The sequence below is a fragment of the Glycine soja genome, chromosome 10 (genome assembly GCF_004193775.1).
Source record: "Glycine soja cultivar W05 chromosome 10, ASM419377v2, whole genome shotgun sequence".
In the NCBI taxonomy this organism is placed as follows: Eukaryota; Viridiplantae; Streptophyta; class Magnoliopsida; order Fabales; family Fabaceae; genus Glycine; species Glycine soja.
The window spans coordinates 31,723,475-31,778,773 of record NC_041011.1 but is presented as its reverse complement, the minus strand read 5'-3'; the positions used below and the strand labels follow the sequence as shown (position 1 = coordinate 31,778,773).

The 55,299-nt window shown below is 30.0% G+C and overlaps 2 protein-coding genes and 1 long non-coding RNA gene across 6 annotated transcripts in view; 2 read left to right on the top strand and 1 right to left on the bottom strand.

Annotated features, from left to right (window-relative positions):
• Positions 1-18,559: 18,559 nt before the first annotated feature.
• On the top strand, positions 18,560-26,582 carry LOC114371250 (putative lipase ROG1). 4 transcript variants are annotated; one of them, XM_028328711.1, is made up of 12 exons: positions 18,560-19,059; positions 19,166-19,374; positions 19,574-19,641; positions 20,183-20,253; positions 22,341-22,583; positions 23,827-23,990; positions 24,091-24,146; positions 24,247-24,299; positions 24,389-24,506; positions 25,591-25,688; positions 26,129-26,218; positions 26,341-26,582. In XM_028328711.1, the coding sequence occupies exons 2-11, from the start codon at positions 19,244-19,246 to the stop codon at positions 26,198-26,200; spliced, it is 1,074 nt and encodes a 357-aa protein (XP_028184512.1). In that variant the 5' UTR covers positions 18,560-19,059; positions 19,166-19,243; the 3' UTR covers positions 26,201-26,218; positions 26,341-26,582. The 4 variants fall into 4 exon arrangements, 2 of the variants coding, with proteins under 2 accessions (XP_028184512.1, XP_028184511.1); XM_028328710.1 differs by having other exon boundaries at positions 26,335-26,582; XR_003658037.1 differs by having other exon boundaries at positions 18,562-19,059; positions 26,129-26,254.
• A 20,322-nt stretch (positions 26,583-46,904) lies between these two features.
• LOC114369928 (ethylene-responsive transcription factor ERF107-like) lies at positions 46,905-47,906 on the top strand. Its single transcript, XM_028327210.1, has one exon. The coding sequence runs from the start codon at positions 46,998-47,000 to the stop codon at positions 47,658-47,660; it is 663 nt and encodes a 220-aa protein (XP_028183011.1). The 5' UTR covers positions 46,905-46,997; the 3' UTR covers positions 47,661-47,906.
• Positions 47,907-52,734: 4,828 nt separating this feature from the next.
• LOC114369929 overlaps positions 52,735-55,299 on the bottom strand; it is a 2,937-nt gene continuing 372 nt past the window's right edge. The window contains exons 1-3 of the long non-coding RNA XR_003657738.1: positions 53,277-55,299; positions 53,097-53,195; positions 52,735-53,006 (exon numbers count right to left, since the gene is read on the bottom strand). The exon at positions 53,277-55,299 is cut by the window's right edge and continues 372 nt beyond it. This is a non-coding gene — a long non-coding RNA (uncharacterized LOC114369929). The remainder of the gene's footprint in view (positions 53,007-53,096; positions 53,196-53,276) is intronic.

Here is a 55,299-nt window from a genome sequence, read left to right as displayed (position 1 = left end):
AAATTTATTTGGTTTAAATAATCAAAATAAGTCTAAGTTTTTTTTAAAAAAAATCTAACTTAAATTTCTATATTTTTCTGATTCATGCTTCTGTCCAGATTGTGGTATCCTTGCTATTTGATACTTTAAATTCAGGATTGGCTCAAGGATATTTTTTAGATTAGTCACTGCCTTTCCGAAAATTTAAGACACCAACAATGGAGGCTAAACATGTTTCCTTGAGAAGAAATGCTTTTTTGGACATTTACCCTTTTTATTTTAGTTTTTGTTATCTTTATAATCTCTTATTATGATAGGTCGCATCCCTCTCAAGTAGAATTATTTATCAGGGGATTCTATGACAGTTAAAGTAGAATTATTTATCGGTCAACAACACATACATGTTACAGTGGATGGATGTTCTTGTATTATTAAATGTAGGAATTGATAAGGAATAATTATTTTATTAATGAAACATATATTTTTATTTTAAAAAATATAGTGGATGTTCTATACTGTAATTTTTTTTATAAAAAAAATATTCTAAGATGGTTTTCTAAAAAACCGTCTTAAAAATTTTACTCTCTAAGATAATTTTTGGGAAACTAATTTATTTTTTAAAAAAAAAACATTCTAAGACGATTTTCTGAAAAATTGTCTTAGAATATTTACTTTCTAAAATGATTTATGGGAAAACTGTCTTTGAATCCAAAAAATTTTTAAATTTTTTTTCTCAAAAAAAAGCATTCTAAGACAATTCTCTGAAAAACCGTATTAGAATGTTTACTTTTTAAGACATTTTTCTCAATATTTTCAATTTTTTTTACAATAAAATATTCTAAGACAGTTCTTCTAAAAATCGTCTTAGAAATTGTACTTTTTTAAGATAGTTTTTGGGAACCATCTTGAAAAATCAAGACTTTTCATAATGTTGACTTTAAAGACGGTTCAAAACCGTCGTTGAATTTCTCCAAGAACCGTTGTTAAAGATGTTTTTTCTAGTAGTGAAAGTAAGGATCATTAAGATATTGTTGGTGTAAGTAGGGTATGTGGCTCTGTAACATGTGTTGTAACACTAGTTGTTCAGTGAAATTTAGATTAATGCAGTTATAAGCACTCAACCTTTCTAGGAATGGTGGAAGCATCGACAAAGATAAGAGTTTGACGTAATCATCTAACGATATCTCTCTCAACATTGAAACGTTTTCATGTTTGAAGACATGCTTTCCACATTTTTATATAGGTCTAACTCTCCTGAAGACAAGATTTGTTGTGTTGTTTCCTCTGACATCACAAACAATTCCATAAGAGAATAACAACCATTGAGTTTCAGTACACGGAGAGATTTTGAATGAACAGTAAGGCTTTCAATAAAAAAGCACTTAAATATAAATCTACAAGCTTGGGAAGAGATGGATGGAGCTGACGCAATGAGTAACATACACAGATTTACTTTTTCAAGTTTTTCTACCTTTGATAAGTCTTGGATCTCAATTAGGTGTTGAGAGCCTTGAAGGCCAATTTCTTTTAAATTCACAAGATTCTGTAACAAGAAAGATGCATAATATTGCTAAAAAAATCATTAAATTCTTAATGAGTCTTAATTACAAGAGAAACCTAAGCATAAATAGAAGCAAAACATCCTAAGTGTAGCCCTTGCTCTTAGGAATGAGCTTCACTTGAGGCAACATGAAACCAATTACCGCTTAGGACTCTCTCTTGTACCCATGCCATAAAAAATTGAAAGAAAATTGTATTATGTATAGCAACATGCATACCTGAACCCCATCCCAAAGCTTTTTAAGCTTGCAACCAGTCATCCAAAGAACTACAAGTTGTTCAACACAAAAGTTAGTTAGAAAAGACTTAAGAAAGCATTGATCCCAATGAAGCCACCTTAATTTATTAGGCAATGACAAGGGACCATTAGAAATCACACTTTAAATTGGTCGGTTTCATTGATTCGAAGAAGTCTGAGTTTAGTCATCCTTGCAAGGGAGTTAGAGCTCAAGTTTAAATTCTCATTTACTTTATGAAAATCCAAAATTATGCCCTCAACAACATTAGTTCCTTGAAAAACAAAAAAAAAAAGAATAATAATTAACAAAGGCTACCATACTAGCTACATTCAAAAAAGATATAAGTAATATCAAATATACATAATTGCACATCCCATTTACCCTATTATATTTCAATACATGCATTAAGCATTCGTCATGTTTCCACGATTGACTTCATCTTTTAGGGTCTTTGATAGATTCTTGATGAATGATTTCTCTATCCATTTCTTGTATCAAGTCATGCATTTCTATCATAAAGCCATATGACATTGTTATGAGAGCTTTATCTAAAAGAACTTGTATCCCAAATGTTGAAAAGAAATCTAAAGCTTTCAGGACACTTGTTACACAACGTCTTGTTTCTCCTTTGAATATATGTCTTGTTGGGAACGATCCAATCCATCATAACTTAATACCTTATGAATTTCCACATTTGGAATCTTTTGAAGTTTTCTTAATTCACATTCCCATGTATCTTTACTTTTTGAGAGAAGACTTCCATCCAGAACTTTTAAAGCCAAAGGACTACAATCGCAATAGGAAACTACTCTTCTATATATATTAACTATGTTTTGACTACCAAAGTGTTAAACTTTGAGAGAAGGGTTGACATCATCAAATGGAAAATAACTTCAATTTTGAAGCCACATGTTTACACAGCGTAGACATCCATGATTGAAGATGGTAGCAAGCAATAAGTCAAGGTGTTTGCATTCTTTCTACTTTCTAGCCTTTGTTTTTTTTTTGTCCTGAGTCAAAGATCATGGATATCAAACCCAAAGACTAATCTAGTTTGTGGTACATATGATTGTTGTTGGCCTAGGATAATTCTACACGAAGAATTCAAACACAATTTCTCCCACTAAAAAATAAGTTGCTCCTACAATCCTATTTTCTAATAATTTAACACTTGCTTAACGCATCATTTGATTTAAAAAAAAAAAAACTAACATGTCAGTCACAACTCACAAACAAATAAGAGAAAACATATTTGATTTAGATCAATTTAAATGACATTTAGAAGATCATTCCCTTAAAACTATTGTTTGTTTAATTTATTTTTTTGTTTTTTTTATCAATATAAATAGAAGATAGATACATAAAATTAATAATAACTTACACTCTACTCAACCAAAACTAGACCCATGATTAACCCATTCTTCTTTTCCTAGCTAAAACATGAAAAAGTTAGTCACGTCATTTCATCTTCTATCATTTATATTCGGAGGTAAAATTTAAAGAGGAGAAAAAGACCTTACCTTTCCAAAGACCCCATCCCACTTCTTGCAACAGAGAAGAATACACTGATTTCATACTTCAATAGAATTGCTTCTTGGGTGCAATTGAGAATAACTAGGCAACAATTGAATAGCGCATATAAATATATGAGATCAAAAGACTTAAACTCTTTCTCAAGTAGAAAAGAGGAATTAGACAACAGATGTATATACAATTGTGTGTTGATGGTGTCAATGTGATATATGTTAAGAAGTTGTTTCATATGCTATGACGCAAAGTCAAAAGCTTTTGAAATTTATCTGGTTTCTTAGAAGATTCCTAGTGGGGCCCAACATCCCTCTCACCAACACGTTTGATGCCTCTTGACTTTTTGAAAATGCACTATCTTGAGCAATTCTCAGCTTTAGATGTCTCTGACAACCAGTATGGTATTGGCTATGTATAATTCAGCAGGCTCAGTGATATTGTAAATACTGCGTTTCGTTATGCGTACAAGTGTCAAATTTGTGTATATAAAAACAAAACAAAAAGTATCAAATTTGTTATCAAGTTGCTAATTCGTTTATAATTAAAAATCCTCTAAATTACTATTTTTGACAATTTAGAGGATTTAGAAGATTTTTAATATACAAAAATAATTAAACCTTATTTATTAAGTTACAACTTGGTAAAAATAAATAAGATTGAATTATTCTTTTAGTCTCTATAATAACAATTTTTTTTAGTTCTTATAATTTTAAATATTTTATTTTAGTGTTTATAGTTACAATTCTTTATGTTTTTGGTCCTCTTTGTCTAAAATCCTTTAAAATTGCTATAAAACTAAAACTGACAATGGAAGACGGCTACAAAAATTATACAGATTTAATTTTGTAGCAGTTTTAAAGGATTTAAATATAAATGCATTAGGCTATTTCAAACTGTTGAAGACTAAAAGGGTTAAAAAAATGTAAGAAGGAAAACTAAAATGTGATATTTTAAACTATAATAATTAAATGGTAAGAGACTAAAATGATAAATTAAACCTAGAAATAATATTATTTTTTTTCTTTTTTAGCTTCTGTGTTTTCAAAATTGGCCGAGGTGGAGAGCAAGCTTTTGTATGCGTAGAAACTCTACAAATCTTTTTTATGGACCGAACTACATAAGCAGATCTATCTCATTTTTTTTATCGAGTAAGTTTTGTTTTAATTGTAAACTGAAAATCACCACACCAGTTTCCGAGAGTATTTTTTTTTTCTTCAAAATATTAATATTTTGTTAGCAAGATGAGTTTTTTTTTCCCTCCCTTTTTTCGATTATAATAGAAGAAGGCGCATGTGAATCTTGCGATTTGGCTAATCTATAAATTATGTCAAATAATTTTAGTTGTAGTTGTCAATGTCTACTATCGATATATAAAATCTCTAGGCTAACAAAATCATAATTTTAACCTGTCTTAATTGGAGATACCTATCAATTACAAGAATAATTTAGTCATTAACCAAGATCAACATTTTCTCTTTCTTTTTTTTATATTTTTTATTGATTATATTATGATAAAATAAAGATATATTATTATTATTATTATTATTATTATTACTATTATTATTATGAAAGTAATAAATTAAAATTAAAAAAATTAAATTTGATATATAAAAAATACTTACTGGTAACTTTGTATAACTTTGTATACAATTTATATATAACTTTTTGTATAATTTTTTTCTCTAGAAATAATTCTGCACTTGCTATTGTATCTCAATATCATAAAATAATGAAAATGATAAAATATGATCGATTATATGGATTGATTTTCTATTTATAATAAAAATACAAAATATATAAAAGAAAATTTTATATATTAATTATCTAGTCAATAAAAAAGTAACATTTTAAATTATTTAATTGAAATGACATTTTTCTCCACCATTTCACCCTACATCCATATGTTACATTCTAACCATTTTAGAAAATTATTTTTTTAATCATGCACCTGTGTAACTCCACGTTTGATTTTATTCTTGCATTCAATGGCAAATATCACGAAATTCTAATCAGCCGTTAACAAAAATAATTATTTTTTAATCATTAACCATAAAATGTAACGTTTTCTCATCAAAGTTGTTCCATTCAATGACAAATATAACTTTAATCTGCGATTATCATTTTTATTTTTTTAATAAAATAATAAAATTTATTATTTTATTTAAAATTAAATTATTTATTTTGATAAATATCATTTTAACTAAAAAATTATTTTTCAAATTTACTTAATTAAGTTTTTTCATATCTAAAATATAGATCATTTTTCGATTACTACTTAAAAGTTCATCTTTTTTTATCAAATACCTACCTGGAAAAAAAATTCAATTTTATTCCATTGCTTGTCGATAGTTGCCACCTACTTTCAAATGGTAATGTGTCAAATTGGGGCAAATTGCTCCCTGTGGGGCACTTTTATAAAGTTTTTCCCCAGATGGGGTCATTTGTAAACAATTTCTCCCAGGGGGTTGTTTTGCACGTAAATCACATGCAAGCCCCAAGCAAACCGCCAGTCAAACTGGCGAGTTTGCTGCACTGAAGAACCCGCCATCCCCATTGGCGATTTCGCCATGCATGGGGGAGCCGCCAGTCAAACTGGCGAGTTCGTGGCAGGAGAGGCACAGCCTACATGCAGGCTACGTGTGCAAGCTACGTGCTGCAGCAGGGCACAGGCTTGGCACAGAGGGGAAGAACTCGCCATTGGTGCAGGCGAGATGCAGCTTTGGTGCAGGGAAGAACTCGCCAGTTTGACTGGCGAGTTGAGCTTCAAATTTTTTTTTTATAAAACGCGAGATATGAGGCTCCCGTATGCATGCTTTCTTCTTCTTCTGCTTGTATCTTCCTCACTGCATTCCTTTCTTCTCATATTGCTGCTTCCATTGCATTGTTTCTTCTCTTGGTATTACGTGTTCTTGTAAGTATTATGTTAACTGAAAATTTTAAAATTTTTTGTATTATATATATGTTAAGTTTAATTTATATTCCAGTTTTAATTGAGAAATTTTTTACGTATTGTAGGTGAAGTTTTGAATCTTATTTGCGTTGTCCTACACTACACTGTGTATTCTTCATACGTGCTTTGGATTGCTATTCTTAATACGCGCTTCGGGTAAGTTAATTTTTTTTAATGCTGTTTGCCCTATATTTTTCTGTTATATATACATGTGTTAAAATAATTCCAGTTCACATATTAATATTATTTAGGTTAGGTTTATGTTAGGTTAGTTTTAGTTGATTTATAAATATTATTTTAAGAATATTAGTTAGGTTAGTTTTAGTTGATTTATAAATATTATTTTAAGAATATTAGTTAGGTTAGTATACATATGTTAAGTTAGTATTAATTGTGATTTCGGTTAGTTTTTGATAATATTATTTTATTTAGATTTTATAAATTAGTATGGTATTATTTGTTTTATATATGTGTAGATGTTGATTAGTATACAAATGTTACATTTGTTTAGTTTAGGTGGTAATTTCAAATTTTAAGTAGTACCTTAAAATAAGAAAATGATTTGTGTTATATGTGTATTTTATAATTTTAGTTGGTATCTAAATATTTTTGTTATACGGTACATTAGTTGTAGTTAATTTGTTAATATGAATTTGTTGAAGTTTTTTAAATTGGTATGTTAGTATTATTTGGTTTAGATTTTTTAGATTTCTATGGTATTAAATATGTTATATATATGATATGTTAAGTTTAGTTAGAATGTTAATATTATTTAGTTTAGTTAATTTTTTTATTGGAATATATGATATGTTGTTAATTATATATATTTAAATTTTTTTTATAGTATTTTTTGGATTTATTTTAATTTATTTGTGTAATATATGTAATTTAATTTAAATTTTATTAATTGGAAAAAAAATTGGTAATATATTTAAATTTTTGTATGTATTTAAATTTTTAATTTTTTTATTTGTATAGAATTTTAGTTAGTATTTTATGTTTTTTATGTAATATAATTTATAATTTCGTTAGAATATTAATATTATTTAGTTTACTTATTTTTTTATTGGAATATATGATACGTTTTTAATTATATATATATATATATATATATATATATATATATATATATATATTGTTTAAATTTTTGTTTCCATAGTATTTTTTGTATCTATTTTAATTTATTTGTGTAATATATGTAATTTAATTTAAAATTAAATAATTAGAAAAAAAATTGGTAATTTATTTAAATTTCTGTATGTATTTAAATTTTTAATTTTTTTATTTGTATAGAATTTTAGTTAGTATTTTATGTTTTTTATGTAATATAATTTATAATTTTGTTAGAATGTTAATATTATTTAGTTTACTTATTTTTAATTTTTATTCGAATATATGATACTTAGTTAATTATATGTATTGTTTAAATTTTTGTTTCCATAGTATTTTTTGGATTTATTTTAATTTATTTGTGTAATATATGTAATTTAATTTTAATTTTATTAATCAGAAAAAAATTGGTAATTTATTTAAATTGATGTATTTATTTAAATTTATGTATGTATTTAAATTTTTAAATTTGTTGTTTGTATAGTATTTTAGTTAGTATTTTATGTTTTTATGTTTTTTATGTAATTTAATTTATAATTTTGTTATTTGTATAGTATTTTGTTGTTCAAATTGATGTATTTTGTTATTTATTGAGATTTTACTTAATTTGTTGTAAGTGAAATTAATTTTTTTTATGTTAAATTTTTGTTGTCAATTTTTTGGATTATATTTTATTGCACAGTATCAATGGCATCTTCATCATCATCTTCATCAAGTATACAAATTAAGTCTGGTCCAATAGATTGAGACGTTTTATGGATGCAACCTAAACATGTTTCAGAACATGTTTGGAATGGGGAACCAGACAGAAAACTACATATCAGACGAGTTGTCCCCATCTATCAAGGACAAGAAGAAACACCAGAGGAAATTATTCCTCTGCTTCGCCAATCCGGATTTTATTGGATAATGAAGATGGACTACTTGAAAATTAATTCTTCATTAATTACAGCCTTGATTGAAAGATGGAGGCCCGAGACACACACCTTTCACTTGAGATGCGGAGAGGCTACGATTACTCTTCAAGATGTGTCAGTCCTGTTAGGTCTTCGTAATGAGGGGGCACCATTAATTGGTCAGACTAATCTTGATTGGGCTGAATTGTGTGAAGAATTATTGGGAGTCAGACCAGAAGAAGGTGAACTTCAAGGCAGTGTGGTCAAATTAAGTTGGCTGGCTCACCATTTTTCAGAAATAAATATCCATGACGGTAACGTAGAACAATTACAAAGGTTTACCCGTGCATGGATCCTTAGATTCATAGGAGGTGTTCTATTTGTGGACAAAAGCAGCAGTAAAGTTTCGCTAAGGTACCTTCAATTTTTACGGGACTTTGAGCAATGCAACACGTATGCATGGGGACCTTCCATGCTTGCTTATTTATACAGAGAGATGGGCAGCGCCACCGATTACAAAATAAAATCAATCGGAGGTATGTGCATCTTAATCCAAATGTGGGCATGAGAACGCTGCATGACTTTGGCTCCAAAGAGAACTCCTCATGTAATAGAAAACAAACCACTCAGACACAGGTTAGTTGTTTAAAAAAAAATCATTTGAAAATAATCAATAATGTAACGCGTGGGCACTAATTATTTCATATTTTTTTTGTAGGTGGTTGCGACGTGGAAACCAACATATTGGCAATGATGATCTAATAGTTTTCCGTCGCAAATTGGATATCATGAAACGATATGAGGTAAAAAATCATTATGTATTCGTTAAATAATAAATAAAATGTCATGGTTTAAGATAAATTAACATTTGTGTTATTGTATGCAGTTTCTGTGGGAGCCTTACATAGCAACTGTTTTGTCGATGTTGCCTCCCATTTGTTTGGTTGGCAGTGCGGCGTGGTGCGCAGTGGTGCCACTCATTTGTTTCCATGTTGTAGAGTGGCACCAACCGGATAGAGTGTTGCGACAATTTGGAATGCAACAACCTATTCTGGAGTCTCCTTCGCAACCACAGAATATCCATGGGCTAACGCTGAAAGGCAAACAAGATGAAAATTGGTTCCACCCCATTTATCAGTCAGTGGAATAATCGAGCTGAGTTTAGGGTCGACGTTTATCCTCGACAGGAGGGCCTATTGAGTTTTAACTCGGATTACATGGTCTGGTATAGACGAAAAACAAAAATGTTTGTCGACCCAAACAATGCAAACACAACTACATTGGTATTTATTTCTTTTTAATTATTTAACTTCAATTTATTTTTTAAAGCATTGACATTAATTTGCTTACCCTAATAATTGCAGGGTGAAGTTGCGGAGACATTGCAGTATATGGTGTCACCACAAGGGCGAAACACATGGACAGTTGATGATCTCGTGCCATATGTGGAAAAGTTAGCGATTTTATCCCAAGAGCAAGAGAGGATCACTGAGCCTATGGCACATGGTCCAGCATCAGAGCGTCGATTTCCCCCACAACAGTTTCACATGCTTCAGTCAAGTGTTGAAACTCGAGGTTTTGACAGACGAAGGGAGATTGTTCAAGCGGAAGATTTTTCCCAACAAATGGAGCAGCGTGGCCATGGAATGTATTACATGCCACCAACATTTTCTCAGTATCATTCGCAGATGTATCAATATCCTTTCGAAGGTCATGACACTGATATGTCTGCAAGCGAACATTCGTTTGGTGGTGTTGCGGAAACACATCCTCATTTTTCATGGCCGACCATGACCTCTTCACAGCAACATGATGGCCCAATGGCAACACCTAATGCCCCCATTAGGTCCGTAATGGGATGTACCCGGAGCAATACCTGATATAGGTGACTTATTAGGTGTTGATTTGCGTCACGATTTTTTTGTAGAGGCTGAGCAACAAGGGCGGAGACAGCGTGCAAGAAGAAATCCAGATCGTCAAGCCCGAAGGTGGGATCGACCATGTGGCACATCCTCACGCCACCACGGACACCATAATGACTGATTTCGATGTCTCTATTTAAAATTTGTGTTGTATCTTTGTAATTTTAATTTCAGACTTAATTTATGGTATCTCATAGTACTTGTTATGTAATTTGTTATGGAATTTCGTTTTCAATGAGTATTTGTTATGGAATGACCATCGCGGACACCATAATGACTATTTTTATGTTGCGCATCAAACTAGAATAATAAATAAAGTCGTAAAGAAAAATTAAAGTAGACAAATGAAAATAAGTAATGGTACTAACTAACGACAAACACCATTTTCAACTTCTAAATGAAAAATTAAAGTAGGTTTAGGGTTTAGGAGTTATGGGTTAGAGTTATGAGTTAGGTTTAGGGTTTATGAGTTTTTTGGTTAGGGTTATGAGTTAGGTTTAGGGTTTATGAGTTAGGTTTATGACTTAGGGTTTATGAGTTAGGGTTATGGGTTAGGGTTATGAGTTAGTTTTAGGACTTAGGGTTTATTGTTATGAGTTAGGGTTAGGGTTATGAGTTAGGTTTAGGGTTTATGAGTTAGTTTTAGTACTTAGGGTTTATGAGTTAGGTTTAGGGGTTATGGGTTAGTTTTATGAGTTAGGGTTAAGGTTATGAGTTAGGTTTAGGGTTTATGAGTTAGGTTTATTACTTAGGGTTTATGAGTTAGGTTTAGGGGTTATGGGTTAGTTTTATGAGTTAGGGTTAGGGTTTATGAATTAGGTTTATGACTTAGGGTTTATGAGTTAGGTTTAGGGGTCATAGGTTAGGGTTAGGGTTATGAGTTATGGTTATGGTTATGAGTTAGGTTTAGGGTTTATGAGTTAGGTTTAGGGGTTATGGGTTAGTGTTATGAGTTACGATTAGGGTTATGAGTTAGGTTTATGGTTATGAGTTAGGTTTAGGGTTTATGAGTTAGTTTTAGGACTTAGGGTTTAGTGTTATGAGTTATGGATAGGGTTATGAGTTAGGTTTATGGTTTATGAGTTAGTTTTAGTACTTAGGGTTTATGAGTTAGGTTTAGGGGTTAGGGTTAGGGTTAGGGTTATGAGTTAGGGCTAGGGTTAGGGTTATGAGTTAGGTTTAGGGGTTATGGGTTAGTGTTATGAGTTACGGTTATGGTTATGAGTTAGGTTTAGGGTTTATGAGTTAGTTTTAGGACTTAGGGTTTAGTGTTATGAGTTAGGGTTAGGGTTTATGAGTTAGTTTTAGTACTTAGGGTTTATGAGTTAGGTTTAGGGGTTATGGGTTAGTTTTATGAGTTAGGTTTAGGGGTTATGGGTTAGTTTTATGAGTTAGGGTTAGGGTTATGAGTTATGTTTAGGATTTATGAGTTAGTTTTAGGACTTAGGGTTTATGAGTTATGGTTAGGGTTAGGGTTATGGGTTAGTAATCATAATGACTATTTTTATGTCGCGCATCAAACTAGAATAATAAATAAAGTCATAAAGAAAAATTAAAGTAGAAAAATCAAAATAAGTAATGGTAGTAATCAAAAATTAGGGTTTAGGGTTAGAGGTTAGGGTTTATGGGTAAGGGTTTGGGTTTGGGTTTAGGGTTAGAGATTAGGGTTTAGGAGGAGGGGTTAGGGTTTAGGGGTAGTGGTTGAGGTTAAGGGTTAGTGGTTAGGGTTTAGGGGGAGGGGTTAGGGTTTAGGGGTAGTGGTTTTGGTTAAGGGTTAGTGGTTATGGTTTAGGGTTAGTGGTTAGGGTTTAGGTTTAGTGGTTGAGGTTTAGGGTTAGTGGTTAGGGTTTAGGTTTAGTGGTTTAGGTTAGGGTCTAGGGTTAGTGGTTAGTGGTTTAGGGTTAGGGTTAGTGGTTTAGGTTTAGGGTTTATGTTTATGGTTTTAACTAACGAATTCATTGAACCCCACAAATAAGTCATGTACAAAAGGCAAAATGTTTTTAACTACCGAATTCATTGAACCCCAGAAATTCAATACATTGAACAGAACGTAAACAAATACAAGTCACTCGACTAACATACATAAATCAACGATTTGAACAACTCCCACGCTCAGATTGCATTGGACAGCGACGCCTGTTATGCCCTTCGGCTCCACATCTACTACATTTTGGTCGGTGCTCAGATGGTTCGACCCAATCCATCTCATTTCTTATCCTTGTTGATTTTGGCCGACCTTTCGCACAAATTGTAGTTGGGTCAGGGATAAGTGTTCATGCGTCATCAGAAGGAGGAATAGCCGCTTCATTCCCAAGAGGCCACCATTGTGCGAAGTAAGCTTTTAAGATGTGCTTGTTTGTATAAACAACATCTATATATTGGCAGTAGTTCATGCTCACGTAACCACAAGCTGCAATAATGTGTGAACATGGATAGTGAAGCGCAGAATACCTTCCGCATTGACAATGACGACCATTCAAGTTTACTGCCCACTTTTGTCCGCCACGTTGCGTTATAGGGTTGAAGCTCTCCTCAACTTCAAACCTTGTGGAGTGGATATCATACACGCGAACGATGTGTGTACAAGCTTGTTCTTGATTTTTCCTCAGTTCTTTAACAAGCTTTGAACAATATACTTGGCCTTCATTTAACTGTCTTTGGGCTTGGCGGCCACGCTCAACAAAGTACTTTCGACACCTACTGTACGTTGATTTCACCAATGCTGTTATGGGAATGTTGCGACAATCCTTTAAAACCTTATTGATACATTTTGAAAGGTTCGTTGTCATGTGGCCATATCGACGTCCTTCTCTATCGTAAGCCATCGTCCATTTTTCTTTTGAGATGCGATCAATCCATGTTGCTATGGCTGGACTCAGTTCACGAAATTTTTCTAAATTTTGATAAAAAAATGTGCTTGCAAGGAGTGTAGGCTGCATAAAATTAGTTATGAATAACAATTTTAAGTATAAATGAAAGTAAAATAAACGTGACCATCAAATATGAAATCTTACCCAATTTCTTCAACATTTCTTTTTGTTTGGCATTATTGAATTTTCGATTGAAGTTGCTTGCTATGTGTCGCACACAGTAGACATGATAACCGTGGGGAGGTTGCCAGCCAAGTGCTTCGTTAGCGACATCGGACTTTATACTCGCGTGTCGATCAGATATCAGACAAATACCATTTTTATCTGTGACATGTTCACGCAAGTGTGCCAAAAACCATGACCACGCTGTCAATGTCTCACCTTCGACCACCGCAAATGCTAGAGGAAGGACACCACCATTTCCATCTTGTGATGTGGTCATTAAGAGGGTCCCACGGTATTTGCCGTACAAATGTGTGTCGTCAACTTGTATGATTGGCTTACAGTACTTGAAAGCCTCTTTACATTGGCCAAAAATCCAAAAAACTCTATGAAATTGGCGGTGTTCGCGACTAACCGTATTTCCAACGATAAAATCGTCATGTAGTATTTGAAAATACGATCCAGGAGAATGATTTTGCATGTGTGTTAGTCACGACGAAAGTTTCGCATATGACTCATCCCAATCGCCATATTCAATAGCAATGACTTTCTGTTTCGCCAACCAAGCTTTTTTGTACGACACCTTGTACGCAAATTGACTGTTAATCCTCTCTTGAATCAATGAAATTTTTATGGATGGATCTTCTCTGATCATGCCTGTGAATAGAATAACAAAATTTAAATGACAATTAAGGCTAAACAATAACATAATATGAACATAAAATACGTACCTACTACACAAGTGGCAATTAAATTTGAATCAAGTTTCTCGTGATCTTGGGTCATAGTCATATTGAGACATGTGTGTGGTCCACCCCATTGAGTGACTTTCCATGAATCATTTTTTTAGATAGAATTGCCCTCATGTAGAAAGGGCAAGGACAATCTGCATTTTTATTCACGCAACAAACCACATACTTGTCCCATTTGCTTTCAACCACTTTAAAACTTTGATGCACCTTCATAACATATTGTTTGACCGCATTCTTGATCGCATCTTTACTATCAAATTCCATGCCAACATATAATTCTTGGCCAACATTAAAACTGGATGGCATCTCCAAACCACAAATGTCCTCCTCATCAGGATGACTCCAGTTGATATTATTATAATATATAGCATCATTCCAAAATGGATTCTGAATTCCTTGTACACCTTATAGTCCAAAAAAATAATTCAAATCATACTTATTTGGCCTTTAATACAATTGTCGTTAAATAATAAATGTATTGACGTATTTTTTAAGAGGAAATCATACCTTCTGCTGGGTGAACAATTCTTACTGGTGGAATCATATCGGGGACTTCAACGTATGAGTTAGACACAAGATAATCATCATCATCATGATCATCATCTTCGTCAAGATTTAAATTGTTCATATTTGTTGGCGGTTGTGTCTCATCATTAGATAAATAATTTCCACATGATGTAAGGGAATTTGCAGAATGAAACATTGAACCACCAGCCAGATCCTTTTCTATGTACAATTCTAGAACTGACATTTGTTGTTGTTGTTTAAAACTTTCAAGCATCGTTTCAACGTCTTCGTCATCGCAAATTTGCAAAGCAATATATTTTCCTGACACTAAAAATCTATAACTGATAGCAGAAATAATTTCATTATTTTCTAACTTTACCTTGTCTCCAATTTTTTTCTTCAAAGCATTGAAACTAATTCCACGTTTAATCTGAATCGCTTTTTTACTGCCTTCAAATATTACACCATCATTATCTTCATATACCCTTCCATTGAAATACAACACTGTTATAACCGAATTCATCGTGTACCTACAAAAATAATATTTTAATTAATTATTCACAATAAATTCAAAATAGTAAAATGTAATCACAAAAAGTCTCACCAAGCAAATTTTAACCTTATGCGGACAAATTTAAATCTCAAGAACGCTCAGACTTTTTCAAAGCTGAAATCTAGTTTTTAATATACACCAACATTGAAGAAAATTAATTAAAAATTTGATGACACAAATCATTTTACTGAAAACTAGTTTTAATTAAAAATTACTTAAAAAATTATAATACAAATTATTTTACTGGAAACTATTAAATAAAATAAATTACTTAAAAAATTACTTGAAAGCTGAAATCTAGTTTTAATTAAAAATTACTTAAAAAAATTATAATACAATTTATTTTACTGGAAACTAACAAATAAAAAAAATTACTTAAAAAAAATTACTTGAAAGCTGAAATGTAGTTTTAATTAAAAATTACTTTAAAAAATTATAATACAAATTATTTTACTGGAAACTAAGAAATAAAAAAAAATTACTTAAAAAAAATTACTTGAAAGCTGAAATCTAGTTTTAATTAAAAACTACTTAAAAAAATTATAATACAAATTATTTTACTGGAAACTAAGAAATAAAAAAAATTAAATAAAAAACTAAGAAATAAAAAAAATTACTTAAAAAAATTATAATACAAATTATTTTACTGGAAACTAAAACATAAAAAAATTATAATACAAATTATTTTACTGGAAACTAAGACATAAAAAAATTACTTAAAAAAAATTACTTGAAAGCTGAAATCTAGTTTTAATTAATAATTACTTAAAAAAATTATCATACAAATTATTTTACTGGAAACTACAAAATAAAATATAAAACTAATTTAATTATAAAATTAATAAAAAAAAATACATTCAAACTGCTATAAAAAATTACTTACATAGACACAAATTATTAATTTCCAAAAAGGAACCAATTATTTTTACTTCCAAAAAAGGAACGTATTATCAATTATAATTTTTTTGAATATATATAAGAAGATATTATTTTTACTTCCAAAAAATAAACGTATTATTTTTTTAGTAATAATATAAATAATTTACACTAATAATGTTTTGGTATTTAATTTATTATAAAAACTTTAATAACCTATAAATAAAGTAGTATGTTTAAATTTAACATAACTTCAAAATGCACGTTTTTTTTCTAGTAAGACATAACCTATATTAATGATACTAAAAAATTTGTTGTATGGTAAGTACTATTGTTTTTTTTCCTCCTTGTGAATAACACAATAAAAGAAATTATTATGACAATTTCAAAATAATGCAAACATGGATAGTGACTCTGTGAAGTTGAGCGCAAAATCAAATAAGGTCATCTGCATGTGTAACAGGCACGGATCGTTATGGATGGATTCAAATATTTAACCCTCAAATATGAAACCTTATACAGATAAATCCCTTAACACTCACATTTTTGGAAAAATAAATTATAACACAAATTATAGCAAATTCCATAACCTTATGCGGACAAATCTGAGCAAACAACAACATACTTAAAAAGAAATTATAACATAAATTATTAATTTCGAAACTAGAAACCTGATTAAAATATAGACCGAAGAAGCAAATAGAAAACCTTGCGGAATTCCTTAACACTCACAATTTTTAAAAACTGAAATTTGAGTACACAGGCAACAACGTTGAGAAGAATTTCGTGTATTTATAGCCCTTAAATCGCCATTAGAAGTGGCTATTTCCTCTGCCCTAAATCGCCAGTGGGAGTTGCAACTTGCACTCAAATCGCCAATGACAGTTGCAACTCCCCTTTCGGCCTGCACCCCCTGCAAAAGCAACCCTATCAACGTTTAGGCCTGCACCAGCCAACTCGCCAGTTTGACTGACGGTTTCCAAAGCCATGACCAGACTCGCCAGTCATGGTGGCGACTTCCACCTACAAAGCAACTCGCCATCACGAGTGGCGGTTTCCATGCCACGTGGCTTTGCACAGCAAACTCGCCATTGCCAATGGCAGTTTGCTAACAACCCCCATGCATATCACATAGAAAACAACCCCCTCCAAGAAATTACTTCAAAACAACCCCATTTGGGAAAATAGTTTGTAAAACTATCCCAGATGAGGAAATTTTCCATCAAATAGGATGTTGCACATCATGTCATTGAAGGTGAGGACGTGACGATGATGATGTTTGTGAACAAAACATGATGATATGATACTCGGATGTGTTAGACATGATGTTGCACCATCACGTCTTGTTATTGACACGTCGTTGTCATATCATTGAAGATGATAACGTGACAGTGAAAGTGTTTGCGACAAGACGTTATGATATGATATTCGGTTTATTATATCATCATTTAACGAAAAACTTAATAACACATATTAAATAAAATTGAAAAAAAATTTAGATACTTGGATAAAAAAATATTAGAGATAATTTAAAAATAACTTATATTTTAAGTATAAAAAATTTAATTAAACTAAAAATATATTATTAGATCAAAATTAATTGTATTAAGATAAAGATGTCATGGGAGGAGTATTCATTAATAAAGAGAGAAAAAAGATGAAGACTAACTGGCCCACTTTTACAAGTGATTTGTCGTGGGACCACGTTTATAGACCATGGATTCATCTCACCCACACAACCATGTGATACACCCTCTGCACTAGATTATCTTTTCTTCTTTCTCTGCCTGACCCTCTCCTTCCTCATTTATTCTTTCTCTCTCAAACCACCCTCCCCCGTCCGCTCTGCCGCCACAAAATAACTCGCCAGTCAGTCATCGTTGTCGGAGGAAACTTCCAGCGATAGAGCTAAAACAACCTCCCTCCCTCCTATTTTTTTCTCCTCAAACAACAAAGCGTGATCATAGAATTCATAATCGAACGAATCAAATTATTGAAATCAAAACAACCGTAATCACAATCAACATCGGCGATAAGAATGGATCAAAATTTGAAAGCAAAAAGAAATTGAAAAGCTAATATAAATAACAACAATGATGAGATTGAGGGAAAGAGGATCATCGGGGAAGAATTTGAGAGGTGCGATGCTCTTTGACGAATTGTCCACCGCACGGACCGTCGTCGGCGTCACTATTAACCACCATGGGTTTGAACAGTGTTCTTCTTGGAAAAACACCTACATTAGCAGCTCGCGTGGCTGGTGGTGCAGTGTGTTAACATATCTTGTGGAAGGTTCTAGTAGATCTCGTGATGGTGGTGGTGCGGTGGTTTCCGACTAATCTTTGTGGTGGGTTGGAGAGCTTGCCAGGGCTACGTCGTTGGTGCCGAAGAGATCATCGGTGACGGCGGCGCATGTTAGTGGTCATGGAAGACACCAGAAGGGAGAGTGCGGAGAAGAAGGAAGGAAGAAAGAATTTTGATGTGAAAAAGTGCACAGTAAAATTATACACCTAAATTAATCTAAAGGCTGAAAATAATGATCAATCAAAGATCACTTACCTTCATGGTCCACCGTAGACATCGCGGAGAAAAAATAACGCAGTCAAGAAAAGTGTGTTCACAAAATATCAATTCTAACTACCATCTCTGTTTTCTTTTTTATTTATTTTCCCGTTCCCTTTCTCTCTTCCAACTCTCCAAGTTGTACTTTTTCTCAAGCAACCCAAAACTAGCAAGCACCATTCTTTAATTAAATTATTTCCCTCAATCCACGGAAATCGAATAAAGAAACCCAAATCCTTCGCTACTACCGTTATCCAAAACCAAAATGCAGAGTCATTTATTCACAGCATGATATCAATCGATAACTTCTTCATTTCACAAAATTCAGGGTAGCGTTCACATTTTCCCCCTTCTTTCTTCCCTTCCCCAACAACATACTCCCAACTCGCGCGGTGCCGCCACGTGTCCCATCGTTTTCGGCGTTAGTTTCCTTCCTTCTCATGTAACAGTAACAACAGTCACCACCCATCACTTCTCTCCCGCACCTAAAAGAAAAAACTAACCAACTTTTTTTCTCCGTATAAATAACGCCAAATCAAAAAATCAAAACCATCGCAAAGGGTTCCCTTTTCAGTTTTCAAGCACCTTCATCAGGTTTCTTTTCAAATTCTATACTCTTTACTTTTCTCGCGCTTTCTCTCTGATTTTCTCTGGAAAATTCGAGAAGATTTGAGAATTTTCAATGCTGCTTTTTGCGCAGCGATCGATTTTGGTTTCTTCGGATTCGGACTACGATTTTCGCCTCTCGCGAAGACCTAGGGTTCGTTCGTTTGCACTAATGGAGGAGGAGAAAAAGGTGTGCGCGTCGGAGTCGGCGGTTGATGGAAGCCGCGACGTTTGGAGTTCCGAGCCCTCGCTCGCTTCCTCCGCGGATCACCTCGTCGTAATGGTGAATGGAATTCTAGGACGGTATAATCACCGTTGCTTTACTTCTAGATTTTGATTAAATGCTGTTGTGGTTTTACTTGATTGTGTTTGATTTGGTGTTGAGGTTTTGTGGAGTGATTGTTTGAATTGTGTTGTTACTTTATGGATTCAATTTGTGTGCATGTTGGAACTTGGCATTAACTGATTTTGTGGTTGGTGTGTTGATTGTTTGTTCTTGCAGGGAGACGGATTGGAAATATGCTGCGGAGAAATTTGTCAGGGAGTTGCCGGATAAAGTGTTTGTTCACTGTAAGGCTCTTTGAAAAGCTTTGGTGATTGTATTGGTGTGGTCAAGACAGGAGATTGTTTGATTTGTTAAAAATACATCTAACGAGTAAAAGGATAAAAATCTATTAACTGTGTTGTCTAATCACGAACTCATTTATAGTAAGTTTATGGACTTATATAGTTTATAGTAATAACAACCAAACTCTTTGTACTTAAACGATATTGTGGTTGTAATGTCTCTGGTCAACTCAACTGTGATTGGACCTCTTGAGTGTTTGATGTGTTTTGGCGCAATGTTATACTTGGAGCTCCTTTTTCTTTCTTCTATAGTGGACAAGATATCTTTCATTAAGAAATTATTCAAAATAATGTATCGATTTTTCATTATTGATTGTATAAGTTGGAATGTTAATTTACTTTCATGTCTCTTGGACAATTTTGTACGCCTGCAGAATTAGTTGACTTCATTCTTCTGGGATATTAATTTCTTCTGGAAACTAGAATGGGCTTTAAATTTTGTATATTGTGCTTGCTTTTACTGTTTCCATCTTCTTTCACCCAGGTAGCGAACGAAATGTGTCTATGCTTACACTAGATGGTGTGGATGTAATGGGAGGGAGATTGGCAGAAGAGGTTAGTATCTGACCATATAGGAGACCCGTTTTATGAATTTGCATGTCATGTGAAAGTCAATTTTCTCTAATTTCTCTAGATTCATTATCTGCAGATTGTGTTACCTAATCTTTGTCATTATATTAATAGGCATTCTATTATGTATTTTACTGTGCTAAAATTTAAATATTGAAATAATTTCTCTTATTATATGTAAATTGATGTGCATTTTTATTTTAGTTTAATATACTTTGTAATGTATACATTATTTTACTTCTTATGTCTGTTTGTTATGATAACATAATAAATTAATATATTATGTTTGTAAATACATGCCTATCTATACACAATTGACCAAACCATTTGTTGTACATACTTGAATATCATTATATTTGATAAATGCATTTGTGAAATATTGAAATGGTAGCATTATTAAGCCACATGTTGAATTTTTTTCTTCTTATTTTAATTTGAATTATCTTTGCTCTTAGGGTGTATATTCTTCAATTCTAAGGATTTTTTGATATATTTCAAAGTAAGATATGTGGTGCAGAGAAAAATAAGAGAAATAGAGAAATATATAAAGTAAATATAAAAAAAGTGTAGAAAGTAAAGGTTATCTGAACATTTTTTCAATTGTAATTCCAAAACAAAACAAAAAAATCATTCAGGACATGTTCTCTTTGACAGTGTTCTTTAATATAACACTTATCCATCACAACTGGAAAAAACAAAAAAGACGTGAATTACCAAAGCAGTTGAGCTTCTGCTGCTAGAAAAGACTATTGTTACTAACAGGGGTTATATTATTTGTCCTAGCATTCCAATACTCAAACACAGGAAAAAAAAAACAAAAAATCAAAACCCAAAACTCAATCTTTAACCAATTTCAGTACCCCCACTTGAAAGTAGTCACAAAATTCCACCTCCAAACACGGTGTTACTGCAAAAAGAAGACTGACTCAAATAGAGGAATCAGGCACACACGTTCAAAAAACATAGAGAATTCAAGGGTCCGTAGAAGCAACCAGAGGAAGTACCTGAAAGAAGTGGTTCGAGCAGTGTGACGTCAAAGAGAGGGACAGCGCAACAGCAGTGCAGCTGGATGGCACAACAGCAAGCAGAGGGATGGTGGTGACTGGTGGTGAGTGCGCCGTATAGGAGTGGGATGTGGGGTGTGTGTTTAGGTTGGTGAAGAGAGAAGAGAAGTGAAAACGCACAGGTAATTTGTGGGAGTTGTAAAAATATAAACTGCTAAGCACAAAAACGTGAATGACCACATTGGAGCAGTTACATCTTCAAGTGTAAAATAAGAAGAAAAAAAATGTATAAAGGAGTTGCTTAGCAGTTGATGGTAGAACGGTGGAGGAGTTAAAAAAATGGACAGGAAAAGATGGATCCTCTCCTCTTCATGAGTTTGATTACATTCATATTTGTTAATATTTTGTTAATTAAGAGCATAATGGTTTATTAAAGGTGGAGACCAAAAGGTAATTACCAAAAGAGGTATCCCCTTTATCTATTGGTATAGATAATAAATGTTATTGTGCTTATGATAGACAATAAGGAATACTTTAGTATTTTTAAAAAGGAAAAAAATGAAGTAAACATGGTGTCAGTATAATCCTAGTATTATTTTATTATTGAAGTTGTGTATCAAATCATATGAAGTATACTACACCAAATATTTCTTTACATATCCTCTCTGTCACTGATAAAGCGTAACCTGTAGAAAGTTTTTTACATGGAGCTTTTGTAAAATGTTCTTCAGTAATTTATTGGACAAGAAACTCTTTCTACAGTAGAATTCAGGAAGGATATAATGTTCCCAATTTTTAGATGGGAAAATCTGAGTCTATATATTTGAAGAAGGGAATTTGAAGTTTGTTCACCAGTTCAACAGTTCAAGTAAGAAAACTGATATGTCAATTTCTGATTTATGACGGAGATGGATAAATTTCATGTCTTATTTTAGGTTCAAATAATCAAATATGTCTGTGTTAACCAGAGAAATGTAATATTTGAGATCCTTACTATCTTAATATTCCTGTATAGCATGTGGTATTGGATACATAATCACTGTTGCTATTAACAACTTTAACTCTTAGGTGCTTGAAGTGATTAAAAGCAAGCCAAATATGCGTAAGATATCTTTTGTTGCACACTCGGTTGGAGGATTAGTGGCACGATATGCAATTGGGAGGCTGTATAGGCCACCTGAAAAAGGATCTATGGCAGACTCGTGCAATGAAGAAAGTAAGGAGAGCTCTGTGGGTACAATAGGTGGTTTGGAGGCTATGAATTTCATTGCTGTTGCCGCACCTCATCTAGGATCAAGGGGAAATAAGCAGGTACTGACATCTTAAATTTTTCTTTATGTTTCCCAAATATAATGGTTGGGATTAAAGAAACTGTTGGCAATATAATAAATCTAGCTTAGCTTAGTTTCCAGATTCATTGTATGTATACATTAGGTCGGGAAATTTGGATCTGCCATGGAAGTGCGAGGGTTATTTGTCACATGTAACACCTATAACACTTTATTATGCAAGAGAGAAATTGACTTTAATCAGTAAGGTAGAGGTTTGAATAATTTATCTTTTGCCATATGTATAACTGACTTGGAAGTATTGAGGGATGAGCCTTGGTGCAATGATTAGGTCTTTATTCTATTTTTTTTTTATTTCAAATTAATTGTCTGTGTAAATTTGTGTTAGGTAACCCCCATTAGTAATTAGTTACAATAGGTTAGTTAGGTATCTGTTACTTTATACTTTATATTAGTGAGTTGGTTAGTTCGGGCTGGGGATAATTAGAGAATAAGGCATGTTGCCTATAAAGAAGAGGGGAGGTGAAGCGATAGAGATATCTGATCATTTGTCAGAGAATTAGGGCCTTTGGGCATTGGGAGGTGCAGACCCTCAAAGTTCTGCAGGTTGGGCACTGTATTGAGGGGAGAAATCCCTTAGTTTTCTCATAAGATATCATTGTTCTATCAATCTGTTCACTCAGCGAGATAAATTATATTTATTGTCCTGTCAATTTCATGCAATTTAAACTGTCATCCTACAACTTGTACCCAAATACTACCAAACCAAGAATAAGTGTTGGTAGTTACTCTTTATGGTCCAGGACCAGTACCCTAAATCAATTAATAATGGATGAAATATATATATCTTGCACCTTGTGATCTTCTGTTCAATAACTGATGGAAGTAATACATATCATTAATTAAAAAGGTCCAAAATTAACCTGCTGCTGTTGGTGTGTAACTAGACTTTTCCAGTATAAATAATTTCTTCCTATGAGTCTTATCTTTCTTTATCACTCTTGTCTTTTGTAGCAAATGATTATTTATGGATTTCTTTTGATAGGTTGTTATGAAGATATTTTGAGAGTATGCTGCAATACATATATTTGTTTTGCACCGAAAATGTTCTTGTTGAAATTAAATTCAACATGTGGGATATCTATCTGTGTGGCTGTGACTTCCCATCTATCTGGGATGAACATGAAGTTCTCGCATTTGGCTGTGATATTTTCATGATTCTAATACCTGGGTATTTGAATACGTGAATGGTTTTTGAATTTCAGGTTCCATTTCTTTTGGGGGTACCTGCTTTTGAGAAGGTTGCTAGTTGTGTTATTCATTTCATTTTTAGAAGAACAGGTCGGCATCTTTTCCTTACTGATGATGATGAAGGAAAACCTCCATTGCTTAAACGCATGGTTCAAGACTACGGTGATTTGTATTTCATGTATGTTTGTTGCTTCTTACATTATTTTCCTTTTATATATGGAATTTGTTGAGTTTGATTCCTTTAAAGAATCTTCACGTCTTCTGATTTCTTTGTGCAGGTCTGCATTGCGTGCTTTCAAACGCCGATTTGCATATTCAAATGTGGACTATGATCGTATCCGTCTTATTTGCTTCTTCTTTAAACTAATTCTAGGTGCATTCAGCTTTCTTCATTGCATATTATTTTTTATGGTTTTCCTTTATAAAAAAAATAGATATTGTTGGCTGGAGAACATCATCCATTAGACGTCAGAGTGAACTTGCAAATGTATGTTTATTTTCTGACTTTGCTTTTTGTTTGCCTGATTTAATTGGTCATTGTTATCATATAATGATGTAAAAATATTTTGTTGTTAGTGGAAAGATACCAACAACGAAAAATATCCACATGTTGTATATGAAGAGCATTGCAAGGCTTGTTCTGATGCTGAGCAGTGTGACTCAACAGAAGGTAACAGCTACGACAAGATAGAAGGTTTGTATCTTCAGCTCTCTCTCTCTCTCTCTTTTTTTCTTATAATTAATATAAGTGATGTTCACGTTATCTGCAGTTTGTCATGTTCATTTTAAAAACTCTTTGGTTTGGTTTTGGAAGTTCACTCCCTGTAGTTTTTGTGTGTTCCACCGCACCCTGTGGTCTTACATGGTTGACCTTCCCTTTCTTTTCTGCTTCTATACAATCTTTGGCCAATCAGTTCTGTCTAGAATACAACTGATATTAATAACCTAATGCTGTTGTTCACTAAATGTAGTTATTTTCTTTGTCCTTCAGTTGCAATATTGTCTAAATTTTGGGATTTTCTTTCTCCTTCATTTTCAGATAGACATCTATCTATTAAAATTATAGTGGTTTAGGTAGGGATGATGGAAGGGGGAAAAAAGGAAAAAAAAATTGAATATAATATTGATATATGGTGAGTAATGATATGTTACAATAATAATAATAAAAAAAAAAACAATGCAGTAACCTTTATTTATAGTAGTAATAGACTTCTAATCCTAATCAAATATCACTAAATCAGGAATATAATGAAATATGGAAACCACTCTGAAGAGAAACAATATCCATAGTTTGTTTAAAAGAAATCCATAATCTTGTGCATCAAATAATTGTTTTCTCTAAATACAAAGTTTAAATTTTTTAGCATTAAATAATCCCAGTAGAAAGGTGAGCATCTTTCATGGAGGGCAACCGAACCATGAGAAATGGTAAACAATCTGGAAACAACCATAATAGTAATGACAAATTTTTTTCTATGATTCCCTTAAATACTTGTTGGGGCCGGCTACATTAGGAGAGACAGTAAAGAGATCCTCACACTAGATGGTTCACCACTTGTTCTAAATTTGGTAGATCCTAACATTTGTTATTGATCCATTATTCCATTTATATCTGGCTCTAGGATAAGATTTGGTTGTGATTGTCACCATTGATCGTGCCCTTATAATTAACATTACTTGAATTTGGGCTATAGAGTCATGGAGATCTGTTTCTTTATATTTATTATCTGTTATTCTCTTCCAGCTGTAAGATTTCTAACTCGAATGAACACTTGCAGAGGAGCTTGTTACAGGCTTATCTCGTGTATCTTGGGAAAAAGTAGATGTTAGCTTCCGCAATAGCAAGCATAGATTTTCTTCTCATACTATCATTCAGGTCTGAGTCTTGCACTACCCTTGTTATCACCATGTTTGTGTGCATGTGCATATCCTTTATATATATATATATATATATATATATATATATGGATTTGCTAACGTAGACCCACTTGTTTTTTATGAGTATGTTAGCAACCTACGCCCGGATGTATTTTAAAAAGAATCGTAGTTATAGTTTGGTAGCATATTCCTAAAAATAAGTGGGTGTACGTTAGCAAATTCCACAAGCATTTGCTATCAAAGATTCACTTGTTTTTTAGGAGTATATTAGCAAGTTGCACTCGGGTGTATTTTAAGTTTAGTTGTGGTTATATTTTGCTAATGTATTCCTTCTAAAAAATAAGTGAGTTAGGTTAACAATATATAATTCACCATTATTAAGTGGAACATCCTTTTACCTGCATATGTTATTCCTCCATCTCTTGCAATGTTTTACAGGTCAAAGACCAAATCACACAAATAGAAGGGGCGGATGTTATACAGCATATGATTGATCATTTTCTTCTCTAGAAGCTTTTTGCCTCTAAAGTATGCTCCCTGCTTGGGAATATAAGCTTCTCATTGGTATAATCTAAAATGACTACGCTATTTGTAAACAAACTTGGATTGATACTCTAATCGAATTTAATCTGAAATTGAATTAGTTGCAGGATGGAAACAATTGGTTCCCCGAGTGATAAAGTTCTCCCACGTGGGTTCTGGCTTGTTGATGTCGATCGTTTCCTCACCCAAAAAATAGAAGAAATTGAATTTTTGTTCATGTATCATCCTTTACAATGTGTATAGAACTTGTCGGGAAATCCGTGTAATGCACGGGGACAATAAAATATATTTATCCAAATTTCATGCATACACTTTTTAAGGTTATATATATGAATTTAATATATATGAACTAACAGTGTAAATGTTTTTTTATAAAAAAAAGTGTAAATATTTTTATATTATCGTTCAATTACATTGCAATTATAGTTAATTTATTGATTTTATAATAATAACTAATTTGAAAATCATCAGATGAATTTTAATTAATTGACAATATCTTAATTACATTAACGGTTGATAAAAAATAAACTATTTATTTATTTTTCATTTAGCACACATCATTCTAGACTATGGCAATTTGACTTATTGAATGAAAGCATAATTTATTCATATCATATTTTAGCATTTACAATTGCGACAGTTCTCCAAATTAAGTCATCCTAAAAAAATATTCGGTCATCGTATGTCTGAAAGTTACAAATACTTAAATATGTTTTAGTCTTTAATAAATTATTAATTTTTGTTTTTTATTTATAAAAAAAAATTGCATTCAGCATTTAATATATTTAAATTTTGTTTAGAGTTTGGTGTTAGTTAAGTGATGTGATATTATGTCAAAATTAATATATTGGAAATTCACAACTGACAATAAAAACTTGAAATAAATATTTTGATATATAAAAAATTTAATAAAACAACAAAAATTACTAGTCATTCAAAATAAAAATTGATCATTTATTAGGCACTTTAAATATATTTAAACCTTAATTGAACTAATAATATTCCTTAGTTAAATACTTAAATATTCCTTAAGGTAGGCTATGAATCTGGCAGGATGAAAATATATGTTGAAGAAGGCATAGTCCTACAATTTTATTTTATTTTGTTGGGAAATTGAACATGTAGATTTTCGTTTAAAATTTAACTCAATATATATTTTGAATTAACACAACAAAAACTACGTTAAAAAAATTACGGCAACAAACTAGCTATTACACATAATTAAGTTGGTAATACCCCAAGTAAATTCAAAAAGTGAAGTAGAACCCAAATAAGAGAACTTAACGATCATTTTCTATTTAATTTTATTTTTTGAGTTTATCTTTACATTTTTCTTTTTTTGCACACCTTATGCTTAGGTCAGCTTTCTTTCACTTATGGAATTCTTAGCTTACAAAAATACTCTTTTAATTTTTCATTTTGGTTAATTTTCAATTTAATCATTAGGGTATTATTGATGAAATGCCGTGTTGTTAAATCACCCGCAGTCCGATCAACATATTATGGAAAATAATCATTAGTATGAATTTACTTGCACGACAGTCATGCTAATACATGCAGGACCTACGTCACACGATTTCTAAATTTTGACATTTCTTAACTTACTTCACATAGTACTTGTTTATTATTTTTATGTTAAATACTTAGAAAAGTTGTATCAAATACTTTTTCTTTAAGTTCGACCTTAAAACTTAATTAAGTAGCTTTATTTTTATAAAAGAAGAAAAATGTTATTTCTTATATTTCCTTATTTTGTGTATCACATTTATCAGTTAACAAAGATTTTATCCAAAATATTTATGATAAATTATTCAAACCCAAAATCTGACTTGACTCGACTAACTTTGATGCCACGTTGAGAATTGAGATGGAAAGACAAACTCCTTTTAAAAACAACTGGCTCCCCAACAAACGGAATCCGTGAATCTTCTACCTAATAATAATACAGAAGAGATTAATTTTGATGTTAACTCAATTTAGTGGTTTATTAATCGAATTTGTACATGTGTGCCTCATTTTCCTACTAATGTCACCAAAAAATTTACCGAATACGTTGAATAGGCAATTTAGTTCATAAAAGAATATTGAATCGGATCAGATTTAAATTTAAAAATCGAATTATATAAACTAAAAAGGGTTCTTGAAAGTAACTTCTGTTTTTCATATTCATCTTTCATTTCAAATAGGTTCATGTATTTCCAAAAAAAAAAAAAAAACTGTTTCATGTACGTTATCATTAAAATACAATTTAATTCCTACCAGGGTGTTCAAAAACCGAACAGATAAAAAAAATTAAAAATATTGGGTCGGATCAGATTTAAATTTAAAAATTGATTATATATATATATATATATATATATATATATTAATTCATAAATTTATAATATAATATAATTTTATTTTTATTTCTTATATACTTATAAAATTACCATATAACTTATATATATTTATGAAAAATACATTTAGTTAAATAAATTTGTTTACTACTTATTTGTGTTAAAAGGGATAAATATATTGTTACTAGTTATATATACAGTGACATATGAATGAAATATTTAATATTTTAATTTTTTTATGATATATATATATATATATATATATATATATCTTATTTTTTATTTAATATTTTTTAAAAAAAAAGTAAGAATAAAATCGAAAACTGATATAATTAAAATCGTTTTAAATTGGATCTAATCGGATGATATCAAATTAAAATTTTAAACAAAATCTATTGGATGATAAATCAATAAAATCAAAATAATTAGAGAAAATAATTTTTCTTTATGCACTCCCTGGTTATAATGACTAAATTGCTTTTTAACCACAACACACAGATATCAAATTGTATTTTAATAATAATATGCAAGGACCTATCTAAAACAAAGGACGAATATAAAAGACAAAAATTACTTTCATTTTTTTTTTAAAATTATTAATGTCCAGGGACTAACTTAAAATTGTCGTACACTTTTAGCTAGAGATTAAATTGACAATTAAAACAAAAAACTTGCCTTCACAATTCACATGCCTTCTTTGACAGTCACCAACATGATTGGCTGGCCTCTAATCATACTGATAAAAATCATGAAGAGATATCCACAAGAGCATTATAATTGGTGTGGTTTTGGATTTTATTTTGAAGGCAGTGAATGATTTGATATTGAATTCTCTCGAAAAGTCACCACCCTGGGTCAGTTGGTTTCTCTAGCTAGGAGGCAAGTGGCAAAGCTATTATTTAATGCAAAATCCACTATAACCCCACTCGGGCTACTCCATAGTATTCGTTTTCAGATGTTGTTTGTGTTGGAAAAATAAAATAAAAAATGAAAGAAAATAAATACGAAAAAATGCACAGTCTTAAATTAAATAACAAAGTAATAATAGCAAAATAAATTTAATTAACAACACATGAATAATGCATTATAACATACAATAAGCACAAGGAAAAAATAAATTAGGGAAAAAAAGATATAGTCTGGGTTGAAGCGCGTAAACGCTATCCTTAGAGAGAAAACGCCCCCACTGCACGGATAAGAAATTCTGATTGCGCTCCGCTCTCAAGATACGACAACTCGTTGGTTCCGATCGTGTGCAGCGAAAGGATCTCCAAATCTTATGAAGACCAATGCTCTTACTCTTAATAAATAAATTATTTTATAAGTAAAGAAAAAAAATTTGGGAGGAAGGGATGAGACTGTAACTCTGTCATGTTTTTAGAAAGGAAAAAAGAGAATATATAGGCACATGTCACCTTAAGCAACAAACAAACTATGACCATGGGAAACATGACCGTTGGAAACTAACCTACAGTTGTCAAAACAAATCTAACAAATTAGTTGACTCATCAAAACAAAATCTTAAGAAAATCTAAAATAAATATTTTATTTTATAAAATGGAATTAATATATATTTATAAATTTTAAATTAAAACACAAATATTTACCAACATTCCCCCACATAATTTAAAATTTTAAAATATATTTTCTAAAAGATAATTTGTATAAAAACATAAGAGAAAGAGCATGTGATATTGTATTTCGGTATAAGGAACCTTCTGGGTTTGAGCCTTATACCTAGTGTTTATGAACTTCCATCCGAGAAAATTGTAGTGACTTGATTGTCTTGAACTACATATTCTTTAACCGGACTTTAGTACACAACCCCTACAATATTGGTGTTCAATTAGGTTCTAATCAGTGGTAGCGTGTTACACGGCCTTGCGCTTGTATCTTGTTTCGTGAGTGTCCTTTAGAGATTAGCCCATATCTTAGAGTGGCGGCCCCACCACCACACTCACTAGGTGAATCCGCAAAGAGTGGGTTGTGACCCCCACCCCTACAATAATTGTCATCGGATTCATTAAGAGGTATTTTTTCCACCAAAAATACACATATATAAATACCTCAACCTTAATATTGTCACAATTTATAATACACCTCGTCATAGGAATGAGAAACGGAACAACTCCGTCAAATTTCATTTTGGTGTACTTTAGTCAACAAACAATATCGTTGTTACCCGTTCAACTTCATTCATGGGATCACCAATCACACGGAGACGGGTGTCCATTGTTGTAACTAAATAATGGGCTTTAATCTCATTCCCCTCGACGACTCAAGTACTTGTTGATGCGTCAACCCTTTTGTAAACGGATCCGCAATATTATTTTTTGACCTGACAAAGTCAAAAGAAATGACATCATGAGAAATCAAATTTCTTATAGACTTATGTCTCACTCTTAAGTGTCTTCTTTTTTCATTAAAATTTTTCTTGTCACTTTAGATATAGCAATTTGACTATCACAATGCATTGGAATTGAAGGTATACGCTTATTTAACAATGACAAATCACATAATATATTTTAAGAAATTCGATCTCACTAGTAGCAGTATTTAAAGCAATAATTTTTGCTTTCATGTGAAATAATAATTTGTCTAATTATCATGATACTACACAACTAGTTAAAGCAAAGACATAACCACTTGTCATGTTTATTTCATCAAAATCAAAAATCCAATTTGCATCATTAAATCCCTCAATTACTTTCTAATCTACCAATTGCATATGCAATGTCAAGCCTAGAGAAGTTTGTCAAATGTAACATAGAACCAATAATTTGAGAATATTCATGTAAAAAAAAATTAGTTTACTCAAACTTTTCTTTAACTCAATAGATGAGTCATAAGGAGCAGAAACATGTTTCACATCAAAATGATTAAATTTCTTTAATATATAGCTTTTCAACATAATAAGATTGGATAAAACATCATACCATCATTTTTCTCTATAAGCTTAATACCCAAAATCACATCTACACAACCAAGGTCTTTCATATCAAAATTTCTAGACAAGAAAAACTTCACATCATTTATGAAATTCATTTACTACCAAATAGAGTGAATAGACAATTTAGTCCCTGAGATTGTACCTATTTTGCATATTAGTCCTTAACTTAATATTAAATTCAAAATAGTCCCTATCTTTGCATAAGTGTTGCAAAATAGTCCTTCCGTTAAATTTTAAAGTAACGCCGTTAGTGAGGTCAATTTTAGTGCCACGTGGACTATCCACGTGGCACTAAAGGATGATGTGGCATGACACGTGGACGTGCCTGATGCCACGTCATTTGATGATAACAAAACGAGTAAATAGACAATTTAGTCCCTAACTTTGTACCCCTGTTGCATATTAGTCCCTAACTTAATGAAAAATTCAAAATAGTCCCTATCTTTTACATAAGTATTGCAAAATAGTCCTTCCGTTAAATTTTAAAGTAATGTTGTTAGTAAGTTCAATTTTAGTGTCACGTCATTTGATGATTATAGAATGAGTGACTTCTTCAAATTTGATGGTTTTAAACCAATTGAGACATATATACGAAAAAGAACTCACACACACTTGCACAAATAAAAAGAACCAAAAATCCACAGCAACAACCTTATCTCTGTAGCTGTCAACACCAATGGGCGAGGTCTGCATAACCATTCTCTTTTCCTCTTTTTTTTTACTTCAATTACCATCAATGTATCATTCTGGGTTCTGATTTTTTTTGTGTGTTTTGAATAGGAAGAGAAAAAACCAGAGGAAAACAAAGTGGAGGAGAAAAAAGCAAATGAAGAAGAAAAGAAAGAAGAAGAGAAAAAACCAGAGGAATCAAAAGATGACAAGGAATCCAAGGAGGAATCTGCGCTGCCAGAAATCGTGCTAGGCACAACCTTTGCAATGCATGGACACTTTAAGCATGATTTCTAGCATCTTTTAAGTTAGGGACTATTTTGCAACACTTATGCAAAAGATAGGGACTATTTTGAATTTTTCATTAAGTTAGAGACTAATATGCAACAGGGGTACAAAGTCAGGGACTAAATTACCTATTTACTCGTTTTGTTATCATCAAATGACGTGGCATCAGGCACGTCCACGTGTCATGCCACGTCATCCTTTAGTGCCACGTGGATAGTCCACGTGGCACTAAAATTGACCTCACTAACGGCGTTACTTTAGAACTTAACGGAAGGACTATTTTGCAACACTTATGCAAAGATAGGGACTATTTTGAATTTAATATTAAGTTAGGGACTAATATGCAAAATGGGTACAATCTCAGGGACTAAATTGCCTATTCACTCCTACCAAATATCAATATGTTATACAGATACAAACATAAAATGGCAGGTTCATTATTATTAAATTGTTCCACATACACACATTTATCACTATCATTAATTTGAAAATCATACAAAAGAATAACTTAATCAAACTTTTGTGTCAATGCTTCGGAGCTTGTTTCAAACCATACAAAGATTTAACAATTTATTTTTCAAGAAAAAATATTTTCAAAGAAAGTCACATCTCTAGACTCCATAATAGTACCATTAGAAATTTCAGATACTTCTGAATTAATAACTAAGAATCTATAAGTAGTATTATGTAAAAAATATCCAACAAAATATAATTAATATTTTTCTTTCAATTTTCCTTTTCTTATTAATAGGGATATTAACCTTTACTAGACACCCCCACACTTTAAGATATTTCAGATTTGGTTCTCTTTTTCTCCATAGCTCATAAAGATTTTTCTTTTGTTTATAAGGTACTCTTTTAAGAATACGACATGCAAAATATAAAGTTTCACCAAAATGTTTATTTTATTATTTTTGTGTGTTATATTTTCATAGGCTTATCTTTTATCAATGAGTTATAAATAAAGAGACAATCAGTCAACATGTAACAACAAAATACTTGCAGTAGTAATAATAACGTTAAACAATAAAAATTAAAAATCAAACAACAAATGTCCTGATTTTAAAGACTTGTGTTCACAGGATCATTTGACCAAATAAAAAATAGTTTTCTAATCATATAGGAATGAAATTAGAAGTATGCTTTCAGTTTTTCACATAAACTAATTCTAAAAGCATTTTCTCTTCAAAACCATCATTAATGAAGAAAATATATTTTAAATTTCAAATTATAAGAAAATATTTTTCAACAATCTCTCACTAATGTAAAATTTAAGGAAATGAAATAATATAATAAAACATTTTTAATAAAGCATAATACATTGTGTCTTCATCCATTAATTTTTCATGCTTACTAGAAAGGAACTCAATCAGATTGATGACAAACATTTTTTATAAAATAGAATGCTAATGTAGAAAAGACTATGCAAGAAGAAAGTGATAACTAACTTTTCTCTCTAAGACTGTTCGAAAAATAAAATAAAAAATGAAAGAAAATAAATACGAAGAAGATACACAGTCTTGAATTAAATAACAAAGTAACAATAGAAAAATAAATTTAATTGACAGCACATGAATAATGCATTATAACATACAATAAGCACAAGGAAAAAATAAATTAGGGGAAAAAAATATAGCTTGGGTTGAAGCGCGTAAACGCTATTCTTAGAGAGAAAACGCCCCCACTGCACGGGTAAGAAATTCTGATTGCGCTCCTCTCCCAAGATACGACAACCCGTTGGTTCCGATCGTGTGCAGCGAAAGGATCCTCAAACCTTATGAACACCAATGCTCTTACTCTCAAGAAATAAATTATTTTATAAGAAAAGAAATAGAAAATTTTGGGAGGAAATGATGAGACTGTAGCTCTGTCATGTTTTTAGAAAGGAAAAAAAGAGAATATATAGGCACAGGTCACCTTAAGCAACAAACAAAATATGACCGTTGGAAATATGATCGTTGGAAACTAACCTACAGTTGTCAAAACAAATCTAACAAACTAGTTGACTCATTAAAACAAAATCTTAAGAAAATCTAAAATAAATATTTTATTTTATAAAATGGAATTAATATATTTATAAATTATAAATTAAAACACAAATATTTACCTACAGTTTGTGGACGCCCCTGAGATGTTTTACTATTTATTGTGTTAAGCGTGAGTTAAATATCGAAAAGATTTACATTAATGGGTCATGAATAATTAAATAAATGAGTTTGATATCACATTTTAATCTAAAATCTTAAGATTTAGGTTTATGAGTCTTTTCATTACTTATATGATACTCAATCTTCTTATTCTTATTCAATGTGTACTTCACTTCACACTTGTATTATAACATTACTTTTTCTTGAACAATTAATTAGAGACCCCAATGATATCCAAGCTATGTTTCATAGCCTTTTACTAACTTTGTCTAGTGACTTTAGAAATAGAAGAGTGATAGAAACACATTTTTTAATATATCATTTCTAATATATTTCCTTTAGTTATATCTTGTTAGAGATTAACAACAATTGACACAAGTAACATCGGTTTGTGTCTCTTAATCAAGTGGCATAAGGTTCGAATCCTAATTGGTCATTACGTATGAAATAAATTGTGTTGGAACAAAAATATTCATCTTATATGTATTTATGTTTTCCGACAAAGACAACTTTATATTAATACCATGTCAGCAAGAAAAAATATCTAGTTAGAGATCCCACGTTAATTGATAATATGATTAAAAAGAGAATATACAAGTGGGAATAATTTTTATTTTACAAGTTAAGTTTATAATATTAAATTAGTCTCACCCAATGAACGATAGTTTAAGAAAAAAAATTATTTTTTAATCAGAGAATGAAACAATTTAATGGAGTAAATTATATAATAAGTATGAAGTCATTTTTTTTATAAGAGAGAACAGAAGGAGTAATGATTAAGGTTAATTAGTGTAAAATTAGTTGTATTTGTTATTATTATTGTAATTGTTTGTATGTTTGTTGTTATTATAATAATAATTAAGATTATTATCATTTAATATAAAAATTAGTTTTAATTTAGTGTGTAAACTAGTAAAAAATTGTTAATTATTATGACGCAATTGAAAGTTAGACGCTTAAACAATTATAAAGGAAGAGAAAAAAATCAATTCCATTTATAAAGTTTATGGATCAGTTTTTTCCTCAAGATACTAAGATCTATTTGAAGATACTAAGATTTATTTGAAGAGTTGATTTTTATTAACAAATATTTTTCCAAACGAAAGGAACTTGAGATCAAACTATGAATAATAATATATAATAATATTAAAAAATAATAACACATATATAAATAATACTTATAAGTATTATAAATAATAATATTTATAACTATTATAAGTACTATTCATCTATAAGAATAATTGTAAATAATAACTCTTATAGATAAATAATACTCATCATTATTAAATGATAAGATATAAAATTTGAAGTATATATGAAATTAAATTTAAATAAAAAATTAACAACAACAAGGGCAAGAGCAGGAGGACTAATAGTTGTGGCAAGTGGTAACAAGAGCAAGGAGTAGTATTATTAGTAGCAGTAATAGTAAAGCTAGAGTTTCAACTTTTTAAGCAACAATGTTACATAATTAAAACTAATATATTGAAAATAATTTTAAATAATATTTTAAAATAAATTTATTTTTTATAATAAATATATTAAAAAATTAATAATTATAAACACACAAAATTCAAATACAAATACATATAAACATAATATTCATAATAACAAAAAATAAAAACTTAAATTTAAATATCTTAAATATATATTTATTATATTTTATTTTAAAAAATATATATTCCTTAGCGTTAGTACACCACTATTATTATTTGGTAAAAGAATAAATCATTTTCCTCAATTTTAATGTAATTATATTTAATATGTTATTAAATATTTAAAAATGAACAAATTTAATTTATATATACATATATTTAAAAATACAAAGATATATAATTTAATCGGAGTCGTATATCACACGAATCTAATATCTAGTTATTATGTTGAAATGAAACTAATCAAATTTCTAATAGGTTGACGAAGCATAACACATCTAGACTGTGTCATTAATAAGATTTATGACATTCTCTTCCTAATTTTATTTTATTTTTGTTGTCTGATTTTGGCCAAACTTTGTGCCCTCGTGGTTTTTGAGCTGTTTTGTACTTGTAGATCCCAATTAATACACCAAAAAAGGAAAAAAAAATTGTTTTTTTTAAATTTTTTTAATGTAATGATTTTAATATGCATATAAGAATTTCCCCACAATTAAATATAGCTTTAAAGGGGGCTGAAAAAGTTAACCTAAGTGTTGGATTAGGAATTTCAAAATTTTAAGAAATTTGAAATGCCTAAAATTTGAATTGCTTTGATTTTAATTTCCTTCATTTTTTAAATGCTTTGCTTGGATAAATCAATTCAAATTTCTTTCATTTTAAATTCTTTGTTTGGATAGGACAATTCAATTTCCTCCATATGCAAAATTTCAATTTTATATTTTAAATAGATGAAATTTTAATATTAAACTTTATAGAAAATAAACACAATCTAATTTTGAAATATTAATCAAAAAATATTTTCAATTTTTAATAATTTATAAATATAAAATATTGATAATTTTAACTAGGGTTGTTTTGTTTGACCATAATCAGTGATGTTTTTAAACCGACATCAACCAATGCTATTTTTCGGTGAACATCAAATAAGATTTTTTTTTTATCAAAGTATGTCGGGAATATTTGTTAGCTGACGTCAGCCGGAACTATTTTTTGGCTAACGTTGGTTAAGTCTATTTTTCATCCGATGTTGACTAGATTTTTTTTTTACCAACGTCGACTAGGATTTTTTTGGTCGACACCGGCTAGGGTCTTTTCGAACGACATTGACCAAGACTAATTTTAGCCAACATCGGCCTAAAAAATCCTAGCAGGCGTTGACAAAAAAATCTACCCAATATCGGCTAAAAAATAGCTTGGTTGATGCCGACTTATAGAACCTACCTGATGTCGGCCGAAAAACATCATTGGTCAACATTGACCGAAAAATCACTAGTCAAAGTTGGCTAAAAAAATAGCCCTGACCAATGTCGGACAAAAAACCTTACCCAACATCGGATATAAAATAACCTTGGCTAATGTTGGCTAAAAAATAGAACTGATCGATGTCGATCGAAAAAACTCTAGTAGATGTGGACTGTAAGAACCTAGTTGATGTCGACTAAAAATAGTCATGTCTGATGTTGATCAAAAATACCTAGCTGGTGTTAGCAGAAAAAATCCTAGCCAACATCAACCAAAAAACCTAGCTAATGTGGTTAAGAAATAGCTCTGACTGATGTTAGGCAGAAAACCCTAGTCGATGTCAGCAAAAAAATCCTAACCGATGTTGGATAAGAAAATCTAGTTGACATCAGCCAAAACACCCTAGCTAACATCGACTAAAAAATAACCTTAACCGATATTGGCTAAAAATAGCTTTGGCTGATGTTGGCTGGAAAAACCTAGCTGACATCAGCTGAAAAACCCTAATAGGTGTTTACTCAAAAGTTAGTCATGACCGATGTCAATAAAAAAATCTAGCCAACGTTGACAAAAAAAAAATCATTGGTCAACATCAACTGAAAAAACCTGGATGACAACGGCAAAAAAAAAATCATTGGCTGACATTAGCAAAAATTTCCCATGAGTGACGTCAATGAGAAAATAACCCTAACCAACATTATCTAAAAAAATCTTAGCCGATATCGGTAAAAAAATAGCTTTGGTTGACATCATATAAAAAAATTCTTATCGAAAAACCCTCGACCAACGTCAGTGAAAAACAACTTATGTCGATATCGGCCGTAAAAACTTTGATCGCCCGTAGTTGTGAGTGTTAAGTAAAAAAGAATTATGAGCAAAAACGTGAGTTAGAGTGAGCATCTCCAAAAAAAGATTTCAAATTCTATATTTTTTAGAGAATTTAAAATCTCACTATTTTAATCAATCAAAATGATTCATAAAAATACCAGAAATTAAATCTCCTTTCAAATACTTCATCCAAACAAGCTATTTTATCATGAATCATTTTAAATTCCTTAAAAAAATGAATTCCCATACCAAATTATTCCATCAAAACACAAGATAAGGGTTTGAAAGAGAAATTCTAATTAACTAGCAGTTAGAGATAGAGTTTTCATTGACCAATTTATTGAGGTGACGACAGTTACTTCATTAAATTACGATAATTTGAAAGGTAGGAAAAAATAATAAATGAATGAGAGAGTAATAATTTTATAAAACTAATTTTATTATTATTAATTTATTTTTAATTTTTATTATTCATCATTAATATTATATGAAATATACGTAAAAGAATAATAATTAATATTCTCTTAAAATTAAAATAATAATTATTTTAATTTTTTTCTTTGGATATGAAGAAAAGGCAACACCTGTTATTCTTGCAAGCTAAAGACCTTTTGTTTCTTTTGTATACATTGTTAGTTTCTTTGTTTGAAAATAATTACCGTCTTAAATGATTTAATGTAAATAAAGAAAAATAATACATTGATAAAAAATAATTTTATAAAGTTAATCTTATATAATTTATCTATAAATCTTATTATTTGTCATTAATATTATAAATGATACAAGTGAACAAAAATAAGTAATGTTGATTAAAAAGATAAAGTGATAATTATTTTACAATAACTTTTTTTATATAACAATTATAATAAGACAGTATGATCTAACTTTCTCTTTTCTTTCTAGGGGGCATAGGACTTAATTAAAACCCTAAATGTAAAGCACTTTCGTACAAGAAAATATCCCCCTATTTATTTTCATTTTATCATTTATACTATTAAATAAGAAATCGGTGGGTGTGGGACAATAACGTGGACTAACATCTATCAATTTTTTTTTTTTTTTTATGTAACAACATCTATCAATTAATACCTTGGTTCCAAAACATTGTATATTTAAGATTTTTGTACTTGAGTAAAAAAAATGTTTTTTGTACTTATACTACCATTCACAAAGTAATTAATTAAATTGCCCCTTTTTACCCAAATAGTACATTTTTTCGATTCCTCTTAAAAAAAAGTACATTTTATTTTCAACCTATAACTTCAAATATACTATTTCAAACTCTCTATCACTAATCACTAGGTCAATCCTAATAATTTCTTTTTAAGTTAGATCTTTTATTCGCTGTCAATTTTTTTTTTTTTTGAAAGGAATAAAAAAGAAGAAGAAGAAGAAAGTTAGATCTTCTATTTAAATTTTATGAATAATGACAAATAAATCATGAATAAATGAAATTATTATTTTTATCTTACTTAATGAAAATGTTAAAAGACAATAATATATTTTAAAATAATTAAAAGAATAAAAAGAAACATTAAAAAATTAAGACATTTATTGCACTTAATAACATTTTAGAACATACAAATTAAAAAAATCTAATTTGAAATTATGTGATTATTTTATTAATTATTTAAATACAGTATTAGAAAAATTAATCATTTAAAGTATACAATTTTATAATTGATAGGCTAAATTTTGGTCTCCTATAATTTCTAATTCGCAGTTTTGGTCCTCTTTTTTTTCTCACAACTTTAGTCTTCTATTTTAAAGAATTTACAATTTTGGTTCAATCCTAAATTTTACATACTTTTTTCCTTTATTTTGGTGCAATTGAACCTTAAACCTAACATACTCAGTTAAGATAGCATAAAAATAATTTAATTAATTAAATTATAAAAATATGGAAAATTGAAGATTGAATCAATGCAAAAAATTTAAAATATGGAGACCAAAACCATGAAAAACAAAATGCGAGGACCAAAATTGTATATTAAAAATTATAGGAGAACCCAAATTACAATTTAGCCCAATTGATATTTACTAATATTATGAAAAGTATGTTATGCTAAATTGAAATTGATTAATGAAAAATTAGTTTTAAATTTATATGAAATTTTGAAAACTTCAACTTCTTAATGAAAATTGTCAATCTAATAATTAATTAATAACTACTAGTAGTTATTTTTAACACGTTAAAGTAGAAAATATTTATCATCATTATCATATATCAATGACTAATATTTATTAGAAAATGTGTCTAACTATCTTTAGTGTGATTTTCTTAACTAATGGATTTTTGCTAAGTTGATTGAAGATACACACAAGTTATTATAAATTCTGAGGTATTATTTTCAGTCATTACAAATAAAAAAAACTACATTTTTTTTGTCATAAGACTCGAAAGTCAAATCCAATACTTTATTTAAGAAATCTGAATCTAATTTCAGTTAAACTAATGTTGGTATATGTTTGTATTCTTTTTTTCATATTTGAATTTTGTATACGATATAAAAAATTCCATCGAGGAATATAATGTAGATGTAATTGTCTCTTATATTTTCATTTTCAGATAAATCAAATTAAATTACTCATTTATTTTAGTTTTAACCCACCAATTCATTAAGGGAAGAAGACCCTGACTAATCTAAAGTTCAACTGAAAGACAAGTAAAGTTTGAAAAAAATTTATTTTCACCAAGAACAATTATCCATTTAATAAATTATTAGGAAAAAAACACAATTAAGCATATAAGTTTTTTCACTTGACTATTTCAAAACACCTAATTTTATGTGAGAAACTTACGAATAAGTTAGTTTCAATTTATGAGAGAAACTTTCTTTAAGCAATTTATGAGAGAAACTTAACTTATTTTATCTTCTTGTTTCTTTCCCCTATAAATACATGTTTATATTTTTATTTAATCATGTTATTAGGAAACTAATAAGATGGTTAATAGTTTGTTGGCTAAAATATAATTTTAGTCACTTATTTTACTCAATCCACAATTTTGGTTCTGTATACACAATAAAGACATTTAATTATATTTAGAATTTTAGTTCAACTAACAATTTTTAGAACGTTGACACTTAATAAGAAAACGTTGACAGCAAAATCACCAAAGTAACAAAATAGTATTAGTCTTTTTAATTGAATTCTTAGGTGATTAAAGAGTTTTTTTTTCAATAATTATTAGTTTTAAATTAAATTATCATTGAATTAAATGTTCTACTAATCAAATTAATAATAAAAAACTTCAATACTATAGTTAGTGATTTAGAGGTCAATATTTTCTTATTAACTATGAATGTCTTGAAATTAATGGTTAAACTAAAATCTTTAATTTTAAAAAATAAATAATTTTTTTATTTTTTATAAAGTTAAATTGAATAAAATTGGAGACCAAAATTATATTTTAAGCCCGTAGCATTGTAGGATGTATGATATTCACCCTAGTTTTATTTCGTCTGACTTAGGCCAACCTTTGTATCCTCGTGGTATTTGAGCTGTTGTAGCTCCCTTAATACACCAAAAAGGGGGAAAAGAAAACTTATGTGTGCGTGTGTTTTTTTTTTAATGCAGTGATTTTGATATGCATCAAAATTTCCCCATAAACAAATATATCTTTAATTTGGGTTGTAGTTGAGGGGCTGAATGAAAGGCTAACCTAAGATTTGATCTATGATCAAGTCGAGCTAGAGGCAGAATTTTCATGACCAATTTATTGAAGTGATTCAAAAGTCACTTAAATTACGATATTCTGAAAGCTGCCATCCAAAATATGATGTAAAATAAGTCATATAACATAAAAATTGATATTATTAAAAACTTTCTTAATCTCTTGAAAAATAAAAATTGTCTTAATTGATCCGATTAAATGTCACTCAGAAGTCAGAATATACGTTATGCTATACATGCTTGGAAATGATTAGTTTTTTTTTTTTAATTAAATGATTTTTTCATAAAATCTTTAATTTTTACAAAATTTTAAAAAATAATTATTTTAATGAATCAAATCAAACAGACTTAACATCAAAATAAATACAGAATTTTTTCTTCCTAATTTTTTTTAAAACGAAAAGCAACCCATAAAATATAAAAGAAATTTAACAGCATATATGATGCTTTGATTTTATGTTTTGTGATTCTATACTGTTTGCAAATGACAGATAAATAGAATATTTGAAAATATTCTCTCACGAATTCAATAGTCTAACATGTAATTCATAAAAGAAATAAAATTAACATGCAACCAAAAATAAAAAATTTAGGATTAATTAAATTTTTTGTCTCTAAATTTTTTAAAATTTTATTTTTAATTCTTAAACTAAAATTTAACCGGTTAAAGTTTCTAACTTTTTTAAAATTCCATTTTGTATTCCCTAAATATTTTAAAAATTCTATTTTTAGTCACTAAATTATTTTAAAATCCAGTTTTTTCACCTGAAATCTCGTTAATTTAGAAATAAAAATTGAATTTTTAAAAAATTTAGAGACTAAAAATTTAATTAATCCCGTAATATTCAAAAAGAAAATATTTATAATATTTTTAAGTATGAAGAAAAAAAAAGCACCACGTGATATTCTTGCACTCTGACTTTAGATTTCCTTTCCTTCTCTTCAGAAAAAAAAAGATTTCGTTTTCTTCTTAATGTTATTTATTTACCCTATTATCTATCTATCTTTCTCTTTTTATATTAAACTGAAAAAGAAACATATCTTTATTTTTTCTTTCTAGGGAGCAGGGGCTTAACTCGTAATTAAAATATTCTGACAATTTCGTACAACAAAATATCTCTTCCATTTATTTCCATATTTCATTTTATATTAAAAAATAAATTAGCGGCTGTAGGGCAATAACGTGGACTAACGCCTATCAATTATTAACTTTGTTTCAAAACATATTTAAGATTTATGTACTACCATTCATAAAGTTATTAAATAGCCTAAGTTTTACTTGTACATTTAACTATATTAACATTTAACTCGTATGATATATATATTTTTTGACAAATCTTGTGTGATATTTGTAGTCTACACTGATGAGGAGATTAGTTTTTTTTTTTTAGTTAGATCTCGTGTTTAAATTTTATGAATAATAGAAATTATCTTTAATTTTTGTTTTGTTAACCTTTTTTATTTTAATCAATGGAAATATTAAAAGACAATAATGAAAAAATAGAAAATCAGCAATATCATTATTAGAGTAAATTGAAACATTAAAAAATATGACATATTTTATTTTCAGTGGATTTTTTTTATTATCTATATTGTATTTTCTTATGTCAAAACTATACTTAAAAAGGGATTCAAGTTTAGTTTCAATTGAACCGAAATTGGTAACCATTATTAATTTATGCACTACATGTTTGATTCTTGTTTCATATTTGAATTTGTATGCGTATGAAAAAACAAAGAGTAATGATATATACAATACCTTTTATTTTAAACACACTACTAATATTTCTCATTTTCACCCCTCTTTCTTTTATCATATCATAAACTCTTTCACACCTATATTTTTTTCTTTATCTTTTTTGTAATTATTTGATACACACTAGAATATATATATATATATATATATATATATATATATATATATATATATTAGATAAAAAAATATTAATTGTTAATTATTAGTAGAAAGAATTGAACACACTTTTTTTTTTCTTATTTTACCATCAAATTAATCTTATCACTCCGGGATTGCATAAAAAGTATCTATCAAACATTTTCCAAAAAAAAAAAAAAAAACACTCCATCGATGGATATATTGTAAATGAAATTATTGCTCAGAAAATTCTATTTTCAGATAAATCGACGGTTACATTCAGTAATCATAAGAAGTAATCAAGTTCAACGAATCCCTCCTCAAAGATTAATATATACTCTTGCACAAACTAGCTACATTAGTTTTCAACGAAGTAGTCCCTTCCATCTCTATTCTTCATTGTTGGGTTTGGTAAGCTACTTGGTCAAGTAGTGTTATCAATTAATGAACTAGGGTTCTTTGATTTGATGTGAGACGTTAAGGGTATCAAAATTCATGGCGCTAATGGTTTTGGTACAAGTTGAGGAATAGGGTCCCATCTACTAGCTAGTAAAACAAAAAACAGTTATAGCTAGCTTGCAATGCACACACTCACCTTGTAGAAGGTAGGATACTAGCCAAAACTCAAAAGCAACTCTTTTTGAGGGCTTAATATTGGAGAAATTATTATATGGTCTAAGATCTTCATGTTATTTATAATTATGATTAATAATTATGTGACATATAGATAATTTAATATTTTAAATTAATTAAAGTTAATTTCTTAAATTAAAAAATAACACAATTATTTCTTATTAGATAATTACTAAATATATATTTAATTTAATGAATATATCTTTCATGATTATTAATTGAAATCATAAATAACGGTCCTAAAACACTTAATAATTTTTTCGACATTACAAGTTGCATAATTTTTTCTTCGTCCCTCATGGTCCATGTCCATTGATTCCTAGTAAACAAACAGCAGAAGGCATCAGAATATGCCAAGGACCACAAGAGAAAGATGCAATTAAAGATTGTGTCTCTTCCTTGTTGTGGGCACACCCCATAAGAGTGTGACATTGCAATTTGGATAAGAAGATGATGCAGTGTCCACAAACAGCTCACTACTACCAATATATAACCGGGTAAATTAAAGGAGGCTCCGTTCTCTCTACTTGATTTGTAACTACATGCACCATCAATTCTGATGTGTCTCACAACGGAATGTGGGACCCTTTTGTATGTTTTGTCAGATACTAAATAAACATTATTTGATAAAATTCAGCTAAACATAAGGGTAATTGTAAAATAAGATACAAAAGGTAAAAACCACTTAAACATCTAAGACTCAATATCTATATGCCAACAACTTAGATTCTTAGGGTTTTGATGAAATTCAACTAAACATAAGGGTAATTATAAAATAAGGTACAAAAGGTAAAATATATATAAATGCAATCTGGTGTTCTAGCATGTTTCTCTGACCTTAGAATTTTGGGGAAACCTTCAAATTAGATTTTTTTTAAAAATAAAATACTAGCAAGGTAGAGTTTTTGATAGAATAAGGGTATGTTTGAAAATGTTAGGTTTAGTTCAATGCCAATGACTAGTATAGACACATGAGTTTGACTCTAAAGTTTATTGATAATTAAAAAATGATTGAAATAAACACATTCTTAATAGTGTGTTTGGGTTAAGGTTTGAACTCACTAAAATCCATTCATTTCAATCCACCTAGAAAGAAGGTATTCCGTTTGTACTCATTGGGGAATGCCACAACAACTAATATTTAAACAAACTCTAAGAGTCTAAAGTATATTTGTATTATTATTTCAAAGTCTTGATCGTATGTTTGTAAAAGGATATATTTTGTGATCGCCTATACATTAAAACTATATCGAAATGACCATCACAACAATTTAGTACATGTGTGGATTAAAATTTACAAAATCAACTCAAGTTTTATGTCTACAAAATTGAGTTTTTTGACAAAATTTTAATATGCAAACGTAATTTTAAAAGTAATCAAACATATCATGAAACTGCATTTACTCTCCAACAATATGTTCAACTAAAAATACCTTTTGAATAGTTAATCAACTTACCCTTAAATGACAACTCAAACATATACTAAGTTGTTTACATATATATCGAGTCTTAGATGTCTAAGTTTTCTTTACTCTTTGTATTTTATTTTTATAATTACCCTTAGTTTTAGCTAAATGTTATCAAAACTTTTAAGGGTAATTATAAAAATAAGATACAAAGAGTAAAGAAAACTTAGACATCTAAGACTTATGTAAATAACTTTCTATATGTATGAGTTGTCATTTAAGGATAAGTTGATTAATTATTCAAAAGGTATTTTTGGGTGCCAAACATATTGGAGAGTAAATCCAGTTTCATGATATGTTTGATTACTTTTAAAAGTATTGATTTTATAAATTTTAATCCAAACATATGTACTAAATTGTTGTGATGGTCATTTCGATGCAATTTTAATGTATAGGTGACCATAAAATATATTCTTTTACAAACATACGGTCAAGACTTCGGAATAATAACACAAACATACTTTAGACTCTTAGAGTTTGTTTAGATATTAGTTGTGACATTTCCCAATGAGCGCAACCGGAATATCTTCTTTCTAGGTGGATTGAAATGAACCGATTTTAATGAGTTCAAGCCTTAAGCCAAGCACACTATTAAGAATGTGTTTATTTCAATCATTTTCTAATTTTCAATGAATTTTAGAGCCAAACTCATGTGTCTATACTAGTCATTGGCATTGAACTAAACTGAACAAATTTTCAAACATACCCATATTCTATCGAAAATTCTACCTTGCTAGTATCTTTTTTTTTAAAAAAAAAAAAATCCAATTTGAAGGTTTCCCCAAATTCTAAGGTCAGAGAAGCATGCTAGAACACCAGATTGCATTTATATCATAAGATGACCTGTTAATTGACTCCAGCAACTTGAGCCAAGACTTTGATGCTGTGGTGTGACCCTTTGCCCTTGACAAACAGGCATATATAAATATCCGCCTTAGCCACTAACCATTTTTCAATCCCAATATAACCACCTCACATTTTTTTCATCACTCCTTAAAGATGACAACAGCAGAAAAAACTTCAAACTTGGATCTCATACGCCAACACCTCTTTGGTGAAAACATCATCTCAGACTCCTCCTCCTTTGTCTCCAATCTCCATCATCATCCTGTGAAACTTGAACCCCCCTCATCACCAGAATTTGATTTCACCTCATATATCTTAGATAACAACACAAGCAGCAACTTCTTCACATTCCTTGAAGGCTATGATTTGGTGGCAGACATGAAGTTTGTAATTGATTCAGACAACACCACCACCATGGTGATCCCTTCAAAGGAGGTTATAAAGAAATGCAATATTAATTCTCCTGAAGAACAACCAATGGTGTCATCATCATCAGAAGAGAAGCCAACAATGAAAAAGTCAGAACATTATGATGAGGCAAAGCGTTATAGGGGAGTTAGGAGAAGGCCATGGGGGAAATTTGCTGCTGAAATCCGTGACCCTACAAGGAAAGGGACAAGGGTTTGGCTTGGAACATTTGACAGTGAAATTGATGCTGCTAAGGCCTACGATTGTGCTGCTTTCAAGATGAGGGGTCAGAAGGCCATTCTGAACTTCCCTCTTGAGGCTGGAGAGTCTGATCCTAAACCTAATAACAGTTGTGGCAGGAAAAGGAGAAGAGATCAGAACCATGATCATGAATTCGAGCTTCCATAAGTTCAAGTTCATCATGGTGTTTCATGAGAAAGTGAGAAGAATATTAGAGTTAGCTTAATTAGTTGTGTGGCTAGCATTAAGTTTGTTACTTACCTAGGAAAATAATTAATATGCCTGTGAAAGTCTGTACATAGAAACAATGCTAATGTGAAATGTCTATATGAATCTATGCAAAGTATGTTATGAAAGTTTTACTAACTTTTAGGAGTTTTAGAAAAATATTAATCAGTTTATGTTTTTTTTTAACCTTCAATTTATCAGAAAATTTTTTTTCTGACTAATCCAAAATTTGATTAGGAGATCAAATAATCTGATAAAACATTATTTTCACTGAAGATAATCAATTTATGTTTGAAGATACACTGAATAAAATGAACAAACACATTTTCTTTTTTGTTGTTTGTCTCTGTTTTTGAGGGAAACATGCAAATTCTTTTCAGTTCACCTTCACTTTTGTCGGCTAATACTAGTTTTCATTCTTATAACATACTAGAAGCTTGTGTAATTTACATCGAGTAAAAATGCATTAAATTTTCCCTATAATAGATGATTGGTACAATTCTTTTCTGTACTTCAAGTTGGTAAAAAAAATTTAGTTACTCCAATCATTTAGAATGAAGTTGGTCCACCCCATTTTTACTCGAGCAAGTTAGACAAATTCGTATCATAAATATACTCACAAAACTAATGTAAAATGTCTATTATGTAATTATCTGTTGCATGTTATATATCATAAGTTTGTTGAGTTCATCTTTAGTTTTGTTAGCTCACACCAATATTTATGTCAATTTACATATTGTTATATATAATAAGTGTGTAAGATTTTATAATAAATATCTCAAAAATTATTTGTGAGTGATTAATAGTGCAAAAAATTTATAACGGTAATGCATGAAAATTAAATTCATTAATAAATTCTTGAATGAAAATACACAATAAAATGAACCAAACATCTTCTAAATTGTTTATTTTCTATCTTCTAAGGAAAATTATAAATTCTTTTCAATTCACCTTCACTTTTGTTGGCTGATTCTACCATTCATTCCGATAACATAATATAATATACATCCACTACGTAGAAAGAGATAACAATTCAAGTAGATAGAAGAAACCTAAAGGAATAATTACCGCAGGGTTCATAAATTGGGCCTTGTACCATTTCTCTGCTTCTTGTCAGTGCAATTTGCAAATTGTATACGGAGTTCAGTACTGCTTTGAAGTATCTGCTTACTGTTTCACCGGAAAGAAGAAGAAAATTAAATGTAATGGCACTATTTTAACTGTAAAAATGCTATCAATACACTCTTTCTGATGCATTTTTTTAATGTCAGATCAATTCGTGCTTCACAAAAATTTAAATAAAGAATCAGACTAATACAGTGTATTGAAAATAATGTTCTGATAACCCTCCTCTTTTAAATATTATTATCCAATGTACCAGAGTAAATAAAATTGAAATTAATGAGTATTGATTTGGAATTATAAATGGATAATACTTTCTTGAAAAAGATAAAACTATTTTAATGATTTTTACGTCTTAAAAAAATTAGTCTTGGTTAGGATGTACCACACCTAAAATTTAAAATTAGACAACATAAAGTAATTAAAAATAAGCCTTTTCTATCTTATATCAATATGTTTTATGATTATATTTATAGCGTAAGTATATAAATTTATTCAATAAACACTTGATTGATTTTGTAGCTTAACATTATACTTTTTAAAAACAGCTGTAAAATAATAAGGGAAAGATGAGATTTTAGTTTTTATACTTCCGGTCAAATGCGATCAAAGTTTCTAAACCTTTATATTATTTTTCAATACTTAAACTTTAAAAGAAAATACAAAGTTTAGTCATTTCTCTCTAAAAATTCATTAGGTTTTCTAAAGTTAAAAATACTAATTCTGCATTTTTTTAAAAAGTTTGAATATCATATTCATTAATTAATACGTAGGTAGAAAGACTTTAATCGTATTTATTACAAAGTATAGGGAGTAAAAACTGATAAAGTGGTCTCTCACATATCTTTCCGTCAAGTTTTTTTTTTTTTTTTTTGGGAACACGTAATGGACATTTTCCTTATAAAATGTGACTTGTTAAAGAGGGGAATCATCCAACAAGGATCATATAGAAGCATCTTGTAGCCTTTGCAACTCATGCAGAAGGGAAAGGGAACCTCATTTTTTTATTTATTAATTATTGTGGGTACCATATATGGAAGCATTTGGCTGGATTATCTTTCACTTAACGTGGCATATATCTTTATGTTTTTTCGATATATGGGGAAGTGGCATATATCTTTATCTTTCTTCAAATCTTCAATTTATAGCCTTTCTACATGCAACAAAGATAACCAAGACATGTGGCAAAGTTGTACTTTGATTTCAAATCTTAACACTTACTCCGATCTTGATTATAAGAAGAAAAAATATATTTTACATTAATTAAAAAATCAGTTATTTTTATTAAAAGCGTGTGAGTCCCAATAAAAAAATTAAACATTTTTCTTAAACCATTATTCATTTAAATTTGATATAAAATATAAAAAAAGTGTTTAACCTTATTAAGTAGAAGGTATTTTAGAGATATTTTATTAAATAAGATATTGGTAATTTATTTGCTTATATTTGAGACTAAAACAAAGGTTGTTTTGTTGTTTATCTTAAGTTAATTTTGACAAATTTAAATTTTAGAGATTAGACTTGATTTTTTTTTTTTTGAAAAGGACTTGATATATTTTAAAAAAAGGGTTTAAACGATACTTTAACTTATCCAAACTTAATAACTATCCAAACTCGGAAATATTTACTGATTGTATGTATATGGTTGCTGACATTTTAGTTATTTTGATCTGATATTACAATGCTGATTGCTGAGCACCGTTTGTGTTCTTGAGAAAAAAAAAATTCAGGATAAAAGAAAACACAGTACAAAATATTCCAGTAAATTATCACATACATATATATGTACTCAATCATAATTGCAGATATTGTACTAGTTACTAAAATTCTTTTTTTTAGTAGTTACTCAAATTCTTAATATCACGATTTACTATTATGTCTAATCTTTAGAAATATTTTTTCAACACTTAGTACATGTTGTTAAATTTTTTTTAATAACATTTAAAAAATATCATTAAACATGAATAAATATTATTAATATATTTTCACGATATATTATTAAATGTTGTGTATAACCTATACATAATATTTAATAAAATATCAAAAAACATATTAGTAACCTTTATTTATGTTTGATGATATTTTTTAAATCTTACCAAATTTTTTTAGGAACATTGGTACTAAGTATTAGGTGAACATGTGTAGCAGTAATCTTAAACACAAAATTAAAAATATACCATGTTACTATTCTCTTTCATACGTAGGACTGGTATATAGTTAGTAGAAGTGAAGGAACTTAAAACTTAATTAACGAAATAAAAATAAGTAAAATGTATTTTAAATTTTTAATTTTTTGTCACAATTAGACTTGATTTCTATATTTTAAAAAAAATGATTTTAATTTAAGTATTTTTATAAATTTTGTCTCTGATCTTAGTATCTTAAGTTTCTAAAAAAATGATGAAACTCACCGATTATAAAAAAAAGGCATGATGACCAAAAATTTCATTTTTAAAATATAAGGAAAAAGATTAAGATCAACTTTGATTGAAGATTGAGAGATCTATAACACATTTAAAAAAAACACAAATGTTTTAATAAATAATTAATCAAATTAGTGGCCGTTTCATGGATTTTACTTCTTGCGTCTCTCTTTTTTGTTTCATGCACCCATGAAATACATGAAAAGATAAACAAATATCTCTCCCTCTCCTAGGCAAGCCTTGCCTCCACCTAATACCACTGTGAACCCAAACACCACTTCGACAACCACCTAACACAATCGCCGACAACCCTAATGCAAAAAATGACGTAAATTGAATCGAGAACGAAAGAGAGTTGTAAAACTTGATCCTATTATGGAAAGACTTTTCTAGAATATACTAATTTGTTTTATACTTCCGGAATATCCTTTCCAAAAGTATAAAAACATAATTCTAGAAAGGCCTTTCCAGAAGTACAAAAACATAAGTGTATTCGGGAATGACCTTTTCGGAAGTACAAAAATATAATTCCATAAAGTTCTTTATGGAATACACTATTTTTTTTATACTTATAGAAAAATCTTTTTGAAATTATATTTTTATACTTCTAGAAAGACCTTTCCAAAAGTATAAAAAATTAAATTAGTATATTTTATAACTATATTTTTATACTTTCAGAAAGACCTTTCTATAAATATGATTTTATTCTTCCAGAAATATCTTTTTAGAAGTATAAAAAAATCAATGTATTCCATAAATGTCTTCTTGGAATAGGATCAATTTTTAAATCTCTCTTTCGTTCTTGACTCCATCTGCAACTCTATGCTTTCTTTCTTGCGTTAGGTTGGTTTGACAGTGGTGGAAGATGGTTGTTGTAATGGTGTTTGGATCGATGGTGGTATTGGGTGGAGGCGAGGCTTGCTTAGGATAGACAAAGGTATTTGTGTCTGTTCAGGCCCTTTAGGGGGTGCATGAAGCATAAAAGGAGATGTAGAAAGTAAAAGTCCTAATTTTAGTCCAAATAATATGTGACCCAAGAGCATGATTATAGACCACCCCATAAATGACAATGTCTACATGTAGGGGTTGGCATAAATTGCATTTTTCCAATTCATATCCAATCCAAATCTACTTAAATGGATTGCATCTTAAATCTATATCCATATTTTTTTTAAAATAATTTGGATTCAAAATCCAATCTATTTAAGTGAATATGGATTTGGTCATATCCAATCTATATCCACTTAAATGCTATAGGATTTTTTTACTTAGTAATTATAAGCTAAAAAGTGAAAACTTAATACTTATCCACTTGAACTTGATAAGAATTACTTCAAATACCAAATGTGTTAATTAAAAGACCACTAAAAGGAATTAATTATACACTTGAACTTGACCAAGTTCTATAATAATCACACTCAAGTTACTAAAATAAAATGTAATATAAACTCTTAAAACAACAAACAATCTGAAGGATGAAGGTTGATGCACAATAGCACCTACATATCCTTAAGGTAGAAAATCAAACCAAATGTGATTTGAAAAAATTCATCCATCTAATCTCCATTGTTCAGAGTATCATTCTGTAAAAAATACTGAAACTATATTTCTAAAATTTTAAAAGCAACATCAAAATCTAAGAGTCCATCCATCCATCCATCAAATGGCTCATCAACTTCACTCAGATGTATCCTACGCAACCAACAATAGAATGTTTGCCTTTCACCAACCTCAACACTACCTATGCCCAAAACCAAAATCCACAATTTATACACAAAAATCCAAAACAAAACAAAACAAAATTCACATGCAAAGTGTAACATTAAAATACCTTGCCAGTTGTGGAGTGTAGGAATTAGTACTAATCTTAAACACTAATCTTCAAGATAAATAGTAGTTGAACCAACAACATCTTGTTGAGAAACCAACTCTATAAAAAACCAAAAAAACCTTTTGTTACTCAATAAATATTTTAATTATAATATTACTACAAAATTGGAAAACAATATACCTTTGTCAAAACTTTGAAGCTCTTTCAAATCGAAGTCTAACAATGGTGCTTAAGGTGTATCTTTGAGCTAATCTTGTGTACAGATAAAGGTCTCCACCTTTTCATGTGATAGAGAACTACGAAACGGATCATGCATCCTTCCACCTGTGCTAAATGCAGACTCGGATGCTACTGTAGAAACAGGCATAGCGAATAGCTCTCGTGCTATGTTTGAAAGGATTGGAAATCAACATGAATTAACTTTCCACCAATCAAGAATATTCAAATTTTCACTTGTATCAATCTCTTCATCTTAATTCTTTTGAAGCTCGGATTTGTTTGATGAGGTTAGTCCTGATGTTTGCAAAAATAGATTCCAACTATATGGATCTTTCTTGTAACTAGGTACATTTATATGTGCTTGTTGTGTGTCATCTTGAGTCCCCTCTTTATGACCATTATTCTCATTTAACAATGATTTCAAAGAAGACTTTAGCCTTGACTTAGACCCATGTGCCTTGTCCACATCAAAAAGTTGATCAATTGCCCAATTAATATATTTTACTTTAGACCTCGGAGCTAACACAACAACAATTAGCAACAATATGTTCAACTTGTTAGGATCACCACAATATTTCTGATATTTTTCTTTCATATTTTTAGCCATCTTATGTGTAAATGTTGTAGTTAAGAAAATTGTTAATCCCATGCTAAAAACCCACCACCTCTAACATGTATATGTTAATAGTAACATAAGAGGTACCTGAGATGCGCAAAGTGACTTTATAGAAAATGCTCAAGGGTAGAATAGCCTCAACATATTCCTAATCTTCATAGGAAGGCAGACCTATCCCTTTTCCTAACTCGTTAGCATATTTTCTATCATGAAACTCAAACTCCGAAAATGCCTTCCTATGCTTCAAAGTAGCATCTAACACCAAATAGGTGGAATTCCACCTTGTTTCAACATCCAAGCAAATGTGACCCTTATAGTCAATGTTTTTTCGTTCAGCACATTCTATCAAGCTTATTAGTCTTGATGGAGATGATCTTATATATTTCATTGCAGCACGAATTCTTAAAACAAAGTTGTCAATCTCGTTTATTCCACTATTCACAATCAAGTTCAAGATACACGCACAACAACACATATGAATATGATATCCTTTCTAAACTAAGTTATTCCAAAGCAATAGCCTTTTCTTCAAGAGTTGAATTCCTATGTCATTTGATGACGCATTATCAACTATCAAGCTCAGAACATGATTCAACCCCCATTCATTCAAGCATGACTTAACAAATTTTGCATGGCTTCTCCTGTATGGCTTCTTACCTGGCGAAAACCCAAAATCTTTTTATGCAACTTCCAATTGTTATCTATGAAGTGAGTTGTCAAACACATGTAGCTTACATTTTGAGGTGATGTCCATGCATTAGTAGTGAGACAAACTCTTCGACAATGTTGCAAAAGAAAATACTTCAACTTTTTGTTCATTGTATTCCACAATATTACAATTTTACGAGATAGGGTATAACGTGGCCATATATTAAATTTTGGCTGTAAAGTATACGAATACCTCCTAAAAGCTGGATGCTCTACCAATCGAAAAGGAAGTTCAACTTCAATAAACAACTTTACCATTTCCATTTCACACAAATCTTGGTTAAACTTGTCATATGAAGGAAAGTTAATAATCCCATCATTAGTCGAGGATGAAGTTTTCTTTTTGCCTCTTGGTTGTTTATTTATTAGGGTTATTCAAACATCTAGAGACATGATCAAGCATTGAACTTGTTCCATTCTCATAATTAATCACGATATCACAATACTTGCATTGAGCCCTCTTATCTGACGTTGGCTCTAATTGATTGAAATGATTCCAAGCTTCTGATCTATTTCTTCTTCCATTATGGCGAGGGGGTCTCGCAATTATTGAGCCAGTGACAGCTGGTGAAGTAGTAACCTCGGTGTTTGAGACTAAAAAGTTGGAAGACATCTTTCAGCAATTGATTGAGAGGGATTGACAGAGTGAAGAACGATGGG

Bases quoted from the DNA above. Each gene is read 5' to 3' on its own strand.
- LOC114371250 (XM_028328711.1), top strand. From the start codon at position 19,244: ATGGAGGAGGAGAAAAAGGTGTGCGCGTCGGAGTCGGCGGTTGATGGA. The intron at 19,642-20,182 runs GTAAGGCTCTTT...TCTTTCACCCAG, and splicing joins GGATAAAGTGTTTGTTCACT to GTAGCGAACGAAATGTGTCT. The intron at 25,689-26,128 runs GTCTGAGTCTTG...AATGTTTTACAG, and splicing joins CTTCTCATACTATCATTCAG to GTCAAAGACCAAATCACACA.
- LOC114369928 (XM_028327210.1), top strand. From the start codon at position 46,998: ATGACAACAGCAGAAAAAACTTCAAACTTGGATCTCATACGCCAACAC.